Raw genomic sequence first — 72,089 nt, forward strand, 5'->3', positions numbered from 1 at the left:
TTCACCCAAGCCGGGCAGAACAGTAAATAGAATGCGAGCTCAATCCTATCAGCCAATAGTATTTTTTCTACCTTAATTCCGATTGGTTGATAGATTTCTATCAGCCAATCGGAATCTAAGGGACGCCATCTTGGATGACATCACTTAAAGGTACCTTCATTCTGTTTTAGTCGTCGCCAGAAGAGGATGCTCCGTGTCGGATGTCTTGAAAATGGACCCGCTCTGCGCCGGATGGATGAAGATACTGTCTGGATGAAGACTTCTGCACGGCTTGGTTGAAGACGTCTGCCCGTCTGGAGAACCACTTCTGCCCGGCTTGGATGAAGACTTCTGCCCTTCTGGAGGACCACTTCTGCCCGGCTTGGATGAAGACTTCTGCCCGTCTGGTGGACCACTTCGCCCGGCTTGGATGAAGACGTCTCCCGGTAAGTCGATCTTCAGGGGGTTAGGGTTAGGTTTTTTTAAGGGTGTATTGCGTGGGTTTTATTTTTTAGATTAGGGTTTGGGCGGAAAAAGAGCTAACTGCCATTTTAAGGGCAATGCCCATCCAAATGCCCTTTTCAGGGCAATAGGGAGCTTAGTTTTTTTAGATAGTATTTTATTTGGGGGGTTGGTTGTGTGGGTGGTGGGTTTTACTGTGGGGGGGGGTTGTTTGTATTTTGTTTTACAGGTAAAAGAGCTGATTTCTTTGGGGCAATGCCCCGCAAAAGGCCCTTTTAAGGACTATTGGTAGTTTAGTTTAGGCTAGGGTTTTTTTATTTTGGGGGGGCTTTTTTATTTTAATAGGGCTATTAGATTAGGTGTAATTAGTTTAAATATCTGTAATTTGTTTATTATTTTCTGTAATTTAGTGTTTGTTTGTTTTTGTATTTTAGCTAATTTAATTTAAACGGACAGTCAACACTCGATTTAACTTAACTCTATACCTTAGATCAGGAATAGAAGATTCCGCTGCACTGCATCGCATGTTGAAACACTCTAACAGTATTGGAGTAATCAACCAAAATACAAATGTTTATTCCATGTAGATATGGCCACCAAACTACTCCCCATCCTCCTTCGTCCCCTTCTCTAATATTTTCCCTGCTCGTTCATGTTCCAAAGGGTGACGTTGCTGTTTCTGATAATGCGCATTATCTTCTGCCCGCTCGCAAACGCAAGCTGAAATTGTAAGTGCTGCTGTGATTATCCATTGCGCATGCGCGATTCTCTGTGAACGCTTGTTAATCCAACCGAGGATTGGATTATGATTGGAAGATTCAAATAAAAGGAAAGTAAATACCTAACAGTGGGGGGAGTTTGGCGGCCATATCTACACAGAATAAACATATGTATTCTGGGTGATTACTCCTATAACGTTAGAGCTCATCAACATGCGGTGCGGTGTAGCTGCATCTTCTATTCCTGATCTAAGGTATGGAGTGAAGTTGCATCGGGTGTTGACTGTCCCTTTAATTTAGGTAATTGTATTTAATTTAGTTAATTTATTTAATTATAGTGTAGTGTTAGGTGTTAGTGTAACTTAGGTTAGGTTTTATTTTACAGGTACTTTTGTCTTTATTTTGGCTAGGTGGTTATTAAATAGTTAATAACTATTTAATAACTATTGTACCTAGTTAAAATAAATACAAACTTTCCTGTAAAATAAAAATAAACCCTAAGCTAGCTACAATGTAACTATTAGTTATATGGTAGCTAGTTTAGGGTTTATTTTATAGGTAAGTATTTAGTTTTAAATAGGAATTATTTAGTTAATGATAGTAATATTTATTTAGATTTATTTAAATTATATTTAAGTTAGTGGGTGTTAGGGTTAGACTTAGGTTTAGGGGTTAATCACTGTAATATAGTGGCGGAGAAGTTGGGGGCGGCAGATTAGGGGTTAATAAATGTAGGTAGGTGGCGGCGATGTTAGGGACAGCAGATTAGGGGTTAATAATATTTAACTAATGTTTGCGAGGCGGGAGTGTGGCGGTTTAGGAGTTAATATGTTTATTATAGTGGCGGCGATGTTGGGGGCGGCAGATTAGGGGTTAATAAGTGTAGGTAGGTGGCGGCGACATTGGGGACGGCAGATTAGGGGTTAATAAATGTAATGTAGGTGTCGGCGATGTTGGGGGCAGCAGATTAGGGGTTTATAAATATAATGTAGGTGGCGGTGGTGTCCGGAGCGGCAGATTAGGTTTACAATTTTTATTTTAGTATTTGCGATGCGGGAGGGCCTCGGTTTAGGGGTTAATAGGTAGTTTATGGGTGTTAGTGTATTTTTTAGCACTTTAGTTATGAGTTTTATGCTACAGCGTTGTAGTGTAAAACTCATAACTACTGACTTTTAAATGCGTTAGGGATCTTGACAGGGTAGGGTGTACCGCTCACTTTTTGGCCTCCCAGGACAGACTCGTAATACCGGCGCTATGGAAGTCCCATAGAAAAAAGACTTTACGAAGTTTACGTAAGTCGTTTTGCCAAAGAAGTGTGCGGTCACCCTAAACCTGCAAGACTCGTAATACCAGCGGGCGTAAAAAAGCAGTGTTAGGACCTCTTAACGCTGCTTTTTTACCCTAACACACAATTCGTAATCTAGCCGAATGTGTTTTATATATGCACAGTATATATTGGCAATTAAGTACTGCACTGGTCTGCACAAACAATAAATGTACAATATATGTGTGTGTGTGTATATATATATATATATATATATATATATATATATATACACATACATACATATTTATATATTTAGATACACACATACATACATATACTGTATAGGTACAATGTATATGAACTCCTACACTGATCAAGAAACTGTTTATAGCATATTGTAGGGTCAATGTTCTGAAACCTCATGAGTACAGTCCAGCCTTTCTGGGTTGGGGAGAGAAAGGGAAATTTACAGTGGTAAATTACAGGAAATGCGGGCAAAATAATAATGAAATAATAAAATGTATACATTGTATTATCCATAATACTGAAAAGAAAAAAGAAACACCTTTTAGGCAGACACTTATTAATGCTAAATAGCAGTGCAAATTGTACATATAGATGAGACCAGTGTTCCCTCTAAGGCCAGATTTTTGTGCGGCCCAGCAGTGAAACAGTTAATTAGGTAACCACACCCTGCAATTAGCAAACACTGCACAATGCAGATGGTAAGGCATGGTTCTCTTGTTAACTGTTTCACTGCTGGGCTGCACACAAAACTGTCCTTAGAGGGAACACTGGATGAGACCAAAAAAAAATAGATAAAAATAACACCTAGATCCTAAAATGGGTATACAAAGACCCTCATTAAAAACAGTTAAAAGCTTATAGTACAAAAAACAAATCAGGACTGCTGAGGTGTCTGAGAATATCAATGAATATTCCATACAAGTGGATCAAATTTCAGAATTCACTAACACACTAGTCCACTTCAACAGGGTAACTGGTCTACAACTGAGAAGCCCATAGTAGCGCACTCTGCAAGAAAAAAGACTTGTCTCACTTGCATTTTATGAATGAGACAAATTGGGTTTGAATTGACACTAATATAGGATTGTTTGTTTCCTGCGTTATTTAATTAAATTATTAGACGTTATATGGGGGAATTAAACTGTGATATGAACATGCCTTTAACAATCACATATTTAGCTCTGTTAAAGGAAGTACTTTGTCTGGTAATAAAATGACATAGAGAAGATCTTTTTGTACGGTCTCTTGTGCAAGTTCAGTGGTAACCCACCTCCAATAGTGTTTAACCACCACTTACCTGGGTAGGTAACTGACAAGATTTTGCTGTCATTGCTGTAATTGAACTCGTTGTCTTCATGCTGTCCATATCCTATGTATTGAGGGAAACGTTTGGGGTACAGGAGGTTCCTATAAATAAAATGTGTAAATACATGGGTCTATGAATGACAAGGGGACATGATACCCAAATGTTCAGTCACTTGAAAGTGATGCAGCATATGTAAAACGCTGACTAAAAAATATCACCTGAATATCTCTATGTAAAAAAAAGAAGATATTTTACCTCAAAATATCCTCAGTAGCCACAACCCATTGTAAAGGGACTTTAAGCAACCAATCAGGATGCTAGCCTCAGGACTTGCAAGGGAGGACTGTACTCTGGCATGTGCAGGCACAGTCATGTTATGTTCCTCCTCAGTTTAACCCTTTCATGATAGGGTTAATTTGTCTACATCGGAACAACATTCTGATGTAAACAAATTGAAATCCTGCGATCTTGCACACAATTTCTTGATTTCAATGATGAGATCGGGTCAGGGGGGCATCCCTATCACGCTAAGTACGCCCTCCAGACCGCAATCGCATCCTGGAAGCGCCGTTGGCTTCAGGGCAGTCAAACAGCTAGAACGTTCTATTCCGTCCTAACGGTGCTAAAGCCCGGCACGGTTAGGACAGAATAAAACATCAGAACGGCGTTAATAGGTTAAGGAAGTTTACTATGAAATCCTGTGAGATTTCAGTGAAATCTCATAAGACCACAGTAAAGCAAAGTATGACATCAGCACTGACTGGCTGTTTGTTTTACTTCAACACGCAGCTGATGGTGGCTGAAGAACAGGAACTGTTCACAGAGCACTTACTCTGGTGAGCTGAGGAAACGGTGAGGTAAAATATCTTACTTTTTTACATAGAGATGTTTAGGCGATACCTAAGTGATTTAGCATCTGAGTTATGTCCCTTGCAGCAATTAACACAAAAGTACATGCGATTTTAAGATACATTTCAGTTTACTTATATTATCTAATTTGCTTTGTTCTCTTGGTATCCTTTATTGAAAAGCATACCTAGGTAGGCTCAGAAGCAGAAATGCCATACTGGGAGCTAGCTGCTGATTAGTGGCTACAAACATACACAAGTCGTTTTGTATACAAGTGAGAGTCACAGTAATAGCATAACATTTGAGTTGAATCAGCATTGCAACAATATCTAATAAGATAATAAGCACAATATATCTAAACTGATTTAGGTTACAACTAACGTAACCAGAAATACAATATAAGTATATACAGCTACAACTTGATGTCTCTATTAAAGGGGCATTAAACACAAATTTCTCTCTCGATTCAGATTGAGCATGCAATTTTGAAACAATTTTCCAATTTGCTTCTAGTAGCTAATTTGCTTTGTTCTCTTAGTATCCTTTGCTGAAAAGCATACCAATGTAGGTTCAGAAGCAACAATGCACTACTAGGAGCTAGCTGCTGATTGGTCGCTCCACATATATGCCTCTTCTTATCGGCTAACTCAATGTTTTCCGCTGCTTCCCAGTAGTGCAATATTGCTAATTCAACAAAGGCTACCAAAAGAATGAAGCAAACTTCATAATGGGAGTAAATTGGAAATATGATTAAAATTGCATTCTCTATCTGAATCATGAAAGAAGAAAAAAAGGGTTTTCATGTCCCTTTAAGAGCAAATTCCCTATTAAGTCACCGGTTTGCTATTAAAGATTCAGTTTCACAGATTATTCTGACATCAGCAGTTTGCTGTAAAATCTTTTAAACAGGATTAGGAGTACAAAACAGGGAGTGTATATATTGCAGTGCTCATTGTATGCAATAAATAATCACTACACATAGCTCTATTTAGTACAAATAAGATTTTAGACTAAATCAGGGCTCGACAAACCCCGGAGCCAGGTAGGCCCTTTGGCTCCTAACCCTTTGGGTTATTCTCCATATTTCGATATACAAATACCACTGTCTGGCTCCTAAAAGTATGACTGGCTCCTAAATATTCTTATATTTTAAACAAATTTGTCGACCCCTGGACTAAATGATTGTCTCTCCCATCATCAGATGACACACGGCCTATAAATCTTGCATATCACTGAATCATTAGGTGGGATATGCGCCATTTACCTGCTTACGACACACACAGCCATACGGGAGCAGTTCCCCAGTCCTGCCGGCTCTGTGAAGGCGTTGCAGGGGCTGAATGTGGCTAAATTCTCTGTCCTGCTGCCCTCTGACCCAAGATGGACCTTCCTATCCCTGACTAGGAAGCCCTCCACTTCCCCGAGCGCCGCCAGATTGATGACCCCTGAACCGTCCTTCATCAGACACTTGCAGGGGTTCACTCTGATACAGCCAGATGTGTCTCCCAAAGCCAGTCCCAGATAGAAGAAGAACTGGATGTACCAATGGTTCATTGTAACACAGAGCACAGCAGCCAGAGACAGACTCTGTGACACTTCAGTGACAAATAGCTGCTCCCTGGCACTTCCCTGACAGGGGTGGGAAAGGCTTGGGGGCCAAAAAAGAGAAATGTTCTATAAACAACACAGAGGCACCAAATAGAGTGAGAAAGATACAGTATCAGGTGATTATCTACATAAAGGCAAATAATACAACTGCCTATGGCCGGACATGATATGGCCCAGAAAATAGACCACTCATGACTCCCAACCTCACAGAGGTGTCACTTTTATTTTATAAATTGTATTAAGAGTTATGCATAGTAAAACAACTTTGCAATATACATTATTTATTTTGCCCCTTTTCATGTAATTTAGCTCAGCTTTAACAGTATATACAAACATAATGACAGGGGCTAGCCTTGTGGTCTGCAGACTAAAGCCCAAATTGGCTCCTCCAAATAAGGAAAATGTGTCTATTGAAAAACAACTGCAGCAAACAAGATGTTAATTTATTTTAAAAACGTTTAGACTTGACTGATAAGTTATTCTATAGCAAAACAACAGAAGTATCTTGTAATAACAAGGTGGTCTCAGAATATCAGACAGCGGCGCAAATTCACTAGTGTCATTGTGACCAGTGACGGTTCTAGAGAGCTGCTCGGGAACCCATTGATTATTGTGGCCTTTTAAACCTCAACAGTGCCCTGAATATCATGTAGTGCCTGTTCATGTGCTTAGTGCCGTACACAGAGCAAGAATGGTATAAAAAAAATAATAATTAGGCTAAAATAAGGTTCCCACCTGTACCCTGCACACTGGATTTGTAGCTTTGTTGACAGATATTTACATTTTCATATATATCCTCTGGAATAACTGCTTGTTGTGAATCATCTCTGCTCGACCTCGCATTTAACATTGCACAAGCATTTCTTGTGAAATGCCGCCCCTTGCACACTCGCAACCAATCGTCCGCTAGCAGGGGTGTCAATCATCCAGATCTGATCGGGATGATTTCAGTCCGCCACCTAAAATAACCGCTGCTTAACTTCCGTTTTAGGTGAGCGTGAAACAATGGGCGTAGAAAGCAGCATTCGCTGCATAATAAATTTATACCCCAAAGTCATTAGGATTTTTTTAGACCATATATTGTAATGTAGGAGTCTCTCCTTCACATACAACTCTTTACAAAGTGAGATAAACATCTCTAAAGTTAAAATGTGAGTTTTGTAATTACTGGCGAGACTGCTTACATCTTGCTTGAGCGGAGAACTTTAGAATATTAGGTACCAAGTGTTTGGTGTGACTTTATAATTAAAAGTGAAAGGTCAACTCTGAACAGTGGTGGGATCTTAAAGAGACAGCCTACTTGATTTTTTTTTATTGTTTAAAAAGATAGATAATGCCTTTAATACCCATTCTTCAGGTTTGCATAACCAACATTGTTATATTCATATACTTTATATCCTCAAAGTTTGCCTGTTTTTAAGCCCCAGCAGCCCCCGCTTATCTCAGTGCTTTTAAAATCTTGCACAACAGCTAGACAGTGCTAGTTCACGTGTGTCATATAGATAAACTTGTGCTCACTCCTGTAAAGAATGGTAATGGTTATGCAAGAAAAAGCACTGAGATAAGAGCAGTGTGCAGGTGCTTAGATACAGGTAATCATAGGGGTAACAAGTATATTAATATAACAGTGTTGGTTATGCAGAACTTGGGAATGAGTAATAAAGGCATTATCTATCTTTTTAAACGATAATAATTTTTAAGTAGACTGTCCCTACTCTGGGGAGCAAGAGAAACATTTTGAGTGGCATTGTAGAGGGGGAGAGGGATATTAGAGTGACCACAGGAGGTGGAGAGGGATCCTAGAGTGACCACAGGAGGGGGCAAGGGATCTGAGAGTAACGTGGGAGAGGGATATTAGAGTAACCACATGAGGGGGCGAGGGATCCTAGAGTGACCACATAAGGGGGCGAGGGATCTTAGAGTGACCACATAAGGGGGCGAGGGATCTAAGAGTGACCACATAAGGGGGCGAGGGATTCAGAGAGTGACCACATGAGGGGGCGAGGGATCCTAGAGTGACCACATAAGGGGGCGAGGGATCTTAGAGTGACCACATAAGGGGGCGAGGGATCTAAGAGTGACCACATAAGGGGGCGAGGGATTAAGAGAGTGACCACATGAGGGGGCGAGGGATCCTAGAGTGACCACATGAGGGGGTGAGGGATCCAAGAGTGACCACATAAGGGGGCGAGGGATCCAAGAGTGACCACATGAGGGGGCGAGGGATCTGAGAGTGACCACATGAGGGGGCGAGGGATCTTAGAGTGACCACATGAGGGGGCGAGGGATCTTAGAGTGAACACATGAGGAGGTGAGGGATCTTAGAGTGACCACATGAGGGGGCGAGGGATCTGCGAGTGACCACATGAGGGGGCGAGGGATCTGAGAGTGACCACATGAGGGGGCGAGGGATCTGAGAGTGACCACATGAGGGGGCGAGGGATCTGAGAGTGACCACATGAGGGGGCGAGGGATCTGAGAGTGACCACATGAGGGGGCGAGGGATCTGAGAGTTACCACATGAGGTATCTATCACTATATGCATTGGTTTGTGCAAGTTTGTCTTCGGAAACCAGTTAAAGTCTTGTGCACTTCTTCGGTATCTCAATTGCCAGAGGAGTACCGAGAGTTGCTAGACATTTTTGACAAGGTTCGTGCTGGTACGTTGCCTCCTCACTGGTCTTATGATTGTGCCATAAACCTGCAACCCGGAGCCATTCCTCCTTGAGGCCGGGTTTACCCTCTGTCTGTTGCGGAGAATTGTGCTATGGAGGAGTATGTTGCCGATGTCTTACGATTAAGAATGCTTACCCTATTCCGCTCATTACGGAACTCTTTGACCGCCTCCACTGATCCAGTGATCCTGTTCATCCAGCCTGGAAATTATGGTAGGTAAAGGTGGATTATTAGTACCATCAGGATTCATGGCCAGGAATCAGACTGAGACGAGAAGTGCAAAAATAATCACACCTTTATTAATAACAAAAAATAATAGAAAGTCCACAAGTCAAATAACAAGCCAGGAGTCAAAGCCAGAGCTGGTAGTCAGACGAGCTGAGTCAGGAGCCAAAGCAAGTAGTCAGACGAGCAGAGTCAGGAACCAGGAGGGACGTAGGGTTGCCACCTGCCCCGGTATCACCAGGACAGCCCCGGAATCAGGAGGAATGTCCTGTGTCCTGGGCCATCCTCTAAATGTCCTGGACTCCCGCGGTGAGGGGCAGCTGAGCCAGCAACTGTAAGAAACCATCCAGGCCACGCCCTTCTCAGGGCAACCTTCAGGCTTCACCACTTTCGCATCTATAACTTTCAGCCATGCAGCGCTGCAGTTAAAAAGCATAGAGGTGCAAGAACAGAGCTTCCATTATTGTGGTTTGTCTGGGCAATCTGTCAAACTCTATTGACTTCTGGTCCGACACATGGGCGTATCCCGTCACTTCCTTGTTTTGAAAAGTTGTAACGGGGTGTCCGGTGCTCCTGGATGGCCCTAGGAGGCAATGAGCTCAGAGTAGTCAGACAGAGCGTGATGCTCCACTGGGTACTATGATTCCTCCTGCGGAACCCCAGTTACGTTATCCGCTGCATGTTTTTGTCTGTAATAATGATTTTCGTGCATTGGAGAGGGAGCTAGAGGGAAAGGTAAGAGCTGGTGACGATGTGGGAGCCAGAGAATTGACTGTGTCTACACAAACATCAAGGCTATAAGTGGCTTTGTCTCTACACAACTGAGATGAACAAACCTGCAAAAGAGCTGTCAGATAACATTATCTCTCAGGTATCTATCACTATATGTACCTAATAAAAAAAGGAAAGATATACAAGCAAGCCCGGTACCCTATTAAAGTGAACCATGCTAAATTAAATAATTTCTTAAATACCGTTAGGATCACTCTGTTTTTGTTTCCTCTATAGCTAGATTATAAAGCTCAGTTTGTGTGGTTTACCACTTAGTAGCAGGGCTGCTGTTTTTCCTAGACACTTCACTATAAAAGGACAATTGACTGGGGTAGTTCTGGATGACTTCAACAAAATAGCATTTGGGGATTTATGCATGAATAAACTGTAAAACGCAGTAAAACTGTGCTCCATAAATTTATATATATTAGGTAAATTTAATTTCATATTGAATTTTAGGTTGTGAGAAGCCACGCCCCCAATCCACGCCCTGAGACACACCCTCTCCACCCCCATTTAAAAAGTGTCCAGGAATCTTCTGGGCAAAAGGTGGCAACTCTAGAGGGACGTCAGACAGCCAGGTAATACACAGGAACTCACAAACAGGTCTGAGACAATGTAAGGGCAAAGCATACTGAACAGAGGCCCTTTAAATAATAAGTGATGACATCACAATTCAGAGACTGCAACCTGTCTCACACGGATGATGTACAGCAGTCTGGCCATAAGAGGGCGTGCAGGAAATGAGCAGCATCACACACTCTGCACCAGATTCAGCAAGAAAAGGTAAGCAAAATGGCTGCCAGCAGCACATGGCAAACCAAGCAGGGAAAAAACCCTGACAGAGAGGGATCTTAGAGTAACGTGGTTGAGGGATCTGAGAGTGACCACATGAAGGGGCGAGGGATCTTAGAGTGACCACATGAGGGGACGAGGGATCTTAGAGTGACCACATGAAGGGGCGAGGGATCTGAAAGTGACCACATGAGGGGTGAGGGATCTGAGAGTGACCACATGAGGGGGCGAGGGATCTGAGAGTGACAACATGAGGGGACGAGGGATCTGAGAGTGACCACATGAGGGGGCGAGGGATCTGAGAGTGACCACATGAGGGGGCGAGGAATCTGAGAGTGACCACATGAGGGGGCGAGGAATCTGAGAGTGACCACATGAGGGGGCGAGGGATCTGAGAGTTACCACATGAGGGGGCAAGGGATATGAAAGTGACGACAAGCAGGGAGAGGGATTTTAGAGTAACGTGGGAGAGAGATCTTAGAGTGACCACATGAGGGGGTGAGGTATCAGAGTGACCACATGAGGGGGCGAGGGATCTGAGAGTGACCACATGAGGGGATTAGGGATCTGAGAGTTACCACATGAGGGGGTGATGGATCTGAGAGTGACCACATGAGAGGGTGAGGGATCTGAGAGTGACCACATAAGGGGGCGAGGGATCTGAGAGTAACCACATGAGGGGGCGAGGGATCTGAGAGTTACCACATGAGAGGGTGATGGATCTGAGAGTGACCACATGAGAGGGTGAGGGATCTGAGAGTGACCACATAAGGGGGCGAGGGATCTGAGAGTAACCACATGAGGGGACGAGGGATCTGAGTGTGACCACATGAGGGGGTGATGGATCTGAGTGTGACCACATGAGGGGGTGAGGGATTTGAGAGTGACCACATGAGGGGACGAGGGATCTGAGAGTGACCACATGAGGGGGCGAGGGATCTGAGTGTGACCACATGAGGGGGTGATGGATCTGAGTGTGACCACATGAGGGGACGAGGGATCTGAGAGTAACCACATGAGGGGACGAGGGATCTGAGAGTGACCACATGAGGGGGCGAGGGATCTGAGTGTGACCACATGAGGGGGTGATGGATCTGAGTGTGACCACATGAGGGGGTGAGGGATTTGAGAGTGACCACATGAGGGGACGAGGGATCTGAGAGTGACCACATGAGGGGGCGAGGGATCTGAGTGTGACCACATGAGGGGGCGAGGGATCTGAGTGTGACCACATGAGGGGACGAGGGATCTGAGAGTGACCACATGAGGGGGTGAGGGATTTGAGAGTGACCACATGAGGGGGTGAGGGATTTGAGAGTGACCACATGAGGGGACGAGGGATCTGAGAGTGACCACATGAGGGGGCGAGGGATCTGAGTGTGACCACATGAGGGGGCGAGGGATCTGAGTGTGACCACATGAGGGGATGAGGGATCTGAGAGTGACCACATGAGGGGGTGATGGATCTGAGTGTGACCACATGAGGGGACGAGGGATCTGAGAGTGACCACATGAGGGGGTGATGGATCTGAGTGTGACCACATGAGGGGACGAGGGATCTGAGAGTGACCACATGAGGGGGTGATGGATCTGAGAGTGACCACATGAGGGGACGAGGGATTTGAGAGTGACCACATGAGGGGGTGAGGGATCTGAGTGTGACCACATGAGGGGGTGAGGGATCTGAGAGTGACCACATGAGGGGGTGAGGGATTTGAGAGTGACCACATGAGGGGGTGAGGGATCTGAGAGTGACCACATGAGGGGGTGAGGGATCTGAGAGTGACCACATGAGGGGGTGAGGGATTTGAGAGTGACCACATGAGGGGACGAGGGATCTGAGAGTGACCACATGAGGGGGCGAGGGATCTGAGAGTGAAGACAAGCAGGGAGAGGGATCTATTATATTCAGATACTATGTATAAATATGTCTGAGCTTCACCTACAAACAAACATGCTTGATGTAGTACTTTGAAAGTTTGCAAAACAATCCCTTTTTGTTAGCCAATAAAGGTATCACTTATATACAATTTGTTTGTTATTTTATTTTTCATTTAGTTAACTGGCTAACACGGTACCAAGAAAACAATCATTTTCTTTATACAGACAGATGTTGGACCTTGAGACAGATGAGAGGGTTATGGAGTAAGCACAGGGAATGGTTTGTGGGGGTATGGAGAGATGGGGGGGGGGGGGTAAGAAGGAATAAATAGCAGGACCCAGGCTCTCTCCCCTGTATATGGGTCATGTGATCACGCGCTGCTCTCTGGTTTTGTATCCTCTATATTTACCACAATAACTGTATTTAGTAAAACAGAAGCGTATTTATAGGCCTGTGTGTGTAACCGTGCGCCCGTGCTGCTATTCCTGTAACGCCTCACACACAGAGCCCTTTAATCTTGTCCCTGTAACCCACAAGCTATAACTGTGGCCCTTGAATTACAGGGAGGCAGATGAGTAGGTGACAGTGCAGGAGGATTACAGGTCACATAAGTGGCAGCTTCACATCTGGTTTGGGGCCAATTCAGGAAACATCAAAGTGAAACAAGTCTAAATAACGCAGGAAGCACACATTAACCATTTGTTGTCATAGGGCTCCTGCAGGCTCCCAGGCCAGTGACAGTATTGCTTAAATGAAACAGTGAGTGCTGCAGACATAGATGACATTAGTTCACTGTTCTATCTGCAAGATGACAGTAATATTACAGCACAGATGTCAGGTGGCCACAGCAGCAATGTCGCCTGAGTGACGCAAGTGCCATTACCAACAGCGCCACAAACTCCTATTAACTGCTTGGATGCAAAGTATTATTTAAAGGGACATTTTACTGCTAGACACCACTACAATAACTTACTTACTACTTACCGTGCTACTGTTATCCTCCTGTGCATATAGCTCTCTTCAGAGCTTGGCTCTCAAGCTCTGCATCTTCATACTGGGTGCCGCCATCTTGGAGCTCAGGTATTCGTGCACCATGTGACAGAACTAGTGCGCATTCAGATCAGTGATGTTACTGGCTTTATGACAGCTGTACTGTGCACGTTGACGGGAGGGAGGTTTACATTTTTGCAGTGGCTGCACTGCTCTATTATTAATGTGGCCTTTTGATAACTGTTGTGTCATTGTTCAATTGTGTATAAAAACTGCAAAACTGTAAACCTGCCGCTCTGTATTGTGTGTGCTGACCCGAAGCGCATAATACAGCTCTGAAAATTGCACATCAACCTCTGAATGTACAAAGCTTCTGCCGCAGACTGCAGGAATACATGAATTCTAAGTTGGCAGTGCCCAGTATGACAAAACGGAGCTTCACCAACCGGTATCTGTAAACTTGCATGATTCAGAGAGAACATGTAATTTTAAGACACTTTTAAATTCACTTATATTTTATAATGTGCTTTGTTCTCTTGGTATCCCTTGTTGAAAAAGAATATGCACATATCCTACACTAGTGGGAGCTAACTGCTGATTGGTGCCTGCACACATTTGTGATTGGCTAATTAGATGTGTTCAGCTAGCTGCCAGTAGTGCGTAGTGCAATGGTGTTCCTTCAGCAAAGGATAACAAGAGAATGAAGCAAATTTGATAATAGAAGTAAATTGGAAAGTTGTTTAAAATTGTGTGTTCTATCCAAATCATGAACTAAAATATTGGGGGTTTCCTGTCCCAAGAGAACAGCTCTAATGAGAGCTGGAGGCACAGGAGTAAAAACAAAAGCATGATAAGTAACAGCTATGTTTTAAGTTGTGTCCAGCAGTTATATTTGTACCCAGGCTAACCCTAAATGGCACATTATTGCCACTTATCTGTCATTAAGATAGGATATCATTAGCATTCTTGACGCAGATAGTTTTTTGTAGCATGATACTTGTATAGAAGAGATCTTCTACCATAACAACTAGGGCTTTAACAATAGATACCACTGTATTCCGTGTTAAAGGGACAGTAAACACCTTGTAATTACAAGACATTTATTTTGTGTTGCTATAGAATAACATTTCAGCAAACAAATTAACATCCTTTTTAATTCAATAGGCAAACTCCATCCTCTGTTGCCTTATATAGAGGAACCAATCAGGGCAACTAGGCTAGTCAACAGGCAACTAGGCTAGTCACTGTCATAACGCAGTGCTGTCCCCAGGACCCTTTTAGTGGTTGCACTAACCAGCTGATTTTACTGACCACCGGACTAAAATTTTAGCCAATATTAATCTATAATTAGCTTATATTAAAAATGTTCAATTTGTATTTTACAAATTATCATTAAATGCATTTATGTTAAATTATGCAAGAAATTTGTGCTTTGGATAGCAAAAAACTATATAATAATAGAAAATATTACACTGCCCCCTCCCAGCTACCTCATAATGCCACCTGGTTAAGAACATTTTCTGTGGAGAACACGCAATATAAGTATAAAATGCATTGTTTTGCATTTGATATCTAATAACGCTGACTAGGAACAGATACTGTAGCAGGGTTAACCTTTAGAGGTCAGCAGGTGCATTTCAAGTTTGGAGAATTAGAAATTGATACATTTTCAGAGCTAAAATAAATGAAAAGGGGGAAGAAGCAATAATGAAAGTATATTGAAAACGGTTTCATTGTGCATAACTATAACTATAACAATTTATTTAAAAATCTCAAGGTGTTTACCATCCCTTTAAAGGGATAGAAAGGTCAAAATTGAAATGTGCACAAATGCATTTCATTTTAAATAGAATCATTTTTCCTGTATAATTCCATTAGCAAAACAATTTATAGGAAAAGTTATTACTGCTTCAGCGGCATACGCACATATGCTATGTGGGACTAGGCAAACAAGATTCAAACACCATGCCTGCTCAGAGAGCTGAGTGTGGTGTGTATTGTGTGTGTCATACAAGCCGCTGCTGACTCTCTGAGAAGGTGGGGTGTTAAGATACTAGTGCATAGGCCCTCACAGAATATTTGCGTATGCCTCTTAAAAACAGTAAATACTTTTACTGGAAGCATTTTCTATCCCTTTATCACTTATCAATGAGTTAATAGTAAGGTGATCTGATGTCCAGATTTTTCACGACATTCTCAAATTTGGTAAGTCTGTTCCTAATTTTTATGGTATCCCTGACAGTCCCGTATTTGCCTTGCAGAGTGTTGCGCTACTTATTTAGCATGAGTTGGCCTAAAATTAGCGCTACTTATCTGGCCTGAGTTGGCCCCAAATGAGCGCTACTTATTTAGCATGAGTTGGCCCAAAATGAGCGCTACTTATCTAGCGTGAGTTGGCCCAAAATGAGCGCTACTTATTTAGCATGAGTTGGCCCAAAATGAGCGCTACTTATCTAGTGTGAGATGGCTCAAAATGAGCACTACTTATCTAGCGTGAGTTGGCCCAAAATGAGCGCTACTTATCTATCGTGAGTTGGCCCAAAATGAGCGCTACTTATCTAGCGTGAGTTAGCCCAAAATGAGCACTACTTATCTAGCGTGAGTTGGCCCAAAATGATCACTACTTATCTAGCGTGAGATGGCTCAAAATAAGCGCTACTTATCTAGTGTGAGATGTCTCAAAATGAGCGCTACTTATCTAGCGTGAGTTGGCCCAAAATGAGCGCTACTTATCTATCGTGAGTTGGCTCAAAATTAGTGCTACTTATCTAGCGTGAGTTGGCCCAAAACGAGCGCTACTTATCTAGCTTGAGATGACTCAAAATGAGCGCTACTTATCTAGCGTGAGTTGGCTCAAAATGAGCGCTACTTATCTAGTGTGAGATGACTCAAAATGAGCGCTACTTATCTAGCGTGAGACGGCTCAAAATGAGCGCTACTTATCTAGCGTGAGATGACTCAAAATGAGCGCTACTTATCTAGTGTGAGATGGCTCAAAATGAGCGCTACTTATCTAGTGTGAGATGGCTCAAAATGAGCGCTACTTATCTAGTGTGATATGGCTCAAATTGAGCGCTACTTATTTAGCATGAATTAGCCCAAAATAAGCGCTACTTATTTATCGTGAGTTGGCCCAAAATGAGCGCTACTTATCTATCGTGAGATGGCTCAAAATGAGCGCTACTTATCTAGCGTGAGATGACTCAAAATAAGCGCTACTTATCTAGCGTGAGACGACTCAAAATGAGCGTTACTTATCTAGCGTGAGACGACTCAAAATGAGCGCTACTTATATAGCGTGAGACGGCTCAAAATGAGCGCTACTTATCTAGCGTGAGATGACTCAAAATGAGCACTACTTATTTAGCGTGAGATGACTCAAAATGAGTGCTACTTATCTAGCGTAAGATGACTCAAAATGAGCGCTACTTATGTAGCGTGAGATGACTCAAAATGAGCGCTACTTATCTAGCGTGAGATGACTCAAAATGAGCGATACTTATCTAGCGTGAGTTGACCCAAAATGAGTGCTACTTATCTAGCGTGAGATGGCCCAAAATGAGTGCAACTTATCTAGCGTGAGTTGGCCCAAAATGAGCGCTACTTATCTAGCGTGAGTTGGCCAAAATGAGCGTTACTTATCTAGCGTGAGATGGCCCAAAATGAGCGCTACTTATCTATCGTTAGTTGGCCCAAAATGAGCACTACTTATCTATCGTGAGTTGGCCCAAAATGAGCACTACTTATCTAGCGTGAGATGGCTCAAAATGAGCGCTACTTATCTAGCATGAGATGGCTTAAAATGAGCGCTACTTATCTAGCATGAGATGGCTTAAAATGAGCGCTACTTATCTAGCGTGAAATGGCCCAAAATAAGCGCTACTTATCTAGCGTGAGATGTCTTAAATTAAGCGCTACTTATCTAGCATGAGATGGCTCAAAATAAGCGCTACTTATCTAGAGTGAGATGGATCAAAATGAGCGCTACTTACCTAGCGTGAGATGACTCAAAATAAACGCTACTTACCTAGCGTGAGATGGATCAAAATGAGTGCTTCTTATCTATCATGAGTTGGCCCAAAATGAGTTCTACTTATCTATCGTGAGTTGGCCCAAAATGAGTGCTACTTATCTAGCGTGAGTTTGCCCAAAATGAGCGCTACTTATCTAGCGTGAGATGTCTCAAAATGAGTGCTACTTATCTAGCGTGAGTTGGCCTCAAAATGAGCGCTACTTATCTAGCGTGAGACGACTCAAAATGAGCGCTACTTATCTACCGTGAGATGGATCAAAATGAGCGCTACTTATCTTTTGTGAGTTGGCCCAAAATGAGCGCTACTTATCTAGCGTGAGATGGCACAAAATGAACGCTACTTATCTATCGTGAGTTGGCCCAAAATGAGCGCTACTTATCTAGTGTGAGATGGCCCAAAATGAACGCTACTTATCTAGCGTGAGTTGGCCCAAAATGAGCGCTACTTATCTAGCGTGAGTTGGCCCAAAATAAGCGTTACTTATCTAGCGTGAGATGGCTCAAAATGAGCGCTTCTTATCTAGTGTGAGTTAGCCGAAAATTAGCGCTACTTATCTAGCGTGAGTTGGCCCAAAATGAGCACTACTTATCTAGTGTGAGATGACTCAAAATGAGCGCTACTTATCTAGCGTGAGATGATTCAAAATGAGCACTACTTATCTAGCGTGCGATGACTCAAAATGAGCGCTACTTATCTAGCGTGAGATGACTCAAAATGAGCGCTACTTATCTAGCGTGAGATGACTCAAAATGAGCACTACTTATCTACTGTGAGATGACTCAAAATGAGCGCTACTTATCTAGCGTGAGATGACTCAAAATGAGCGCTACTTATCTAGTGTGAGATGGCTCAAAATGAGTGCTACTTATTTAGCATGAATTAGCCCAAAATGAGCGCTACTTATCTATCGTGAGTTGGCCCAAAATGAGCGCTACTTATCTATCGTGAGATGGCTCAAAATAAGCGCTACTTATCTAGCGTGAGATGACTCAAAATGAGCGCTACTTATCTAGTGTGAGATGGCTCAAAATGAGCGCTACTTATCTAGCGTGAGATTACTCAAAATAAGCACTACTTATCTAGCGTGAGATGACTCAAAATGAGTGCTACTTATCTAGCGTAAGATGACTCAAAATGAGCGCTACTTATCTAGCGTAAGATGACTCAAAATGAGCACTACTTATCTATCGTGAGTTGGCCCAAAATGAGCGCTAATTATCTAGCGTGAGATGGCCCAAAATGAGTGCTACTTATCTAGCGTGAGTTGGCCCAAAATGAGCGCTACTTATCTAGCGTGAGTTGGCCCAAAATGAGCGTTACTTATCTAGCGTGAGATGGCTCAAAATGAGCGCTACTTATCTAGCGTGAGATGGCCCAAAATGAGCGCTACTTATCTATCGTGAGATGGCCCAAAATGAGCACTACTTATCTATCGTGAGTTGGCCCAAAATGAGCACTACTTATCTAGCGTGAGATGGCTCAAAATGAGCGCTACTTATCTAGCATGAGATGGCTTAAAATGAGCGCTACTTATCTAGCATGAGATGGCTTAAAATGAGCGCTACTTATCTAGCGTGAGATGGCCCAAAATAAGCGCTACTTATCTAGCGTGAGATGTCTTAAATTAAGCGCTACTTATCTAGCATGAGATGGCTCAAAATAAGCGCTACTTATCTAGCGTGAGATGGATCAAAATGAGCGCTACTTACCTAGCGTGAGATGGCTCAAAATAAACGCTACTTACCTAGCGTGAGATGGATCAAAATGAGTGCTTCTTATCTATCGTGAGTTGGCCCAAAATGAGTTCTACTTATCTATCGTGAGTTGGCCCAAAATGAGTGCTACTTATCTAGCGTGAGTTGGCCCAAAATGAGCGCTACTTATCTAGCGTGAGATGTCTCAAAATGAGCGCTACTTATCTAGCGTGAGTTGGCCCAAAATGAGCACTACTTATCTAGCGTGAGACGACTCAAAATGAGCGCTACTTATCTAGCGTGAGACGACTCAAAATGAGCGCTACTTATCTACCGTGAGATGGATCAAAATGAGCGCTACTTATCTACCGTGAGATGGATCAAAATGAGCGCTACTTATCTAGCGTGAGATGGATCAAAATAAGCGCTACTTATCTAGCGTGAGATGGCCCAAAATGAGCGCTACTTATCTAGCGTGAGATGGCTCAAAATGAGCGTTACTTATCTAGCGTGAGATGGCTCAAAATGAGCGCTACTTATCTAGCGTGAGATGGCCCAAAATGAGCGCTACTTATCTAGCGTGAGATGGCCCAAAGTGAGCGCTACTTATCTAGCGTGAGTTGGCCCAAAATGAGCGTTACTTATCTAGCGTGAGATGGCTCAAAATGAGCGCTACTTATCTAGCGTGAGATGGCCCAAAATGAGCGCTACTTATCTATCGTGAGATGGCCCAAAATGAGCACTACTTATCTATCGTGAGTTGGCCCAAAATGAGCACTACTTATCTAGCGTGAGATGGCCCAAAATAAGCGCTACTTATCTAGCGTGAGATGTCTTAAATTAAGCGCTACTTATCTAGCATGAGATGGCTCAAAATAAGCGCTACTTATCTAGCGTGAGATGGATCAAAATGAGCGCTACTTACCTAGCGTGAGATGGCTCAAAATAAACGCTACTTACCTAGCGTGAGATGGATCAAAATGAGTGCTTCTTATCTATCGTGAGTTGGCCCAAAATGAGTTCTACTTATCTATCGTGAGTTGGCCCAAAATGAGTGCTACTTATCTAGCGTGAGTTGGCCCAAAATGAGCGCTACTTATCTAGCGTGAGATGTCTCAAAATGAGCGCTACTTATCTAGCGTGAGTTGGCCCAAAATGAGCACTACTTATCTAGCGTGAGACGACTCAAAATGAGCGCTACTTATCTAGCGTGAGACGACTCAAAATGAGCGCTACTTATCTACCGTGAGATGGATCAAAATGAGCGCTACTTATCTACCGTGAGATGGATCAAAATGAGCGCTACTTATCTAGCGTGAGATGGATCAAAATAAGCGCTACTTATCTAGCGTGAGATGGCCCAAAATGAGCGCTACTTATCTAGCGTGAGATGGCTCAAAATTAGCGTTACTTATCTAGTGTGAGATGGCTCAAAATGAGCGCTACTTATCTTTTGTGAGTTGGCCCAAAATAAGCACTACTTATCTAGCGTGAGATGGCCCAAAATGAGCGCTACTTATCTAGCGTGAGATGGCACAAAATGAACGCTACTTATCTAGCGTGGGATGGCTCAAAATCAGCTAGATTACAAGTTTGGCGTTATGAGTGAAAAAGCATTGTTATGCTTCATAACGCTGCTTTTCTCCTAACGCCGCAATTACAAGTCTTGTAGGTATAGGTGTACCTATTGGAATAGCCAATAGAATGCGAGCTCAATCCTATTGGCTGATTGCAACAGCCAATAGGGTTTTTTCACCTTTAATTCCTATTGGCTAATAGAATTCTATGAGCCAATCGGAATGTAAGGGACGCCATCTTGGATGACATCACTTAAAGGGAAACTTCATTCTACAGCGGCGATCGGAAAAAAAGGATGCTCCGCGCCGGATGTCTTGAAGATGGACTCGCTCCACGCCGGATGGATGAAGATAGAAGATGCCGTCTGGATGAAGACTTCTGCCCGCTTGGATGAAGAATTCTGCCGGCTTCGATGAGGACTTCTGCCCGCTTAGATGAAGACTTCTGCCACCTGGATGAGGATGGATATCCGGTCTTCGAAAACTGTAAGTGGATCATCGGGAGTTAGTGTTAGGTTTTTTTTAAGGGTTTATTGGGTGGGTTTTATTTTTAGAGTAGGGTTTTGGGCAATGGTAAAAGAGCTAAATGCCCTTTTAAGGGCAATGCCCATCCAAATGCCCTTTTCAGGGCAATGGTTAGCTTAGGTTTATTTAGATGGGTTTTTATTTGGGGGGTTTGGTTGGGTGGTTGGTGGGTTTTAATGTTGGGTGGTGTTTGTATTTTTTTTATTCAGGTAAAAGAGCTGATTTACTTTGGGGCAATTCCCCACAAAAGGCCCTTTTAAGGGCTATTGGCAGTTTAGTGTAGGCTAAGATTTTTTTTATTTTGGGGGGGGGGGGGTTTATTTCGATAGGGCTATTAGATTAGGAGTAATTTGTTTTTATTTTTGATAGTTTCGTTTTTTATTTTGTGTAATTTAGTGGGGGGGGTTTATTTAGATAATTGTATTTGATTAATTTAATGATTTTATTTTATTGTAATGTTAGTTTTTAGTGTAAGGCAGGTTAGGTTTTTTTTTTACAGGTAACTGTATTTATTTTAACTAGGTAGCTAGTAAACAGTTAATAACTATTTACTAACTAGTCTACCTAGTTAAAATAAATACAAACTTACCTGTGAAATAAAAATTAAACCTAAGATAGCTACAATGTAACTATTAGTTATTTTGTAGCTAGCTTAGGTTTTATTTTACAGGTATGTATTTAGTTTTAAATAGGTTATTTAGGAAATAATAGAAAGTTTTATTTAGATTTATTTTAATTATATTTAAGTTAGGGGGTGTTAGGTTCAGGGTTATGTTAGGGTTAGACTTATGCTTAGGGTTATGTTAGGGTTATGGGTTAATATATTTATGTAGTGTTAGTGATGAGGGAGGCCATAGGTTTAGGGGTTGATAACTTTAGTATAGTGTCGTCGACATTGGGGGCGGCAGATTAGGGGCTAATAAGTGTAGGTAGGTGGCGGCGATGTTCAGGCCAGCAGATTAGGGGTTAATAACTGTAATGTAGGTGGTGGCGATGTTAAGGGCGGCAGATTATGGGGTTAATAACTGTAACGTAGATGGTGGCGATGTTAAGGGCGGCAGATTAGGGGTTAATAAGTGTATTTAGGTGGCAGCGATGTTAAGGGCAGCAGATTAGGGGTTAATAACATTATGTAGGTTGCGGCAATAGATTAGGGGTGTTTAGACATGGTTTTTATGTTAGGTTTAAACATAACTTTTTCTATCCCCATAGACATCAATGGGGCTTCGTTACGGAGCTTTTGTTTCCGCGATCGCAGGTGTTAGGCTTTTTTTCAGCCGACTCTCCCCATTGATGTCTATGGGGAAATTGTGCACGAGCACATCAAAACACTGCTTGTATTTGGGTGCGGTATGGAGCTCAACACCACCATATCGCCCCCGCACAAGCCGGGTTTTTCAAAACCTGTAATAGCAGCGCTATAGGGAGGTGAAATACCGCCGCTTTTGTGGCGGTCGTTTATTTCCCTATAGCGCTCAAAACTCATAATCTAGCTGAATGAGCGCTACTTATCTAGAGTGAGATGGCTCAAAATGAGCGCTAATAAACTAGCTAGAGAAATCACTATTCCTTCTAAGGTACGCGCATTCAGTGACTTCTGAAGCTAAATAAGTAGAACTATTTTGTGTGCCATCAATAAGAAGCACCCATTTTGGCCCATCTTGCGGTAAATAAGTAGCCCTTATTTTGAGCTACGCTGCAGTCTCATGCAGACTGTAATGACCCAGTAGAGAATGTAAGTTATTATCTATACATTATTGTACAGGTCAGTGTACTGGAATGGCTTGTTAGCTACATTACTCTGTGTATGCTGTGCATTTATAGTTTGTGTTGCTGTTGCTTTACACTAACAAATAATCATTTCTGCTCAGTAATAAATCAATAGTGTTTTGTTTTTATCAGTTCCTCAGCATTTATGAGGAAACACCTGGTGTCCTCAATTTGGGTCTGGGAAATCTGGTCACTTTAGAAGACTAATCTAGCTAGATTATTATTAATACTATATCTGTTTATTTAACCTACACACCTCAAAGCACTTCATTAGTTTTATTCACAATAAATTGGATTTTATTTTGTTTGCAAATTACATTGTCAGACATCCCAACCTGCAAAAACTAATTTCAGGGAGGTGGCTTCACCCGGCACTGTGCCGCCACCTCACCTCCCCCTCCCAGTTATATATTGAACACCTTGAAACCCTAAACAAGATAGAGACTTATCATTAAAGTAGCTTCCCACTAAAGTCACATTAAAAAAAGTATTTTTATTGCACAACCACATACAACAAACCTATTTTCCAGTGATCGTACGCTTGTTAAATGCATACATATTTTAGAATACAAAGTTTAATTACTTGCAGTCAATAAGGTAGTATTTGTGTTTTATTTTATTAGAATAAGTGGGGGATTTGTGGTTACTGATGCATGCTTTGATGGTTCTATAACATAACGTCCTAGAAACTAAAGCATTCCTTAAAGAAACACTTTTCCGGATTTGGGCCACATTGGATCACGGTACTTGGAGTTTAAAGGGACAGTCAACACCAGAATTTTTGTTGTTTAAAAAGATAGATAATCCCTGTATTACCCATTCCCTAGTTTTGCAAAACCAACACTGTTATATTAATAATATACTTTTTACTTCTGTTACTAACTTGTATCTAAGCATCTTCTGACCGCCCCTAATCACATGACTTTTAATTATTTTGCATATAGTTGCATTTTAGCCAATTCGTGCAGTGTCTGCCACTAGCCACGGGCGTGAGCACAATGCTATCTATATGGCCTACACGAGCTTGTTCTCCCCTGCTGTGAAAAGTAAATAAAATAGAGGCGGCCTTCAAGGGCTTAGAAATTATCATATGAGCTTTCCTAGGTTTGCTTTCAACTAGAATACCAAGAGAACAAAGCAAAATTGTTCATAAAAGTAAATTGGAAAGTTGTTTAAAATTACATGCCCTATTTGAAAAATGAGTTTTTTTTTGGACTTGACTGTCCCTTTAAGGGAGATTGCATTCCATTTGCTGGCATCAGGGAGCCGCTATTACAATCAGGGAGAGTTGGGATGTCTGCATTGTTTTATAGGACAGTTGTCCTCACTCTGAATACTTTTTGTTTATGTCAACATAGTCCCTGTCCCCTATTAGAGCTGTCTTTAACAACCAGTAAACATGTGTACTATACTATATCAACCATGCACGCACACAAGTGTGATGTCTGCTAGTTTTAATTCAGAAGAGCTTTTACTTTTTTCCATTTAAAATGTATTACAATTGCCGCCTTCAAATCTTTACAGGGTATATTTAAATATTTCGAGCATTACACAATAGTACGTTTATACCATTACCCACCCTAACTAACACGGTCACTGACAAAGCGCGCTAGCTATGCAACTAAAATACAATTGCTTGCAATTTGCTTATGCTAATGGGCGTGTAGCCAGCAGTGGGCCACGTGACCTGAACTATGTAACAATTACTACAACTCCCAAGATGCTCTGGCGCAGTGAGGGCGGAAGTGATAGAGTACTCGTGTACTAATGGTGAGTTGGGGGAATAATGTCACTAATTATTGTATTAACGGAGAGATACGTTTCCCGTGCGTGACTTTCCGTGTGTGTTACAGGCGACAGCACATGACTGTGTAGCCGGGGCCGGGCTGGTGGCCCTCAGTACCTTGATCTTCATCTATTACACAGTGTGGGTCATCTGTCTGGTAAGTATCCCTGTCGTATATCTATATATGTATCATCCACTTATATGTATATGTTGTTTTACCCCCTGACCCTCATGTAAATACTTTTACCCCCCTGACCCTTATGTATATATTGTTTTATCTCCTTGACCCTCATGTGTATATACTGTTACTCCCATGACCCTCATGTGTATATACTGTTACCCACCTGAGACTCATGTCTGTGTATACTTTTACCCCCCTTACACGTGTGTTGCGTGTTACCCCTTGACCCTCATGTGTGTGTGTTGCACGTTACCCCATGACCATCATGTTGTGCATTACCCCTTGACCCACACACGTGTGTTGACCCTTGCACGAGTGCGTTGCCCGTTACCCCTTGACCCTTGCACGCGTGCGTTGCCCGTTACCCCTTGACCCTTGCACGCGTGCGTTGCCCGTTACCCCTTGACCCTTGCACACGTGCGTTGCCGTTACCCCTTGACCCTCGCACGCGTGTGCGTTGCACGTTACCCCTTGACCCTCGCACGCGTGTGCGTTGCGCGTTACCCCTTGACCCTCGCACGTGTGTGCGTTGCGCGTTACCCCTTGACCCTCACACATGCAGCTGTGCACAAGCCTCACATTAACATGCAAAATGCCAAGCGTTGGCTAGGGGGGTGTAAAGCCGCCACTGGACTCTGGAGCAGTAGTGATAGTGTTCTAATGGTGAGTCGGGAGGGGAGAATAATGTCACTGATAACATTATAAACATTAGTTGCTTCTAAGTTTGTGCAGCAGATTGGGGAAGGCCGTTTCCAGCATGACTGCCCCTGCACAAAGTGAGGTCCATGAAGACACGGTTTGGTGTGGAGAAACTTGAGTGGCCTGTACAGAGCTCTGACCTCAGCTCCACTGAACACCTTTGGGATAAATTGGAACGCCGATTGCTAGCCAGACCTTGTCGTCCAACATCAGTGCCTGACCTTACAAATCATCTTTAGGCTGAATGTGCCCAAATTCAAACAGATACTCTCCAAAATCTTGTAGAAAGTCTTCCAAGATGAGTTGCGGCTGTTGCAGATGCAAAGGTGGCAGCAACTCTATATTTATACCTAATGGTTTTTGAACAGAATGTCCAACAAGCTCATATAGGTGTGATGGTCAGGTTTACACATAGTTTTGGCCGTACAGTGTATATAAATGTGTAGCACATAATACATACATGAGGGTCAGGGGGTAACTCACAGTATATACCCTCTGACTTTGAAGTACATTCTATGTGTTACCCTCTAACACTCATATATTGTGTGTTACACTTTGACCTTTATGTATATACTGTGTTACCCCTTCACTCTCCTATGTATATACTGTGTGTTACCCCTCACTCTCATATGTATAACCCCAATTCCGAAAAAGTTGGGACAGTATGGAAAATGCAAAAAAACCAGAGTCATTAGAAAATTCAATTCACCCTGTACTATATTGACAACACATTATTTGATGTTTTACTTTGATAATTTAATGTATTTTTGAAAATATACACTCCTTTCAAATCTGATGACTGCAACGCACTCCAAAAAAGTTGGGACAGGGGCAGTTTAGGACTAATAGCGATGTGACAAGTTGAAATAAGGTGATGTGAGGCAATCGTGTAATCATAGTATATAAGGAGCCTCCAGAAAAGGCCTAGTCCTTTCAAGAGCAAGAATGGGTCAAGGCTCGCCAATCTTTCAACAGATGCGGCAGCGATTAATCCAACACTTTGAGAACAACATTCCCCAAAGACAAATCATTAGGATTTTGGGCATTTCACCTTCTGCAGTGCACTAAATAATTTAAAGATTCAAGGAATCTGGTCAAATCCCGGTGCATAAAGGGCAAGGCTGAAAACCACTTCTGAATGCTCGTGATCTCCGATCCCTCAGATGTTACGGTCTCAAAAACTGTCATGAGTCTGAAATGGATATCCTGACATGGGCTCGGGAATACTGTGGTAAACCTTCGTCAGTCAACACCATTTGCCATTGCATCCACAGATGCATTAAGGATTTACTATGCAAAGCAGGAGCCATACATCAACACTGTCCAGAAGCGCCGCCGACTTCTCTGGGCTCGGTCTCATCTGAGATGGACAGTAGCTCAGTGGAATCGTGTTTTGTGGTCCGACGAGTCGGCATTTCAAATAGTTTTTGGAAAAAACAGCCATTGTGTTCTCCGGGCCAGAGAGAAAAAGGACCATCCAAACTGTTATCAGCTTCAACCACGCGCATTCAGAAGTTGTCCAAAAAACAGCGTCTTTCATGGTATGGGGGGGGTTCAGAGCCCATGGCATGGGTAACTTGGACACCTGTGAGGGCACCATTAATGCAGACTGCCCCCTTATTTCAGTTCATTTGACAGATTTTTTTAGCCCTCAGTGCTCACTCCTCGGTAAATTCACGTGGTGTTGTTATCTATGTGAACAATGCAACACACACACACAAAAAAAAAAGTCCAGCACTCACTCACAAGCTCTAAGCTAGGATTGAAAGCAAAACTGGAAGAGTCAGTTACCGCATTTGGCCAAATGGGACAAGCTCAGGTACCACGTCAAGGTCTCTTCCAAAAACCTGGGTCCCTAATACAGCCATACAAATGCAGTCTGGATTAACAAATGCAGGCTCTTAATCAAAAAACTGGGAACAAGTCAGGGTGAAACACATGAACGAATGCCCACTAGTGGTGAAAAACTGTCAAATGCAGAGGCAGCCTTCAAGGTCTAATAAATTAGCATATGAACTTCCTAGGTTTAGCTTTCAACTAAGAATATCAAGAGAACAAAACAAAATTGGTGATAAAAGTAAATTGGAAAGTTGTTTAAAATGACATGCCCTATTTGAATCATGAAAGTTTTTTTTAGACTTGACTGTCCCTTTTTAATAAGTGTTATTAAAAGAAAAGGTGATGTTACACAGTGGTAAGCAGTCGACTGTCCCAACTTTTTTGGAACGTGTTGCAGTCATCAGATTTGAAATAAATGTATATTTTCAAAAATACATAACATTCACAAAGTAGGACATAAATTAATGTGTTTTCAATATAGTACAGGGTGAATTGAATGTTCAAATAACTTTTTTGCATTTTCCATACTGACCCAACTTTTTCAGAATTGGGGTTGTATATACTGTGTTGTTATCCCCCTCACCCTCGTGTGTGTATATACTGTGTTGTTATCCCCCTCACCCTCGTGTGTGTATATACTGTGTTGTTATCCCCCCTCACCCTCGTGTGTGTGTGTGTGTGTATAAACTATGTTATCTCCCTCACCCTCGTGTGTGTGTGTATATACTGTGTTGTTATCCCCCTCACCCTCGTGTGTGTATATACTGTGTTGTTATCCCCCTCACCCTCGTGTGTGTGTGTGTGTGTATAAACTATGTTATCTCCCTCACCCTCGTGTGTGTGTGTATATACTGTGTTGTTATCCCCCTCACCCTCGTGTGTGTATATACTGTGTTGTTATCCCCCTCACCCTCGTGTGTGTGTGTGTGTATATACTGTGTTGTTATCCCCCTCACCCTCTGTGTGTGTGTATATACTATGTTATCTCACTCACCCTCGTGTGTGTGTGTGTGTATATACTGTGTTGTTATCCCCCTCACCCTCGTGTGTGTGTGTATATACTGTGTTGTTATCCCCCTCACCCTCGTGTGTGTGTGTATATACTGTGTTGTTATCCCCCTCACCCTTGTGTGTGTGTGTGTATATACTGTGTTGTTATCCCCCTCACTCTCGTGTGTGTGTATATACTGTGTTGTTATCCCCCCTCACCCTCGTGTGTGTGTATATACTGTGTTGTTATCCCCCCTCACCCTCGTGTGTGTGTGTGTATATACTGTGTTGTTATCCCCCTCACTCTCGTGTGTGTGTGTATATACTGTGTTGTTATCCCCCTCACCCTCGTGTGTGTGTGTGTGTATATACTGTGTTGTTATCCCCCTCACCCTCGTGTGTGTGTGTGTATATACTGTGTTGTTATCCCCCTCACCCTCGTGTGTGTGTGTGTGTGTATATACTGTGTTGTTATCTCCCTCACCCTCGTGTGTGTATATACTATGTTATCCCCCTCACCCTCGTGTGTGTGTATATACTGTGTTGTTATCCCCCTCACCCTCGTGTGTGTGTATATACTGTGTTGTTATCCCCCTCACCCTCGTGTGTGTGTATATACTGTGTTGTTATCCCCCTCACCCTCGTGTGTGTGTATATACTGTGTTGTTATCCCCCTCACCCTCGTGTGTGTGTATATACTGTGTTGTTATCCCCCTCACCCTCGTGTGTGTATATACTGTGTTGTTATCCCCCTCACCCTCGTGTGTGTATATACTGTGTTGTTATCCCCCTCACCCTCGTGTGTGTGTGTGTATATACTGTGTTGTTATCCCCCTCACCCTCGTGTGTGTATATACTGTTGTTATCCCCCTCACTCTCGTGTGTGTGTATATACTGTGTTGTTATCCCCCTCACTCTCGTGTGTGTGTATATACTGTGTTGTTATCCCCCTCACTCTCGTGTGTGTGTGTGTATATACTGTGTTGTTATCCCCCTCACTCTCGTGTGTGTGTATATACTGTGTTGTTATCCCCCTCACTCTCGTGTGTGTGTGTATATACTGTGTTGTTATCCCCCTCACCCTCGTGTGTGTGTATATACTGTGTTGTTATCCCCCTCACCCTGGTGTGTGTATATACTGTGTTGTTATCCCCCTCACCCTCGTGTGTGTGTGTGTATATACTGTGTTGTTATCCCCCTCACCCTCGTGTGTGTGTATATACTGTGTTGTTATCCCCCTCACCCTCGTGTGTGTGTGTGTGTATATACTGTGTTGTTATCCCCCTCACCCTCGTGTGTGTGTGTATATACTGTGTTGTTATCCCCCTCACCCTCGTGTGTGTGTGTATATACTGTGTTGTTATCCCCCTCACCCTCGTGTGTGTGTGTATATACTGTGTTGTTATCCCCCTCACCCTTGTGTGTGTGTGTATATACTGTGTTGTTATCCCCCTCACTCTCGTGTGTGTGTATATACTGTGTTGTTATCCCCCCTCACCCTCGTGTGTGTGTATATACTGTGTTGTTATCCCCCCTCACCCTCGTGTGTGTGTGTGTATATACTGTGTTGTTATCCCCCTCACTCTCGTGTGTGTGTGTGTATATACTGTGTTGTTATCCCCCTCACCCTCGTGTGTGTGTGTGTGTATATACTGTGTTGTTATCTCCCTCACCCTCGTGTGTGTATATACTATGTTATCCCCCTCACCCGTGTGCGTGCATGTGTGTGTGTGTATATACTGTGTTGTTATCCCCCTCACCCTCGTGTGTGTGTATATACTGTGTTGTTATCCCCCTCACCCTCGTGTGTGTGTATATACTGTGTTGTTATCCCCCTCACCCTCGTGTGTGTATATACTGTGTTGTTATCCCCCTCACCCTCGTGTGTGTATATACTGTGTTGTTATCCCCCTCACCCTCGTGTGTGTGTGTGTGTGTATATACTGAGTTGTTATCCCCCTCACCCTCGTGTGTGTATATACTGTTGTTATCCCCCTCACTCTCGTGTGTGTGTATATACTGTGTTGTTATCCCCCTCACTCTCGTGTGTGTGTATATACTGTGTTGTTATCCCCCTCACTCTCGTGTGTGTGTATATACTGTGTTGTTATCCCCCTCACTCTCGTGTGTGTGTATATACTGTGTTGTTATCCCCCTCACTCTCGTGTGTGTGTGTGTATATACTGTGTTGTTATCCCCCTCACTCTCGTGTGTGTGTGTGTATATACTGTGTTGTTATCCCCCTCACTCTCGTGTGTGTGTGTGTATATACTGTGTTGTTATCCCCCTCACCCTCGTGTGTGTGTGTGTGTGTGTATATACTGTGTTGTTATCCCCCTCACCCTGGTGTGTGTATATACTGTGTTGTTATCCCCCTCACCCTCGTGTGTGTGTGTATATACTGTGTTGTTATCCCCCTCACCCTCGTGTGTGTGTATATACTGTGTTGTTATCCCCCTCACCCTCGTGTGTGTGTGTGTATATACTGTGTTGTTATCCCCCTCACTCTCGTGTGTGTGTATATACTGTGTTGTTATCCCCCTCACCCTCGTGTGTGTGTATATACTGTGTTGTTATCTCCCTCACCCTCGTGTGTGTATATACTATGTTATCCCCCTCACCCGTGTGCGTGCGTGTGTGTGTATATACTGTGTTGTTATCCCCCTCACTCTCGTGTGTGTGTATATACTGTGTTGTTATCCCCCTCACTCTCGTGTGTGTGTATATACTGTGTTGTTATCCCCCTCACTCTCGTGTGTGTGTATATACTGTGTTGTTATCCCCCTCACTCTCGTGTGTGTGTATATACTGTGTTGTTATCCCCCTCACCCTCGTGTGTGTGTATATACTGTGTTGTTATCCCCCTCACCCTCGTGTGTGTGTGTATATACTGTGTTGTTATCCCCCTCACCCTCGTGTGTGTGTGTGTGTGTATATACTGTGTTGTTATCCCCCTCACCCTCGTGTGTGTGTGTGTGTGTGTATATACTGTGTTGTTATCCCCCTCACCCTCGTGTGTGTGTGTGTGTGTATATACTGTGTTGTTATCCCCCTCACCCTCGTGTGTGTGTATATACTGTGTTGTTATCCCCCTCACCCTCGTGTGTGTATATACTGTGTTGTTATCTCCCTCACCCTCGTGTGTGTATATACTGTGTTGTTATCCCCCTCACCCTCGTGTGTGTATATACTGTGTTGTTATCTCCCTCACCCTCGTGTGTGTATATACTGTGTTGTTATCTCCCTCACCCTCGTGTGTGTATATACTGTGTTGTTATCTCCCTCACCCTCGTGTGTGTATATACTGTGTTGTTATCTCCCTCACCCTCGTGTGTGTATATACTGTGTTGTTATCCCCCTCACCCTCGTGTGTGTATATACTGTGTTGTTATCCCCCTCACCCTCGTGTGTGTATATACTGTGTTGTTATCCCCCTCACCCTCGTGTGTGTATATACTGTGTTGTTATCCCCCTCACCCTCGTGTGTGTATATACTGTGTTGTTATCCCCCTCACCCTCGTGTGTGTGTGTATATACTGTGTTGTTATCTCCCTCACCCTCGTGTGTGTATATACTGTGTTGTTATCCCCCTCACCCTCGTGTGTGTATATACTGTGTTGTTATCCCCCTCACCCTCGTGTGTGTATATATACTGTGTTGTTATCCCCCTCACCCTCGTGTGTGTATATACTGTGTTGTTATCCCCCTCACCCTCGTGTGTGTGTATATACTGTGTTGTTATCTCCCTCACCCTCGTGTGTGTATATACTATGTTATCCCCCTCACCCGTGTGTGTGTGTATATACTGTGTTGTTATCCCCCTCACCCTGGTGTGTGTGTATATACTGTGTTGTTATTCCCCTCACCCTCGTGTGTGTGTGTGTATATACTGTGTTGTTATCCCCCTCACCCTCGTGTGTGTGTGTATATATACTGTGTTGTTATCCCCCTCACCCTCGTGTGTGTGTATATATACTGTGTTGTTATCCCCCTCACCCTGGTGTGTGTGTATATACTGTGTTGTTATTCCCCTCACCCTCGTGTGTGTGTGTGTATATACTGTGTTGTTATCCCCCTCACCCTCGTGTGTGTGTGTGTATATACTGTGTTGTTATCCCCCTCACCCTTGTGTGTGTGTGTATATACTGTGTTGTTATCCCCCTCACTCTTGTGTGTGTGTGTGTGTATATACTGTGTTGTTATCCCCCTCACTCTCGTGTGTGTGTATATACTGTGTTGTTATCCCCCTCACCCTCGTGTGTGTGTGTATATACTGTGGGTCATCTGTCTGTATTCTGTGTTATTGGGTGTGTATGACATTCTACTCTGACATTGTGTACAGATACTTATTACACAACCTCTTCTTTCTCCCTCAGCCTTTTATTGACAGTGACCATGTGATTCACACATTCTTCCTGCCTAGGGAATACTCTGTACTGCTACCCTTACTGGCAGCCTTGGTACTGCTGCTTTTTATGGGTGAGTTCTTCTATACGAGAATGGGGGATATCGCAGGCTTCTGGACCGGGGGTATATGGAAGGGGGGGTTATAGTTGAAATATTTTAGCATAGTATCCATAAAACACAATAGTATTTTTTTACCCAGGGCATGTTACAATATTTAATGCATGTTGTTTCTCATCCCTTGTGACTATATATAATTTTGAGGGAGATTTAATTCCATTAAGTGCAGTTCCTAATTAACTTGTATCACATTTATCTTGAATCATCCTGGAATGTGCAAGAAAACATTAGGTTTCCCACTGATGCCGCTGTTAGCAATATTGTTTAACTTGTCTTCCTGCTGCTAGATGACTGCTTAAAGGGACAGTCTACTCCAGAACATTTATTGTTTAAAAAGATAGGTAATCCTTTTATTATAAATTCACTATTTCAATAGAGAGAGACATGAAGAGGACACAGTAGTGTCCTCTCCAAAGAAAGACAGGGATTTCAGCACTCCAAAAATTTTTTTACTCTTTAATAAGAGGAAAGTATTCAATTTATATATGTTAAATGTAAAAAAATGGTGCTCCCCACCCCAGCGCAACCTGATCAGTGGCCGGGCCCCCTAAATCAAACCACACATAGTTAGTTAATAAATTGGTTTTATTACAAGTGCGAATAAAAATCAAGTGTTTCAGAGTATAAAAAACACATAGAAAAAGCTGGCCAGCTCACATTGGTTGCTAACAATGCAAAGATAATCACCTTGAATATAGTTAATTATAGTTAAGTTATTTGGCAACACCCCAAGCCAGTGGGTAGCCCTGTGAATTCACAGGAATCTGCTACCATGGATATAGAAGGGGATCCATGCAAAATAACTGAGAAAACAACAACAAGTATTGGCAACACCTCTCTGAGGATAACCCAAACTAATTGGAAATATGTTATCATGAGGAAAATACCTGAGGATCTATGCCTAATACTTCTAAATACAAGCAAAAAGTTACATGCAAGTTGTTATAACATGTAAAGCTTATTTTTACACTTTCGTACTAATGGACAGCACCCTTACCAGAGGATAGCACCAATATGATAAAAGGTTAAAGCTATCATAGTACACCATACACGGGATCTATGTCCATTGAATACTACTAGCGTAATCACAGCAAATATGAACCATTAGCATAAAATGTATCAAGCAGGCAAGAAAAGGGAGAACATATTAGAGAGACACTTATATTTCATTGCAACATGTACTGAAAGTTGTTGCAAACAGAGAACACTCTGTTACTTGGTTTCCTAAGGAGTGTGTTCCATTTAGAAAGTTAGACTCGATAGGCCAAAGATACTTATCAAGTGACTCCTGAATATTCGGTTCTCCGTTGCGGCCTTATAACATAGCCTGATCTGGTTACAACGATTTACTTATTATGGGGATTCCCGGACTGTATTTGCAGCCAATATGGTTCCAAAAGCTGTGTTAGACATTTGCATCGAGCAAACAACGTGAAGCTTGATTCCCAGCTGTGCGATAGTGACGTTCCACGCCAACGGCCGTTTCACCCCCCACGTGACTTAGACGTCATTGGGGCTTCCTCAGGGCGTATGATTCAAAGTCCCATACTCGTTCTATTTAAACTCAGCCCATCTCCTGGATTGGTGAAAATATTTAGCGATAATTTGCACAGCATATTTTTATATGCTGCACACAATAAAAGAAAAAACAAACAAAATAAACTAATAATCTAAAGCATGTTAATTCAGTATTTGCACTTACTCCAAGGTTGTGTTACCAACACTTTTCTAAGAGTAGCATTACAATAATATTAGCACTTGCCCAATATTTAAGCTTGTTTAAAGCCTTTTGGTTCGCCTCGGGTACAGCGGATGCAGTAGATGACGAGCATTAGGAAAACTCGCATATTACCACAAATTACCACAGTCCCCAATATAGTAACAATTGGAACTATAGAGTCCATATAAAAAATGTACTTTTTCAGCTTGTTATTATTTATTGAAGACAATATACATATTGGAGTGGTGGGTAAAGGAGTAAGGGTTAATTATTTGCAGATTATTAGAAGAAAGGTTAGTTATTTACACTTTTCTACAGCAAAATAGATGGACAGTAAAAGAATGGCCTACAGTTACTTATTCATTCAAAATTTTACAGTTTTGAGTAGATGATGATATTAAATGATATTAAAGAAAAGGGGCAAAATCAAATTTTTCATTTAATCCTTTTGGTGATAGTGTTTTTAATCTATATATCCAAGCTACCTCTTTTCTAAGTAGTAGATTGTCTATATCACCACCTCTACCATGAAGAGAGCATTTCTCAATGCCTATTACTTTGAGGTCATCCACTGAACAATTGTGACAAAGTTTAAAGTGTAGAGCTATATTACTATTAATATTTCCTTCCTTTGCGTTAGCAATATCATTGCGATGTTCTGTAACTCTATCTTTCAAGATTCTCTTAGTTTTTCCTGTATAGTAAAGGGGGCACGGGCAATACAGTAGATATATTACATTGTCAGACTTGCAATTTATAAATTGTCTAATCTCATACGTTTTATCACCAGTACTAAATTGTTTGGTTTTAACCAAAAATCTACAAAATACGCAATTTCCACATTGAAAACAACCTTTTAATTTTTGTCGTTTTTCTAGCCAATTTTGTGTTTTTGGATTGCGTGAAAAATCACTTTTTACTAATCTGTCTTTTAGATTAGGGGCCCTATGTGCTACCAGAGATGGAAAGTCACCTACAACACTTTTAATGCTTTCATCTGAAAGCAAAAATTGCCATTTGCTGTTTAGAATATTGCGGACTTGATTCCAGTGACCATTATATTCTGTAATGAACCTCACTCTATTATCTGTTTTTTTTTTTCTCCTTTTTCTCCCACAATAGGGAGTCTCTATCAGTTTTAAGTGCCTGATTCATTGCATATTTTACATTGCGATTAGAATATCCTCTTGTTTTAAACCGATTTGCCATTTCTTCTGCATGTGTCTTATATTTAGTTTTACTGGAGCAGTTCCTCCGAAGTCTGAGGAACTGCCCAGTTGGTATTCCTCTAATAAGGGACGGTGGGTGGTGACTAGACGCCTGCAACAATGTGTTTCTTGCAGTAGTTTTTCTATATATTTCTGTGGTGAGTTTATTTCCTTCTTTTTGGATTATAATATCTAAAAAAGGTAGTTTTGATACATTATATTCATAGGTAAGAAATAGATTTAAATTGTTATTATTTAAATAGGAGACAAATTCTTTTAAAGTTGTCACGGAGCCTTTCCACAGTATGAATATGTCGTCCACATAGCGACGCCACATCAATACTGAGGAGTTTATTAATTCATTATATTCTTCAAAGACGACAAGAAGCTCCCATAAGCCTAGATAAAGGCATGCATATGAGGGGGGCACAAGTTGCCCCCATTGCTGTACCTCTAATTTGTCTGTAGAACTTATTGTCGAATTTGAAAACATTATTTTCCAAAATAAATTTTAGCAAATCAGTTACAAATTTACTGTGTTTTTCGAAATGAGTACCTCTGGATTCAAGGAAATGTATGGCTGCTTCAATTCCTAGGGAGTGAGGGATGGAAGAATAGAGGGCTTCCACATCTAATGACACTAGTAGAGTGTCCTCCTCCACTTCTATCCCATCTAACTGCCTTAGCAGATCAGTAGTATCTAATACTACTGTAGTCAGTAGTATTATCAGTAGTATCAGTAGTATCTAATACTATCAGTAGTATCTAATTCTACTAATACTAATACTAGTAGGCAGAGAAGAAACAAAGGGTTTAAGGTAGTTATCCACATAGTTACCAATATGCTCCGTGACACTACCGATCCCCGAAATTATAGGACGTCCAGGAGGGTCCTGCATATTTTTATGTAATTTGGGGATACAATAAAAAACCGGTATTTTGGGAAATTTCACATATAAATAGTCACATTGTTTCTTACTAATGACTCCATCTTTTCTTGCTTTATTGAGTATATGTAGACGTTCGCCTTGTATCTTGTTTATAGGATTCTCTTTCACTTGTTCCTATTGGTCTTTATTATTTAATTGTCGTTTAACCTCCAAAGCATAGTTTTTCTCATTCATAATAACTAAATTTCCGCCCTTATCGGCCTGCTTTATGATAATACCAGGGGTATTCATGAGTTCTTGTAGGGCAATTCTTTCCTGCCTAGATAGATTATCATCGATTATTTTATCGATTGGTAATTTCTCAATTTCTTTTTCAACCTCTTTAACAAAGAGGTTAACTGCTGGTACTAGAGATAGGGGTGGCATATATTTTGACTTTGGTCTAAATTTAGATGTTGGACAAAGCATGCCTTGTGCAGGATGTATTTTAGTTGTTAAAGGGACAGTCTAGTCAAAAATAAACTTTCATGATTCAGATAGGGCATGCAATTTTAAATAACTTTCCAATTTACTTCTATTATCTAATTTGCTCAATTCTTTAGATATCCTTTGTTGAAGAAATAGCAATGCACATGTGTGAGCCAATCACACAAGGCTTCTAGGTGCAGCAACCAATCAGCAGCTACTGATCTTATCTAGATATGCTTTTCAGCAAGTGATATCAAGAGAATGAAGCAAATTAGATAATGGAAGTAAATTAGAAAGTTGTTTAAAATGACACGCTCTTTCTAAATCACGAAAGAAAAAAATTGGCTTTCATGTCCCTTTAATTCTGCTATAGTGTCACTAGGGAATTCTTCTATTTCACCCTCTCTAATAAGATTTTCCAAGATCATAAGGGTATCTTTATCTTCCTCAGTGATATTAATCTGCTCTGTCTAAATATTTATTTTTATTTTTAGACATAACTTGTGAAAGAACAATTTTTCTGGCGAATAAATGCAAATCTTTTACTACAGTGAACTTGTCCAAACTTCTTGCTGGACAAAATGAAAGACCTTTTTTTAACAAGCTAATGTGTGCTTGATTCGAAGGAAATTTGGACAAGTTCACTATTTGTAGTTCATCTTTTACTATTGGGGTATCTAATATCCCCCCCGATAGTCCCTTCTTGTTCTCATCCTGGGTTCTAGGGGACCCCGTCCCCCTCTTGTTCTTCCCATATATCTGCTCCTTATCTGACGATGGCCCCCTCTGTTCGAATTCATGGCTTGATCCATTTGGGAATCTATTCCTTTGTCTCTTTCTACCTCCTCTTCTCCTTTTGCAATATTCCTTACTCCATTTTTTGACTCATTTTTTGTATGATCTATTTCTATATCCGACCCATCTGTTCCTGAGTCATAGGAACCCCTATTCATGAAATATGTATACACCTGATTCTTTTTGTAATCGTCCCTGTCTCTAGCTAGTTTGCGTCTTTTTCTTACTTTAATTTCTTGTTGTAACTTTGAAATTATTTCTTTTGTCTCATCATTTAATTTACCAAATTTTTGGTCTGATTCAAAATTATTTAATACTTTCAAAGTTTCATCAAGCTCAGTTTTAATTTTTTCCAGCTTATTTTTGTTTTTATTCACCATTTTCTGCATTAGATCTAGGGAACAATTAGTTAAACTTTCGTGCCACTCTTCCATAAAGCTATCTCCATCCTCATCCTCTCTGAGATTTGACCCTGGGTCTAAATGCAAGCGGAGTCCTCTAGGTATAATTTTTAATTCAATGTAGTTCTCTAAACTATATTTTTCAGCACCTAATTTAACCTGTTTTGATAGTAAATTTCGATATTTTTTAAAAGCTCCGTATATATTCATAACTACCTCACCATCTACATTTTGCATTTTCATGGAGTGTTTCTCCCAGTTCTGCTTCCCACTGCTCGTCCAATACTACAAACGCCATACCTGTGGCGGACAAAAAATTACAAAAGATAAAATCCTTTTATTACCCAATCCCCAGTATCGCATAACCAACACAGTTACCTCTGCAGACTGCCCCCTTATTTCAGCATTTTAGCCAACCATTGCTGACCCACAGGAGTTAGCACAATGCTTTCTATATGGCACACATGAACTAGCACTGTCAAACTGTGAAAAACTGGTAAAATGCACTGAGATAAGAGGTGGCCTTCAAGTGCTTAGAAATTTAGCATATGAGCCTACCTAGAGAACAATTAAAATTTGATTATAAAAGTAAATTGGAAAGTTGTTTAAAACTGCATGCCCCATCTGAATCATGAAAGTTTAATTGACTTGACTGTCCCCTTTAAGCCAGTGTTTCCCAAAACCCAGTTCTCAGGACCCTTAACAGGCCAGCTATTCACTATATCTTAAAGGGACGCTGAACCCAATTTTTTTCTTTTGTAATTCAGATAGAGCATGCAATTTTAAGCAACTTTCTAATTTACTCCTATTATCAATTTTTATTTGTTCTCCTTGCTATCCTTATTTGAAAAAGAAGGCATCTAAGCTTTTTTTTGGGGGGTTCAGTCCTGGACAGCACTTTTTTTTTTATTGGTGGATTCATTTATCCACCAATCGGCAAGAACAACCCAGGTTGTTCACCAAATATGGGCCGGCATCTTAACTTACATTCTTGCATTTCAAATAAAGATACCAAGAGAATGAAGAACATTTGATAATAGAAGTAAATTAGACAGTTGCTTAAAATGTCATGCTCTATCTGAATCACAAAAGGGAAAAAAAATTGGGTTCAGTGTCCCTTTAACTAGAGCTCAGGTGAAATAATAATCTCAAGGGTGAGAGCAGGTTAGTAACCATGGTTACTGATCAGCTGATTATTTCACTGGTGCTCTAGTTAACCCCTTAAGGACCAAGGACGTATGCCGTACGTCCTAAAAAAAAATACACTTAACGACCGAGGGCGTACGCCCTTGGTCTTGGAAAGCTTCCAGCCGCTTCCCGGTTATTTCAGTGATGCCTGGCTATCGAGGCATCCTGCAATAACATTTTTTACTCCTCTGATGCAGAGAGCCACTACAGGAAAAAAAAAAAAAAATCTAATTCTAAACTGGGTATTGGAAGACAGCTGCCAGTACCCAAGATGGCTCCCAATAAGGTAGAGAGGGAGGGTTAGAGAGCTGTTTGGGGGCGGGGGTCAGGTGGATCCTACACAGCAGCATATGTAAATATGCTATAAAAATAAAATAAACGATACCTTTTTTATTTTAGTACTGGCAGACTTTCTGCCAGTACTTAAGATGGCAGGGACAATTGTGGGGTGGGGGAGGGAAGAGAGCTGTTTGGGAGGGATTATGGGATGTGATGAGTCAGGTGGGAAGCTGGTCTCTACACTAAAGCTAAAATTAACCCTACAAGCTCCCTAATTAACCCCTTCACTGCTAGCCATAATACACGTGTGATGCGCAGTGGCATTAAGCGGCCTTCTAATTACCAAAAAGCAACGCCAAAGTCATATATGTCTGCTATTTCTGAACAAAGGGGATCCCAGGGAAGCATTTACAACCATTTGTACCATAATTGCACACACTGTTTGTAAATAATTTCAGTGAGAAACCTAAAGTTTGTGAATTTTTAACACTTTTTTTTTTTTTTAATTTGATCGCATTTGGTGGTGAAATAGTGGCATGAAAAATACCAAGATGGACCTAGATCAATACTTGGGGTTGTCTACTACACTAAAGCTAAAATTAACCCTAGAAGCTCCCTAATTAACCCCTTCACTGAGGGGCATAATACACGTGTGGTGCACAGTGGCATTTAGCAGCGTTCTAATTACCAAAGCCATATATGTTTGCTATTTCTGAACAAAGGGGATCCCAGAGAAGCATTTACAACCATTTATGCCATAATTGCACAAGTTGTTTGTAAATAATTTCAGTGAGAAACCTAAAGTTTGTCAAAAAGTGAACAATTTTTTTTATTTGATCACATTTGGCGGTGAAATGGTGGCATGAAATATACCAAAATGGGCCTAGATGAATACTTTGGGATGTCTGCTAAAAAAATATATATACATGTCAAGGGATATTCAGGGATTCCTGAAAGATATCAGTGTCCCAATTTAAATGTATCTAGCGCTAATTTTGAAAATAAAATGGTTTGGAAATAGCAAAGTGCTACTTGTATTTATTGCACTATAACTTGCAAAGAACATGTAAACATTGGGTATTTCTCAGGACAAAATTTAGAAACTATTTAGCATGGGTGTTTTTTTGGTGGTTGTAGATGTGTAACAGATTCTGGGGGTCAAAGTTAGAAAAAGTGTGGGGGTTTTTTTCCTTTTTTTTTTTCCTCCATATTTTATAAAAATTTTTTATAGTAAATTATAAGATATGATGAAAATAATGGTATCTTTAGAAAGTCAATTTAATGGCGAGAAAAACTGTATATAATATGTGTGGGTATAGTAAATGAGTAAGAGGAAAATTACAGCTAAACAAAACACTGCAAAAATGTAAAAATAGCCTTGGTCCCAAACAGACAGAAAATGGAAAAGTGCTGTGGTCATTAAGGGGTTAAAGGGACAGCCAAGTCCAAAAAAAAAACTTTCATGATTTAAATAGGGAATGTAATTTTTTTTTTAAATTCATTGTTATTATATATATTTCAACATATATATGCAATTACATAATTTTCAAGGAGAAGGAAATGAGAGAAAGAACATCAAAAAATAAATGTAAACAATTCCTCAGCCTTCCTGACCTATAGTGACCTAAATAATAATTATACTCTATTAAGTCTTATATCTCAGGGTTCCTGTTGAATTATTTTGTTCACTTTTTCCATAATATCTCAGTTCCATACACCTACTGGTGATAATAATAGTACCAACAAAACAAAACAAACAAACAAAAAAAAAAAAGGGAAAAGGTTTTGCCTCGGACCCTCCTCCTCTCCCCCCCTCACCTCGCAACTCCGGACCTTATACAATTACCATATCCCTAATAAAACCATCTCTGTATTCTGAAAGGGAAAAATAATATAATCAATCTCTGTTGTAGGGAGGGACTTAATAAATGGTGCCCATTTATCAAAGAATTTTCTGATATCTGTTTCGTTATTGATATTCGTATCACGTTGCTCTATGATACATTGTTTTTTAAGATAATTTTTAACTTCAATTACCGTGGGTATTTCTTTCGTCTTCCATTTTTTAAATATTAAATATCTGGCTGCTAGGATAGAAACTTTAATTATCTTTTTATTCATTTGTTGTTCTACTAGATTGTCGCAGCAGAATATGACTAAAATTGCCGAAAGTTCAAAAGGGGAAATCTTAAGGGAGGTATTAAGCCAATATTCAAGTTTGCACCAGAATTGTCTAATCAGGGGACATTTAAACATCATGTGCATAATATCTGTGGCATCTAGGGAGTATTTAGGACATTTATAAAAATTAGGGTTCTGGAGTTTATGACCTTTTTCTGGTGTATAATGAAATCTATGCAGCAATTTAAGATGTGATTCTCTCCATGTTGTTGAGAGAGTGGTCTGTGCCACCATGTGAATGGATTTTTGAATAAATTTACAATTTATATACTCTTGTTCCAGGATTAGTCTCCAGTCTTGAGCCACTTTCTCCAGAGTGCGTTTCCCTTCTTCAGCTCCTAATAAATAGTAACAATATGAAATGGACATACGACCATTTTTAACTAATGTTAACCAATCCTCTATTTCGCCGAGTTCCCAGTTCCATTCCCCCTCCCTCATTAGTCCAGACACAAAATGCCTCACCTGCAAAAATGCGAAGAACTCCTTATTGGAGAGGTTGAAGCTGTTCTTAATTTCTTCAAATGTTTTGAAGCACTTATTGTCCTTATCGACAAATTGTATTATCGTTTTTAGTCCTATTAATTGCCAGTTTTTGAAAACTGCAGAGTCAATACCAGCTTGAAATAAAGGGTTCCCTCTTAAGGGGAGATATTTGGAGACCTTACAATTGAAGGACAAAAGTTTCCCTATCTTCCACCAAGCCTTTAATGGATTAATAATTGCTTTAATTTTCTTAATTCTAGGTGGCATATCTTTAAACGCACAGTGAAGTAAAGCACAAGGGAGATATGGGTCGCATATGTTCTCTTCTAATGCATTGTTCAAAACATAATTATTGCCTGAAATCCAGTCAGCAGCTATACGTGCTAAAAAAGCGAGATTATAAAGCCGCAAATTAGGTAGTGCAAATGCTGTAAATAGCTTGGCATGTGTTAATTTATTCAGAGATATCCTAGGTTTCCTTTTCTGCCATATAAAACTTCTAAGCCAGCTGTTAAGGCTTCGGATGTCCTTGTCAAATAGTATTAATGCTGTATTCTGTAATATGTACAGTAGTTTAGGAAGGAGAACCATCTTGAACAGGGCTATCCGTCCTGGTATAGAGAGGGGTAAGTTTTCCCATGATCTAAGTTTGTCTTTAAATGCTGTTAATATTGGGGGGATATTAAGATTGTAAAGGTCATGTGGATTCGTGGGTATTACTATACCTAAGTACTTAAATGAGTCTTTGACTGTTTTAAAAGGACTAAACAGAAATGAGTCTTTATTCTTTCGAAGCCAGTAAATCTCAGATTTAGAGACATTAGTTTTATATCCAGAAAATAAACCAAATTGGTTAATAATTTGTAAGAGCTTGGGAATATTAACCTGAGAATTTGACAAATAGACAAGGATGTCATCTGCATATAGTGCCAGTTTCATCTCCTGTCTACCAATCATAATACCTTCCAGCTGTGATCTGATCCTTATGGCCAATGGCTCGATAGCTAGATTAAAAAGGAGGGGAGAGAGGGGGCATCCCTGCCTAGTTCCTCTATTGAGCACAATTTGAGAAGAAACAATGTTATTGACAATTATGCTAGTGGATGGAAGACTGTATAAATTTTGTATAAATTTAAGGAAGTTACCTTTAAACCCAAACTGATCCAGCGAGGTAAAAAGATGATCATGTTGTATTGAATCAAACGCCTTTTCTGCGTCGATTGCCACAATAGCTAGATCTGGGATGTAATCCCCTTCCTCTCTCTCCCTCCCTTCAGCATTGTAAAAATATTCCGAAACCAGTAAAACTTCTCTAATTTTGGCTGAAGAATTTCGTGAATTCAGAAAGCCTGCTTGATCTTTATGTATAATATCAGATAAGAACCCCTGCAATCTTTTGGCCAAGATAGACATAAAAACCTTATAGTCTACATTTAATAAGGCAATCGGTCTATATGACTCCCTATATACTGGATCTTTTCCACCTTTAAGAATAAGAGTAGTGAAAGATGCTGAAAAGGCTTTCGGTACCAATTCTCCTTTAATATACATAGCATTATATGCCTGATTAAGATGGGGAGCAATCTCCGATGTCAAAATCTTATAGAACTCACTTGGTAAGCCATCCGGCCCTGAGGCCTTATTTGTAGCTAGTTCGAAAATCACTTTCTCTACTTCCTCGACCCTTATCGGGGCATTAAGAGTTTCCAATACTTCTGCGGAAAGCTTAGGGCAATTTATTTTGCTCCAAAAATCCTCTGCTTGTATTGAGTCAGATTTTCTTAGTGAGTATATCTCTTGGTAATATCTAGCCATTTCTTCATGTATATCTGAGCTCTTTGTAAGGAGCTTCTCATCTACAAGAAGTTTTTCAATGAGTGGTGACTTTCTATCATTCCTAACCAAGTTTGCAAGTAATTTTCCAGATTTATTTCCATATCTATACAGTTTAGATTGTAGTTTCAAATCAGACTGGGTTTCTCTATATATTGCAAATGTATCTTTCTCATTTTTTGCCCGAATATAGCTTGCCCAGTTAGCTGGATTTTTAGTCAGAAGTAAGCGATTATATGAATTAATCAAGGCATTATTTAGTTCTTTTTCTCTAGCTCTTAGCTTTTTGCTGATCATTGCACTATATGAGATAATTTCACCTCTGATGACTGCTTTAGCCGCTTCCCAGAGAATTAATGGGCGTTCCCAATATTCCCTGTTACATTGAATATAGTCCTCAAATTTGATCCTCAAATGAGCTTTAAATTTCATGTCTGTTGCCAAGAAGGAGGGGAAATGTAATTTTTAAACAACTTTCAAATTTACTTTATCACCAATTTTGCTTTGTTCTCTTGGAATTCTTAGTTGAAAGCTAAACCTAGGAGGTTCATATGCTAATTTATTAGGCCTTGAAGACTGCCTCTAATCTGAATGCATTTTGACCACTAGAGGGCATTAGTTCATGTGTTTCATATAGATAACATTGAACTCATGCATGTGAAGTTACCCTGGAGTGAGCACTGATTGGCTAAGATGTAAGTCTGTCAAAAAAACTGAAATAAGGGGGCAGTTTGCTAAATGCAAGTCAATAGATAATAAATAAAAAGTCATGTGATCAGGAGCCTGTCAGAAGATGCTTAGATACAAGGTAATCACAGAGGTAAAAAGTGTATTTCTATAACAGTGTTAGTTATGCAAAACTGGGGAATGGGTAATAAAGGGATTATCTTTCTTTTTAAAGAACAATAATTCTGGTGTTGACTGTCCCTTTAAGATATAATGAATATCTGCCCATTTTGGGAGAATGGAGTACGTCACTGGTATTCAAACCTGTACTCAGGCCTCCCCAACAGGCCAGGTTTTCTGTATTATCTTGAATGAGAGCAGGTAAAATAACCGTTACTAACCAGCTGATTATTTCACCTGTGTTCTAGTTCAGATAACCTTATAATGTGGCCTGTTAGGGAGACTGAGTACAGGTTTGGAAACCAGTGGAGTATGTTAATGATATCTTGTTATATCACTTTGGCGGATAGTGTTCAGATGTTAGTAATACTATTACTATAAGATCAGTTATACATCCATTCACAATTGAAAGGGGCACTGAAATAGCCAATAAGACGATTCAGCAAATTCCATTTTCAAAATGGTTAAATAATATTTTTTCTAAAATGTGTTGGGTCACAAACAATGTCTAAATGGAAACTAAAACTTCAGGGACAATTCTATGGAACCTATGACCTGTTTATTGTTACTCTTGGTTTTAAAATCAATATTATTTCATATATTTATTGATTAATTTATTAAAGGGACACTAAACCCAAATTTTTTATTTTATGATTCAGATTTTAAAATAGTCTGTATTATTATACGCATTGTGTGCAGGGTTTCCACCTCAGTCATTAAAGGGATAGTCTAGTCAAAATTCAACTTTTAATGATCCAGATAGAGCAGCAACCTTCTAATTTACTCCTATTATCATTTTTTTTTCTTCTTCGTTCTCTTGGTATCTTTATTTGAATGTAAGCTTAGGAGCCAGCCCATTTTTGGTTCAGCACCTGGGTAGCGCTTGCTGATTGTTGGCTACATTTAGACACCAATAAGAAGGTGCTACCCAGTTGCTAAACCAAAAATGGGCTGGCTCCTAAGTTTACATTCTTGTTTTTCAAATAAAGATACCAAGAGAATGAAAACAAAATTGATAATAGGAGTAAATTAGAAAGTTCCTTAAAATTTCCTGCAGTTTGAGTCATTAAAGTTTAATTTTGCCTAGACTATCCCTTTAATTTCAACACTGGACAGCGCACAAATAGCGACAATGAACAGCACTATTCAATTTCAGAGTTGCTTCCATTTCCCTGCCCCCTGTAGTCATGTGACAACCATCAGCCAATCACAAAACATAGACATGAGTCATAAAATAAATTTTGACTTGAGTGCAAAAATGGCATGGTCTAATTTTGTTTCAGCGTGTAATGTTTGTACTACTGCCTGTAGAGCGCTGTGTGTTTAAAGGGACACTGAACCCAATTTTTTTCTTTTGTGATTTAGATAGAGCATGCAATTTTAAGCAACTTTCTAATTTACTCCTATTATCACATTTTCTTCATTCTCTTGGTATCTTTATTTGAAAAGCATGAATGTAAGTTTAGATGCCGGCCCATTTTTGGTGAACAACATGGGTTGTTGCTGATTGGTGGATAAATTCACCCACCAATAAACAAGTGCTGTCCAGGTGCTGAACCAAAAATTGGCTGGCTCCTTAGCCTAGATGCCTTCTTTTTTAAATAAAGATAGCAAGTGAACGAAGAAAATTTGATAATAGCAGTAAATTAGAAAGTTGTTTAAAATTGCATGCTCTATCTGAATCGCAATTTTTTTTTTTTTTGGGTTCAGTGTCCCTTTAACCCCCTCAAAGAGATTAAACACAGAGATAAAGTATTATTAGGGAGTCACAGCTGGTGGTGATCGGTGGGGTCATGCAACTGCTGCTTGCAATTGCCTCGCCTGCTGTTTCCTGCCCGGGACCTGCAGTTCCCAACACAACTTTTAACCCCTTTGCATGATTTTAAAGGAGTTCCACAGCGAGCAGTTACAAACGTCATATGCATGCCTTTTTTATATATGCACTTTCATATTCACTCTAGAATACATTTGATTGGTGTCCCTTTAAAGGAAAGGGGACAGTAAAGCAAAAATGAAACATTCATGATTCAGATAAAATGCTGCTGTTACACAAGTTTTCAGCTTACACCAGTTATCAAATTTGCTTCGTTTTCCTGGTATCCTTTGAGGAAAAGCATACCTAGGTAGGCTCAGGAGCAGAAATGCACTATTGGGAACTATCTGCTGATTGGCTGCACATATATGCCTCTTGTCATTGGTCCACCATAAGTTCTTAGCTGGTTCCCAGTAGTGAATTGCTTATATTTCAACAAAGGATAGCAAGAGAATGAAGCAAATTAGATAATATAAGTAATTTGGAAAGTTGTTTAAAAATGTGCGCTCTGTCTTAATCATGGGGAAAAAAGCTTTTCTGCGTAACGTTGATGTTTCCTGGTGCTACTTAAAATGCCCAGAAATATGATTCACCACCTTGTTCTCGATCCTGGACCCAGAAAGTGATTTAAATTTTTATTTTCTTTAAGGTTTCCAAAATGTATAGTTAATTCTGGATTAATAATACAAAAATCAAGTCTTCTAGTTTACCATATTGAAGCCTCTGAACTTTTCTTTCTTTGACACTTTGAATGAATTTTAACCAATGTAGGAATCTAGTTAACCAGCTTCCTCCTAGGTTGTTTTTTTTTCCCTCCCTGCCTGATCTTTCATATGTTTTACCATTAGTACAGATGAGTTTATATTTACCAGAAATCATTTTTTTTGTAATCAAAATGATGTGAAGATCTGGAATGTAACCATTTGTTTGGGAATCATAAGATATACTATTGGGTATGCCTATAGTATACTCTTTTACCTGTCCTCTATACCAGGGGTCACCAACCTTGGGCCCCCAGATATTTTGGAACTACACTTCCCATGATACTCAGACAGCCTAAATATAAAGTGTGGGGTGTTTTTGGAACTACATTTCCCATGATGCTGAGACACTTAAAGGGACACTCAATCAAAATGAAACTTTCATTATTCAGATAGAGCATGCCATTCTAAACAACTTTCCAATATACTTCTATTAACAGAATGTGCATAGTCTTTTTATATTTAAACTTTTTGAGTCACCAGCTCCTACTGAGCATGTGCAAGAATAAGTGTGCATGCATTTGTGAATGGCTGATTGCTGTCACATGGTACGTGTATGCATTTGTGATTGGCTGATGGCTGTCACATGGTGCAGGGGGAGTGGAAAAAGACATAACTTTTAAAATGGTCAGAAAAAAAATCTACTACTCATTTGAAGTTCAGACTAAGTGCTATTGCATTGTCTTGTTATCTTGCATTTGTTGATTATGCAAATCTACTGTGTTGACTGGTGGAAATGTAGACAGCCTAAAGTGTCATGAGTCAGAACATACCATTTTTAAGAACTTTCCTAATTATTTCTATTCTCAAATTTGCATTGCTGCTCCCGAGCCTACCTAGATATGCTTTACAACAAAGAATACCAAAAGAACAAAAAACTGGAATAATTGAAGTAAATTGGGAAAGTTGTATAAAATTGAGTGTTCTATCTGATTTTATAAAATTGGGTTTCATGTACTTTTTAAATAACTCTCGCTGGAAGGAAAAATATCTAATGAATTCTGGGAAGTTTTTACTTACTCCAGGTGATACAATTAAATATATCCACCTGTTCATGAATTACTTATAGGGAATTTATAGCATTGCACATATAACCTACTCTGTAATTTCTAGATGGCTTCCTGATGGGGCCTGAGCAGCCATTAGGCAAAGCGTAGCGTTTTATTGACATGATTGTGTGACCCTTATCCTCTTTCTCTCCTGCTCAGGAATCTTTGTTACTTTCGTTATGTGGAAAAGTCGGAGCCCTAAGAAGAAATCTGAGTGAAGACAAAGCCTTAGTTGTACAAATCCTTTGTGACTGTCGTAGACAGCGGTGAATAAAATGTCACTTCTCTGCACAACGCCAGTTTTCCGGGCCTGGAAAAGAAGACTTTAGTAAGCTCTGTTTTGCCACTGGAAAAAAACTGCAGTTATGCAGCTCAAGCCTAGCTAAATTCACTAAGCAGTCTCTCCAGCTTCATCAGTTATGTAGCTCGTTCACTAAAGAATGGAGAGTTAAGAGAGCTTTAGTGAATCAACTCCATACAGTTAAATAGGAGCTGCTGACGTCGGTGAACCTGGAGAAACCGTTAGTGAATTTTGCCTATTATTCCTCTGACTGTTGTGGAAAACATCCAGACAACACTTCCACCTAGTGGTAAAATGCTGTCAGCACACCTATACTCCATGGTGCATGGGCTAACTTGCTGAAGATTCTCAGAGGAATGGATCTGCTGTATATTTATTAGGGTGACAGACTGTATCCCACTGTATGATCAGTATACATTGTGCTGTTTAGTAGATCTTCCTAGCGCTGTTATCAGATATTCTCCTTATAAAGGACAACCAGAAACGGGCCACAATGTGTTCAAACGTTAATTTAACCTTTCCACTGCGGTAAATGTAAATCTAGAGGCTGCTCTTTATCTGATGTTTAAATAAATAATAAAAACACGACCTTTTATTGCCTTCTTGGAGATTTTTCTGATCATGCATCACATTAGTGCTCAGAACGTAAGCTTCAAAGTCTGTGTTTTCTTGCTCAAAAAGTAACATTTATTTTTTATTGCTTAAAGTAGGATTTTTTTTTACAGAAAAGAAAGGGGGAAAAAAACTGAATGACCTGTCGCAGAACATAAATTTCAACCAATACCATCAAATAAACAGAAAGTTATCTACCTTAAATACCGTAGGCGTTTCTATATATCTAGCTTATAAATAGATATTGAAGGTGGACTCAACCTCAAAAAAGAAATCAAATCTAGTACTTCCTTTTTCTTTAATAATATAAACAAAGTAAAAAAAAAAAATACACCAAGATCTTCCAATCTATAGGATACCAAGAGGTTGCATGAACGATTGAGACAAAATCTATGGAATGTCAAAATAGGTGTAAGCTTTGCAGTTGCGTCGCTAATGGGAATGACATAATCACTTTGTCCCATTTTTGTAAGAAGTTTTTCACTTTGTTCTCTGTAAATATCAATTGGTCATATTGCTCCAGAACTATTTAAAATCTGATGCTCTTTATAAAGGCAGAGAATCTCGGGCTAGACTTATCCTTCCAGGATTTAAAAATCATCTGTCTGGCAACAAGGATAGCTGTATGAATTAGGTCTCTGTTTATTGATTTGTGGTTTTCGTCCTTAAAAATGTATTTAGCCAGAACCCTATTCGGGACCAAAGACTTTGAAGCTTAGGCGAATGCCAGAAACCGTGTAGTAAATCAGCCTCCCATGCGTTACACCTAGAACAGGGGTCGATTTAACACTAAGGTTCCATCTTGATCTCATAAGGGGTGTAATATAGGACCTATTGACTAGTTTCATGTGTGATTCCTTCCAAGTTGTAGAAGAGGTATATTTAGTGATTATATTGAAGCTGTTTTTAAAATCATCAAGCTGTAAATTCTCTAGATCTACTAACCATTTAGAGTATATTTTATCAAAAGGACAGTCAACTCAATTTGCACAGAAAACATGGTTATATTAATGCACTTTTTACCTCTGATTACCTTGTTTCTAAGCATCTTCTGACGGCCCCCTGATCACATGACTTTATCTATTGACTTGCATTTAAGCCAATTAGTGCTTTGTTGTTAGAATCCACGGGCGTCAGCACAATGTTATCTATATGGCTCACATGAACTAGCTTCCCCTTATGTGAAAAGCAAATACAAAATTATGTGATCATGGGACTGTCTTTATGTTATAAAGTTTATTAATATAACAATGTTGGTTGTGCAAAGCTGGGGAATGGGTAGTAAAGGCGTAATCTATCTTTTTTTAACAATAACAATTTTTTTGTGTTGACTGTCCCTTTAAGTCTATTTTACTATTGTTTGAAATAAAAACGTTATATAGGAAAGAGGTAGATATAGGGCTGCGGAATCTGTTGGCGCTCTACAAATAACCGATAATAATAATAATCGTAGACCTGCCTGATATAATTTGATCACTGGATCCACGGCCCCCAATGACTAGTTCTTTCTCAAGAAACTTTTTCTTTATTAAGAAATGTCTCACCTGGAGTTAAGCAAAAAATTCTTTATTACTGAGTTCAAATTCTTGAACCCTTTGTTCAAACAGCTTAAAGTGAATGTAAACTTTGACGAATGTGTGCCCGGTTTTTAAAAATCCTATTAAAAACAGGGGCATTTTCATTCATCAAAGTTTACATTTCAGCAGTTTTGTTTAAATACTTACCTTTTCTTCATGAAGCCGTACCAGTGATTTCCCCCCGCCTGCCGCTCGTCTCTTCATACGTCAGAAATAAAGAATCCAGCTTCCTCCAATCACAGCTTCCCCCCCCCAGAGCAAACATTGCCGAGGCCATGCCGTGATTGGAGGAAGCCGGATTCTTCATTTCTGATGTATGAAAAGACAAGCGGTGGGCTGAGGAATCGCTGGTCCGGCTTTCAAGAAGAAAAGGTAAGTATTTTAACAAAACCGGTGAAATGTAAACATTGATGAATGAAAATGCCCCTGGTTTTTAATAGGATTTTTAAAAACCGAGTACACATTCGTCAAAGTTTACATTCACTGTAATAGAATTGGTTGTTTCATTCTTAAATTGAACTATTAATTTTAGTTTATTTTTGAGACAACTTCTTTAAAATCTTTGAATCAGACCAGGTTCAAACTCGGGGTGCCCATGAATAGTTAATAAATTAGAAACCGAATTATTAATATCCAACCCTTTGCAAATTTTGTTCCACGCCTTGACAACATTAAGAATAGTGTACTTGGGAATATAATTTTTTTTTAATTTTGGGAACATGTAATAGAGCTCTAAGTTGTTGTTGTTCTTCTGTTTTAGAGAAACGCATATTAAATAATGATTTAATTAATTAAAGGAACATCCAACTCCATGTAATTTCCTGGGACATAATGTTTTATTTATGTACCAGAAATTATTCACAGCATTACAAAAGCTCTTTATGCAAAATAAATATATTTAAAAGCATTTTAACCCTTTTAATGTGCGTGATGATACTTTCAGCTTTGATAACAACTATGTGCCTTTATCGGGGGGGGGGGGGGGCGGCTGTCAGGGCTAATCGCAGCCCCCCCCTGCTCGCTTACTGGGGTCTACGAGGGGTAATCAGGTGACGTAACCAGGAAGTGCACAGGACTTAAAGGGACATGAAACAAAAAAAAATGATTTCCTGATTTAGATAAAGCACGCAATTTTAAACAACTTTCCAATTTACTTCTATTATCAACTTATGATTAATTCTCTTGGTATCCTTGTATTGATGGTGTAGCAATGCACAGCTGAAAACATTAATAAACCAATGACAAGCGGCATATGTGTGCAGCCACCAATCAGCAGCTACTTTCTAGCTCCTGAGCCTACCTAAGTATCCTTTTCAACAAAGGAAACCAAGAGAATGAAGCAAAATAAATAATAGAAGTAAATTGGAAAGTTGTTTAACATTATATGCTGTATCTAAATCATGAAATAACGTTTTGGGTTTCATGTCCCTTTAAGGGAGCTGGATGGTGGTAAGTGTTTAAACCCCTCAATATCAGGTCACTTAAGTCCTAGAGTCCCCCAAGCCCCACTGTTTAAAAAGTAATTGCCCACTCTGTCAAACTGTGTGGGGTTTGGGGGGTATAAAGTACAATTAAAATAAAAAGATTGCTTATATATACTGTACATATATAAAATATTGTGTACATAGAGCTTTTTGCAATGTAGCCCTTTTAAAGGGATATGAAACCCAAAAATGTTGTTTCTCCAACATAGGTGTGTCCGGTCCACGGCGTCATCCTTACTTGTGGGATATTCTCTTCCCCAACAGGAAATGGCAAAGAGCCCAGCAAAGCTGGTCACATGATCCCTCCTAGGCTCCGCCTTCCCCAGTCATTCTCTTTGCCGTTGTACAGGCAACATCTCCACGGAGATGGCTTAGAGTTTTTTGGTGTTTAAATGTAGTTTTTATTCTTCAATCAAGAGTTTGTTATTTTAAAATAGTGCTGGTATGTACTATTTACTCTGAAACAGAAAAGAGATGAAGATTTCTGTTTGTAAGAGGAAAATGATTTTAGCAACCGTTACTAAAATCGATGGCTGTTTCCACACAGGACTGTTGAGAGGAATTAACTTCAGTTGGGGGAAACAGTGAGCAGACTTTTGCTGCTTGAGGTATGACACATTTCTAACAAGACGTGGTAATGCTGGAAGCTGTCATTTTCCCTATGGGATCCGGTAAGCCATTTTTATTATATGAGAATAAAGGGCTTCACAAGGGCTTTAAAGACTGGTAGACATTTTTCTGGGCTAAAACGATTGATTTATAAGCATTTTTAATACTTCATAGCTTTGAGGAGTTATTTTATTCTTGGGAATTATGTAAAATAACCGGCAGGCACTGTATTGGACACCTTTTTCACTGGGGGCCTTCTCTAATCATAGGCAGAGCCTCATTTTCGCGCCTCTATTGCGCACTTGTTTTTGGGAAGCAAGCCATGCAGATGCATGTGTGAGGAGCTCAGATACATAGAAAAAGCTTACTGAAGGCGTCATTTGGTATCGTATTCCCCTTTGGGCTTGGTTGGGTCTCAGCAAAGCAGATACCAGGGACTGTATAGGGGTTAAACATAAAAACGGCTCCGGTTCCGTTATTTTAAGAGTTAAAGCTTTCAAATTTGGTGTGCAATACTTTTAAGGCTTTAAGACACTGTGGTGAAATTTTGGTGAATTTTGAACAATTCCTTCATACTTTTTCACATTTTCAGTAATAAAGTGTGTTCAGTTTAAAATTTAAAGTGACAGTAACGGTTTTATTTTAAAACGTTTTTTGTACTTTGTTATCAAGTTTATGCCTGTTTAACATGTCTGAACTATCAGATAGACTATGTTCTGTATGTGAGGAAGCCAAGGTTCCTTCTCATTTAAATAGATGTGATTTATGTGACACAAAATTTAGAGAAAATGATGCCCAAGATGATTCCTCAAGTGAGGGGAGTAAGCATGGTACTGCATCATCCCCTCCTTCGTCTACGCCAGTCTTGCCCACACAGGAGGCCCCTAGTACATCTAGTGCGCCAATACTCCTTACTATGCAACAATTAACGGCTGTAATGGATAATTCTATCAAAAACATTTTAGCCAAAATGCCCACTTATCAGCGAAAGCGCGACTGCTCTGTTTTAGAAAATACTGAAGAGCATGAGGACGCTGATGATAATGGTTCCGAAATGCCCCTACACCAGTCTGAGGGGGCCAGGGAGGTTTTGTCTGAGGGAGAAATTTCAGATTCAGGGAAAATTTCTCAACAAGCTGAACCTGATGTGATTACATTCAAATTTAAATTGGAACATCTCCGCGCTCTGCTTAAGGAGGTGTTATCTACTCTGGATGATTGTGAGAATTTGGTCATTCCAGAGAAATTATGTAAGATGGACAAGTTCCTAGAGGTCCCGGGGCCCCCCGAAGCTTTTCCTATACCCAAGCGGGTGGCGGACATTGTAAACAAAGAATGGGAAAGGCCCGGCATACCTTTTGTCCCTCCCCCTATATTTAAAAAATTGTTTCCTATGGTCGACCCCAGAAAGGACTTATGGCAGACAGTCCCCAAGGTCGAGGGGGCGGTTTCTACTCTAAACAAACGCACTACTATCCCTATAGAAGATAGTTGTGCTTTCAAAGATCCTATGGATAAAAAATTAGAGGGTTTGCTTAAAAAGATGTTTGTTCAGCAAGGTTACCTTCTACAACCAATTTCATGCATTGTTCCTGTCACTACAGCAGCGTGTTTCTGGTTCGATGAACTAGAAAAGTCGCTCAATAAAGATTCTTCTTATGAGGAGATTATGGACAGAATTCATGCTCTCAAATTGGCTAACTCTTTTACTTTAGACGCCACTTTGCAATTGGTTAGATTAGCGGCGAAAAATTCAGGGTTTGCTATTGTGGCGCGCAGAGCGCTTTGGCTAAAATCTTGGTCAGCGGATGCGTCTTCCAAGAACAAATTGCTTAACATACCTTTCTCCAACATAGGTGTGTCCGGTCCACGGCGTCATCCTTACTTGTGGGATATTCTCTTCCCCAACAGGAAATGGCAAAGAGCCCAGCAAAGCTGGTCACATGATCCCTCCTAGGCTCCGCCTACCCCAGTCATTCTCTTTGCCGTTGTACAGGCAACATCTCCACGGAGATGGCTTAGAGTTTTTTAGTGTTTAACTGTAGTTTTTATTATTCAATCAAGAGTTTGTTATTTTGAAATAGTGCTGGTATGTACTATTTACTCAGAAACAGAAAAGAGATGAAGATTTCTGTTTGTATGAGGAAAATGATTTTAGCAACCGTCACTAAAATCCATGGCTGTTCCACACAGGACTGTTGAGAGCAATTAACTTCAGTTGGGGGAACAGTGAGCAGTCTCTTGCTGCTTGAGGTATGACACATTCTAACAAGACGATGTAATGCTGGAAGCTGTCATTTTCCCTATGGGATCCGGTAAGCCATGTTTATTACGATCGTAAATAAGGGCTTCAAAAAGGGCTTATTAAGACTGTAGACTTTTTCTGGGCTAAATCGATTCATTATTAACACATATTTAGCCTTGAGGAATCATTTTATCTGGGTATTTTGATATAATCATATCGGCAGGCACTGTTTTAGACACCTTATTCTTTAGGGGCTTTCCTAAAGCATAGGCAGAGCCTCATTTTCGCGCCGGTGTTGCGCACTTGTTTTTGAGAGGCATGGCATGCAGTCGCATGTGAGAGGAGCTCTGATACTTAGAAAAGACTTTCTGAAGGCGTCATTTGGTATCGTATTCCCCTTGGGGCTTGGTTGGGTCTCAGCAAAGCAGATACCAGGGACTGTAAAGGGGTTAAAGTTCAAAACGGCTCCGGTTCCGTTATTTTAAGGGTTAAAGCTTCCAAATTTGGTGTGCAATACTTTTAAGGCTTTAAGACACTGTGGTGAAAATTTGGTGAATTTTGAACAATTCCTTCATGTTTTTTCGCAATTGCAGTAATAAAGTGTGTTCAGTTTAAAATTTAAAGTGACAGTAACGGTTTTATTTTAAAACGTTTTTTGTACTTTGTGATCAAGTTTATGCCTGTTTAACATGTCTGAACTACCAGATAGACTGTGTTCTGAATGTGGGGAAGCCAGAATTCCTATTCATTTAAATAAATGTGATTTCAATGATGCCCAAGATGATTCCTCAAGTGAGGGGAGTAAGCATGGTACTGCATCATTCCCTCCTTCGTCTACACGAGTCTTGCCCACTCAGGAGGCCCCTAGTACATCTAGCGCGCCAATACTCCTTACTATGCAACAATTAACGGCTGTAATGGATAATTCTGTCAAAAACATTTTAGCCAAAATGAACACTTATCAGCGTAAGCGCGACTGCTCTGTTTTAGATACTGAAGAGCATGACGACGCTGATAATAATATTTCTGAAGGGCCCCTAACCCAGTCTGATGGGGCCAGGGAGGTTTTGTCTGAGGGAGAAATTACTGATTCAGGGAACATTTCTCAACAAGCTGAACCTGATGTGATTGCATTTAAATTTAAGTTGGAACATCTCCGCATTCTGCTTAAGGAGGTATTATCCACTCTGGATGATTGTGACAAGTTGGTCATCCCAGAGAAACTATGTAAAATGGACAAGTTCCTAGAGGTGCCGGGGCTCCCAGAAGCTTTTCCTATACCCAAGCGGGTGGCGGACATTGTTAATAAAGAATGGGAAAGGCCCGGTATTCCTTTCGTCCCTCCCCCCATATTTAAAAAATTGTTTCCTATGGTCAACCCCAGAAAGGACTTATGGCAGACAGTCCCCAAGGTCGAGGGAGCGGTTTCCACTTTAAACAAACGCACCACTATACCCATAGAGGATAGTTGTGCTTTCAAAGATCCTATGGATAAAAAATTAGAAGGTTTGCTTAAAAAGATGTTTGTTCAGCAGGGTTACCTTCTACAACCAATTTCATGCATTGTCCCTGTCGCTACAGCCGCATGTTTCTGGTTCGATGAGCTGATAAAGGCGGTCGATAGTGATTCTCCTCCTTATGAGGAGATTATGGACAGAATCAATGCTCTCAAATTGGCTAATTCTTTCACCCTAGACGCCACTTTGCAATTGGCTAGGTTAGCGGCTAAGAATTCTGGGTTTGCTATTGTGGCGCGCAGAGCGCTTTGGTTGAAATCTTGGTCGGCTGATGCGTCTTCCAAGAACAAGCTACTTAACATTCCTTTCAAGGGGAAAACGCTGTTTGGCCCTGACTTGAAAGAGATTATCTCTGATATCACTGGGGGTAAGGGCCACGCCCTTCCTCAGGATCGGCTTTTCAAGGCAAAAAATAAACCTAATTTTCGTCCCTTTCGTAGAAACGGGCCAGCCCAAAGTGCTACGTCCTCTAAGCAAGAGGGTAATACTTCTCAAGCCAAGCCAGCTTGGAGACCAATGCAAGGCTGGAACAAGGGAAAGCAGGCCAAGAAACCTGCCACTGCTACCAAGACAGCATGAAATGTTGGCCCCCGATCCGGGACCGGATCTGGTGGGGGGCAGACTCTCTCTCTTCGCTCAGGCTTGGGCAAGAGATGTTCTGGATCCTTGGGCGCTAGAAATAGTCTCCCAAGGTTATCTTCTGGAATTCAAGGGACTTCCCCCAAGGGGGAGGTTCCACAGGTCTCAGTTGTCTTCAGACCACATGAAAAGACAGGCATTCTTACGTTGTGTAGAAGACCTGTTAAAAATGGGAGTGATTCATCCTGTTCCATTAAGAGAACAAGGGATGGGGTTCTACTCCAATCTGTTTATAGTTCCCAAAAAAGAGGGAACGTTCAGACCAATCTTAGATCTCAAGATTTTAAACAAGTTTCTCAAGGTTCCATCGTTCAAGATGGAAACCATTCGAACTATTCTTCCTTCCATCCAGGAAGGTCAATTCATGACCACGGTGGATTTAAAGGATGCGTATCTACATATTCCTATCCACAAGGAACATCATCGGTTCCTGAGGTTCGCATTCCTGGACAAACATTACCAGTTCGTGGCGCTTCCTTTCGGATTAGCCACTGCTCCAAGGATTTTCACAAAGGTACTAGGGTCCCTTCTAGCTGTGCTAAGACCAAGGGGCATTGCTGTAGTTCCTTACTTGGACGACATTCTGATTCAAGCGTCGTCCCTTCCTCAAGCAAAGGCTCACACGGACATTGTCCTGGCCTTTCTCAGATCTCACGGATGGAAAGTGAACGTGGAAAAGAGTTCTCTATCTCCGTCAACAAGGGTTCCCTTCTTGGGAACAATAATAGACTCCTTAGAAATGAGGATTTTTCTGACAGAGGCCAGAAAAACAAAACTTCTAGACTCTTGTCGGATACTTCATTCCGTTCCTCTTCCTTCCATAGCTCAGTGCATGGAAGTGATCGGGTTGATGGTAGCGGCAATGGACATAGTTCCTTTTGCACGCATTCATCTAAGACCATTACAACTGTGCATGCTCAGTCAGTGGAATGGGGACTATACAGACTTGTCTCCGAAGATACAAGTAAATCAGAGGACCAGAGACTCACTCCGTTGGTGGCTGTCCCTGGACAACCTGTCACGAGGGATGACATTCCGCAGACCAGAGTGGGTCATTGTCACGACCGACGCCAGTCTGATGGGCTGGGGCGCGGTCTGGGGATCCCTGAAAGCTCAGGGTCTTTGGTCTCGGGAAGAATCTCTTCTACCGATAAATATTCTGGAACTGAGAGCGATATTCAATGCTCTCAAGGCTTGGCCTCAGCTAGCGAGGGCCAAGTTCATACGGTTTCAATCAGACAACATGACAACTGTTGCGTACATCAACCATCAGGGGGGAACAAGGAGTTCCCTGGCGATGGAAGAAGTGACCAAACTCATTCTATGGGCGGAGTCTCACTCCTGCCACCTGTCTGCTATCCACATCCCAGGAGTGGAAAATTGGGAAGCGGATTTTCTGAGTCGTCAGACATTGCATCCGGGGGAGTGGGAACTCCATCCGGAAATCTTTGCCCAAGTCACTCAGCTGTGGGGCATTCCAGACATGGATCTGATGGCCTCTCGTCAGAACTTCAAAGTTCCTTGCTACGGGTCCAGATCCAGGGATCCCAAGGCGGCTCTAGTGGATGCACTAGTAGCACCTTGGACCTTCAAACTAGCTTATGTGTTCCCGCCGTTTCCTCTCATCCCCAGGCTGGTAGCCAGGATCAATCAGGAGAGGGCGTCGGTGATCTTGATAGCTCCTGCGTGGCCACGCAGGACTTGGTATGCAGATCTGGTGAATATGTCATCGGCTCCACCTTGGAAGCTACCTTTGAGACGAGACCTTCTTGTTCAGGGTCCGTTCGAACATCCGAATCTGGTTTCACTCCAGCTGACTGCTTGGAGATTGAACGCTTGATCTTATCGAAGCGAGGGTTCTCAGATTCTGTTATCGATACTCTTGTTCAGGCCAGAAAGCCTGTAACTAGAAAGATTTACCACAAAATTTGGAAAAAATATATCTGTTGGTGTGAATCTAAAGGATTCCCTTGGGACAAGGTGAAGATTCCTAGGATTCTATCCTTCTTTCAAGAAGGATTGGAAAAAGGATTATCTGCTAGTTCCCTGAAGGGACAGATTTCTGCCTTGTCTGTGTTACTTCACAAGAAGCTGGCCGCTGTGCCAGATGTTCAAGCCTTTGTTCAGGCTCTGGTTAGAATTAAGCCTGTTTACAAACCTTTGACTCCTCCTTGGAGTCTCAATTTAGTTCTTTCAGTTCTTCAGGGGGTTCCGTTTGAACCCTTGCATTCCGTTGATATTAAGTTATTATCTTGGAAAGTTTTGTTTTTAGTTGCAATTTCTTCTGCTAGAAGAGTTTCAGAATTATCTGCTCTGCAGTGTTCTCCTCCTTATCTGGTGTTCCATGCAGATAAGGTGGTTTTACGTACTAAACCTGGTTTTCTTCCAAAAGTTGTTTCTAACAAAAACATTAACCAGGAGATTATCGTACCTTCTCTGTGTCCGAAACCAGTTTCAAAGAAGGAACGTTTGTTGCACAATTTGGATGTTGTTCGCGCTCTAAAATTCTATTTAGATGCTACAAAGGATTTTAGACAAACATCTTCCTTGTTTGTTGTTTATTCCGGTAAAAGGAGAGGTCAAAAAGCAACTTCTACCTCTCTCTCTTTTTGGATTAAAAGCATCATCAGATTGGCTTACGAGACTGCCGGACGGCAGCCTCCCGAAAGAATCACAGCTCATTCCACTAGGGCTGTGGCTTCCACATGGGCCTTCAAGAACGAGGCTTCTGTTGATCAGATATGTAGGGCAGCGACTTGGTCTTCACTGCACACTTTTACCAAATTTTACAAGTTTGATACTTTTGCTTCTTCTGAGGCTATTTTTGGGAGAAAGGTTTTGCAAGCCGTGGTGCCTTCCATTTAGGTGACCTGATTTGCTCCCTCCCTTCATCCGTGTCCTAAAGCTTTGGTATTGGTTCCCACAAGTAAGGATGACGCCGTGGACCGGACACACCTATGTTGGAGAAAACAGAATTTATGTTTACCTGATAAATTACTTTCTCCAACGGTGTGTCCGGTCCACGGCCCGCCCTGGTTTTTTTAATCAGGTCTGATAATTTATTTTCTTTAACTACAGTCACCACGGTACCATATGGTTTCTCCTATGCAAATATTCCTCCTTAACGTCGGTCGAATGACTGGGGTAGGCGGAGCCTAGGAGGGATCATGTGACCAGCTTTGCTGGGCTCTTTGCCATTTCCTGTTGGGGAAGAGAATATCCCACAAGTAAGGATGACGCAGTGGACCGGACACACCGTTGGAGAAAGTAATTTATCAGGTAAACATAAATTCTGTTTTCAAGGGGAAAACGCTGTTTGGCCCTGACTTGAAAGAGATTATTTCTGATATCACTGGGGGTAAGGGCCACGCCCTTCCTCAGGATATGTCTTTCAAGGCTAAAAATAAACCAAATTTTCGTCCCTTTCGCAGAAACGGACCAGCCCCAAGTGCTACATCCTCTAAGCAAGAGGGTAATACTTCTCAAACCAAGCCAGCCTGGAGGCCAATGCAAGGCTGGAACAAAGGTAAGCAGGCCAAGAAACCTGCCACTGCTACCAAGACAGCATGAGATGTTGGCCCCCGATCCGGGACCGGATCTGGTGGGGGGCAGACTTTCTCTCTTTGCTCAGGCTTGGGCAAGAGATGTTCTGGATCCTTGGGCGCTAGAAATAGTCTCCCAAGGTTATCTTCTGGAATTCAAGGAGCTTCCCCCAAGGGGGAGGTTCCACAGGTCTCAATTGTCTTTAGACCACATAAAGAGACAGGCATTCTTACATTGTGTAGAAGACCTGTTAAAAATGGGAGTGATTCATCCTGTTCCATTAGGAGAACAAGGGATGGGATTCTACTCCAATCTGTTCATAGTTCCCAAAAAAGAGGGAACATTCAGACCAATCTTAGATCTCAAGATCCTAAACAAGTTTCTCAAGGTCCCATCGTTCAAAATGGAAACCATTCGGACAATTCTTCCTTCCATCCAGGAAGGTCAATTCATGACCACGGTGGATTTAAAGGATGCGTATCTACATATTCCTATCCACAAGGAACATCATCGGTTCCTAAGGTTCGCCTTTCTGGACAAGCATTACCAGTTTGTGGCACTTCCATTCGGATTAGCCACTGCTCCAAGAATTTTCACAAAGGTACTAGGGTCCCTTCTAGCGGTGCTACGACCAAGGGGCATTGCAGTAGTACCTTACTTGGACGACATACTGATTCAAGCGTCGTCCCTACCACAAGCAAAGGCTCATACGGACATTGTCCTGGCCTTTCTCAGATCTCACGGGTGGAAAGTGAACGTAGAAAAAAGTTCTCTATCTCCGTCAACAAGAGTTCCCTTCTTGGGAACAATAATAGACTCCTTAGAAATGAGGATTTTTCTGACAGAGGCCAGAAAATCAAAACTTCTAAGCTCTTGTCAAGTACTTCATTCTGTTCTTCTTCCTTCCATAGCACAGTGCATGGAAGTAATAGGTTTGATGGTCGCGGCAATGGACATAGTTCCTTTTGCGCGAATTCATCTGAGACCATTACAACTGTGCATGCTCAGTCAGTGGAATGGGGATTATACAGACTTGTCTCCGACGATACAAGTAGATCAGAGGACCAGAGATTCACTCCGTTGGTGGCTAACCCTGGACAACCTGTCACAGGGGATGAGCTTCCGCAGACCAGAGTGGGTCATTGTCACGACCGACGCCAGTCTGGTAGGCTGGGGCGCGGTCTGGGAACCCCTGAAAGCTCAGGGTCTTTGGTCTCGGGAAGAATCTCTTCTCCCGATAAACATTCTGGAACTGAGAGCGATATTCAATGCTCTCAAGGCTTGGCCTCAGCTAGCAAAGGCCAAATTCGTACGGTTTCAATCAGACAACATGACGACTGTTGCGTATATCAACCATCAGGGGGGAACAAGGAGTTCCCTGGTGATGGAAGAAGTGACCAAAATCATTCAATGGGCGGAGACTCACTCCTGCCACTTGTCTGCAATCCACATCCCAGGCGTGGAAAATTGGGAAGCGGATTTTCTGAGTCGTCAGACATTTCATCCGGGGGAGTGGGAACTCCATCCGGAAATCTTTGCCCAAATAACTCAATTGTGGGGCATTCCAGACATGGATCTGATGGCCTCTCGTCAGAACTTCAAGGTTCCTTGCTACGGGTCCAGATCCAGGGATCCCAAGGCGACTCTAGTAGATGCACTAGTAGCACCTTGGACCTTCAACCTAGCTTATGTATTCCCACCGTTTCCTCTCATCCCCAGGCTGGTAGCCAGGATCAATCAGGAGAGGGCATCGGTGATCTTGATAGCTCCTGCGTGGCCACGCAGGACTTGGTATGCAGACCTGGTGAATATGTCATCGGCTCCACCATGGAAGCTACCTTTGAGACAGGACCTTCTTGTTCAAGGTCCGTTCGAACATCCGAATCTGGTTTCACTCCAACTGACTGCTTGGAGATTGAACGCTTGATTTTATCAAAGCGAGGGTTCTCAGATTCTGTCATTGATACTCTTGTTCAGGCCAGAAAGCCTGTAACTAGAAAAATCTACCATAAAATATGGAAAAAATATATCTCTTGGTGTGAATCTAAAGGATTACCATGGAACAAGATAAAAATTCCAAAGATTCTATCCTTTCTTCAAGAAGGTTTGGAGAAAGGATTATTTGCAAGTTCTTTGAAGGGACAGATTTCTGCTTTATCTGTTTTACTTCACAAAAAGCTGGCGGCTGTGCCAGATGTTCAGGCTTTTGTTCAGGCTCTGGTTAGAATCAAGCCTGTTTACAAACCTTTGACTCCTCCTTGGAGTCTCAATTTAGTTCTTTCAGTTCTTCAGGGGGTTCCGTTTGAGCCCCTACATTCCGTTGATATCAAGTTATTATCTTGGAAAGTTTTGTTTTTGGTTGCAATTTCTTCTGCTAGAAGAGTTTCAGAGTTATCTGCTCTGCAGTGTTCTCCTCCTTATCTGGTGTTCCATGCAGATAAGGTGGTTTTGCGTACTAAACCTGGTTTTCTTCCGAAAGTTGTTTCTAACAAAAACATTAACCAGGAGATAGTTGTGCCTTCTTTGTGTCCGAATCCAGTTTCAAAGAAGGAACGTTTGTTGCACAATTTGGATGTAGTGCGTGCTCTAAAATTCTATTTAGATGCTACAAAGGATTTCAGACAAACATCTTCCTTGTTTGTTGTTTATTCTGGTAAAAGGAGAGGTCAAAAAGCAACTTCTACCTCTCTATCTTTTTGGCTTAAAAGCATCATCAGATTGGCTTATGAGACTGCCGGACGGCAGCCTCCTGAAAGAATCACAGCTCATTCCACTAGGGCCGTGGCTTCCACATGGGCCTTTAAGAACGAGGCTTCTGTTGATCAGATATGTAAGGCAGCGACTTGGTCTTCACTGCACACTTTTACCAAATTTTACAAATTTGATACTTTTGCTTCTTCTGAGGCTATTTTTGGGAGAAAGGTTTTGCAAGCCGTGGTGCCTTCCATCTAGGTGACCTGATTTGCTCCCTCCCATCATCCGTGTCCTAAAGCTTTGGTATTGGTTCCCACAAGTAAGGATGACGCCGTGGACCGGACACATCTATGTTGGAGAAAACAGAATTTATGTTTACCTGATAAATTACTTTCTCCAACGGTGTGTCCGGTCCACGGCCCGCCCTGGTTTTTTAATCAGGTCTGATGATTTATTTTCTTTAACTACAGTCACCACGGTAGCATATGATTTCTCCTATGCAAATATTCCTCCTTTACGTCGGTCGAATGACTGGGGAAGGCGGAGCCTAGGAGGGATCATGTGACCAGCTTTGCTGGGCTCTTTGCCATTTCCTGTTGGGGAAGAGAATATCCCACAAGTAAGGATGACGCCGTGGACCGGACACACCGTTGGAGAAAGTAATTTATCAGGTAAACATAAATTCTGTTTTTGTGATACATGGTAGGAAACAGTGCTGCCCTCTAGTGCTCTTGCAAATGGATAACTTTCTTGCAAAACTGCTGCCATATAGTGCTCTAAACATACGTCTTCTCTTGAGCTTACGTCCATTATTTTCAACAAAAGACAATGAAGAGAATTTGATAATGGACGTAAATTATAAAGTATTTTAAAGTTGCATTCTCTATCTCAATCATGAAAGAAACATTTTTCTTGTTGCTTTAATTACTGATATATACTGTACATATATTAAACGTTTAGGGCCAGGTAACGTGTGGAGCGCCAATGCGCGAGCTTTAAGGGGTATATCGGGGATGTTTGCGTGCGTCGGGTTTCCCGTTCGTATTACAAGTTGAAAGTAAGCGCGATCGCTTCATATGCAATCTTGATTGATGCTAGAATTATTACTGCGTCCTCCGAGTTCTGGTTAACTGCTTTGCGAAACAAGAAAGTCTCACAAAACGCATCAAAAATGTACTAAGTACAGTTACAATCATAACACTCTGCTAAAAATTTTTTTTTTTTTTTTTTAAAGTTATAAAGGCTCAAATATATGAGGTCTCAGTTGTTCGAAAAAAAAGCAGACAAAGGGCATTAATACTGAGATACATACAGTACATGTCTAAAGTTGTGCATTTGGGTGAGCTCTTCTGTAAAGTGATTTATTCTATTTTTTGGTTTTCCACCCAGATACGCTGATATGTCCAGAGTCCTTCTGGCTAAACTTCTACCAACTATAATTATTAACACCCCCAAGAAACCAGGTGTAATCACCTGATGCCTTCCTATTACTGCTGATTCTGAGGTGGTCACCTGATGCCTTCCCATTACTGCTGATTCTGAGGTGGTCACCTGATGCCTTACCATTACTGCTGATTCTGAGGTGGTCACCTGATGCCTTCCTATTACTGCTGATTCTGAGGTGGTCACCTGATGCCTTCCTATTACTGCTGATTCTGGTGTGGTCACCTGATGCCTTCCTATTACTGCTGATTCTGGTGTAATCACCTGATGCCTTCCTATTACTGCTGATTCTGGTGTAATCACCTGATGCCTTCCTATTACTGCTGATTCTGAGGTGGTCACCTGATGCCTTGCCATTACTGCTGATTCTGAGGTGGTCACCTGATGCCTTCCTATTACTGCTGATTCTGAGGTGGTCACCTGATGCCTTCCTATTACTGCTGATTCTGAGGTGGTCACCTGATGCCTTCCTATTACTGCTGATTCTGGTGTGGTCACCTGATACCTTCCCATTACTGCTGATTCTGAGATGGTCACCTGATGCCTTCCTATTACTGCTGATTCTGAGGTGGTCACCTGATGCCTTCCTATTACTGCTGATTCTGAGGTGGTCACCTGATGCCTTACTATATTACTGGTGATTCTGAGGTGGTCACCTGATGCCTTCCCATTACTGCTGATTCTGGTGTAATCACCTGATGCCTTCCTATTACTGCTGATTCTGGTGTGGTCACCTGATGCCTTCTCATTACTGCTGATTCTGGTGTGGTCACCTGATGCCTTACTTATTACTGCTGATTCTGAGGTGGTCACCTGATGCCTTCCCATTACTGCTGATTCTGAGATGGTCACCTGATGCCTTCCCATTACTGCTGATTCTGGTGTGGTCACCTGATGCCTTACTATTACTGCTGATTCTGAGGTTGTCACCTGATGCCTTCCCATTACTGCTGATTCTGGTGTGGTCACCTGATGCCTTCTCATTACTGCTGATTCTGGTGTGGTCACCTGATGCCTTCCTATTACTGCTGATTCTGGTGTAATCACCTGATGCCTTCCTATTACTGCTGATTCTGGTGTGGTCACCTGATGCCTTCTCATTACTGCTGATTCTGGTGTGGTCACCTGATGCCTTACTTATTACTGCTGATTCTGGTGTGGTCACCTGATGCCTTACTTATTACTGCTGATTCTGAGATGGTCACATGATGCCTTCCCATTACTGCTGATTCTGGTGTGGTCACCTGATGCCTTACTATTACTGCTGATTCTGAGGTTGTCACCTGATGCCTTCCCATTACTGCTGATTCTGGTGTGGTCACCTGATGCCTTACTATTACTGCTGATTCTGAGGTGGTCACCTGATGCCTTACTATTACTGCTGATTCTGAGGTTGTCACCTGATGCCTTCCCATTACTGCTGATTCTGAGGTGGTCACCTGATGCCTTACTATTACTGCTGATTCTGAGGTGGTCACCTGAAGCCTTCCCATTACTGCTGATTCTTAGATGGTCACCTGATGTCTTCCCATTACTGCTGATTCTGAGGTGGTCATCTGATGCCTTACTATTACTGCTGATTCTGAGGTGGTCACCTGATGCCTTCCTATTACTGCTGATTCTGGTGCGGTCACCTGATGCCTTACCATTACTGCTGATTCTGGTGCGGTCACCTGATGCCTTCCTATTACTGCTGATTCTGAGGTGGTCACCTGATGCCTTCCTATTACTGCTGATTCTGGTGCGGTCACCTGATGCCTTACCATTACTGCTGATTCTGGTGCGGTCACCTGATGCCTTCCTATTACTGCTGATTCTGAGGTGGTCACCTGATGCCTTACTATTACTGCTGATTCTGGTGGGGTCAACTGATGCCTTCCCATTACTGCTGATTCTGAGGTGGTCACCTGATGCCTTACTATTACTGCTGATTCTGGTGGGGTCAACTGATGCCTTCCTATTACTGCTGATTCTGGTGTAATCACCTGATGCCTTACCATTACTGCTGATTCTGGTGTGGTCACCTGATGCCTTACTATTACTGCTGATTCTGGTGTGGTCACCTGATGCCTTACTATTACTGCTGATTTTGGTGTGTTCACCTGATACCTTACTATTATTGCTGATTCTTACAATAATGATAAGGTAAAAAAAGGAAGCTTTTATTAAAGGGACACTGAAGGCAGAAAAGAAAGTCATAAAATAAATATTTTTATAATGCCCTATCTGTTTCAATTACTTGCCGTTTTAAGAAGATAGTTGGCTCCAAAGTTTTAATCCTTTCCAAACCCACTCCGTTTTTCATTATTATCGTTATCCAATCCGGGCTGAGAACCCAGGTTTAAAGATGGCGACCACTATTCTTATTGCGCAAGATACTGCAATGTCATCAATTACGTCACTCTCTGCATGTCAGTTCTGTATGCAGTAGACCCGTTTTATCGGTCAAGGATTAGAAGAGATTGCTGCACTGTGAAGGTAAGTTCATTGCTTGGTGCCTGCGCTTAGAGAATCTCCCTAGAATTAACGAGCAAATAAATTAATAAAATTGAATCTACATACAATTAACGAGCAATTTGTTTACAGGCATCAAATGGAACAAAGTTTGAAGGAAAAAAATAAAATTTAAATTAAGAATTATGGTGAAAAATATGATTAGATTATTAATACATGGTTGGTCATAAAATATGGTATTTTAAATGCATATTAATATTTGTAATTATTATTTAAAGTCACTTATTTTAATACACTTTTCTAAAAAAATTATATATATTATTACAAGCGTGAGAGGGGAAAGGGGAAAAAAAGGGATTGATACCAAGAGTCGTTTGAATAGTGGATCACCTGTGAATTGGAGAGCTTTCTACTTTCTGATTGAGGTATTTTTTTGTAAGTAATAGTAAGTTTACCTATCACTACGGGTGTTTGGGCACACCAACTAACCTTTCATTTGGAATCAAATTATCTACACTTGGATTTTCTGAGAACTACTTAATTATAATTCACTTATTGGGACTTTTTCTAACATTTTCTCTACAATAAGCCTAATTAATTGTGGACTTATTACATTAATACGATCGCAATATATACATGTTTATTACTACTATTTTTGAATATTTGAAATCTTTGAGTATCTTTTAATTAGAGAATAAGTATCCTTTTTTCCTTTTTTTTTTTTTTTTTTTTTTCTTTTGATATTTGATGACATCAAGTAAGGGTTGGATGTTTTTACATTAATCTGTGTATACTTGATATCTAAACATACTGATTGCTTTATTATTTGAGGATTAGAGCTAGTCTAGTCCTGGTCCTGTAAACCAATCTTCTAACCTATTCATTCTCCTCTTGACAGAATTCCTTTAGTGGTGGGGACCCTATTGGTGATCTGTCAGTTTTTTTTTGGGCAGCATCACGCGACAGCCTTAATTGTTATAACGATCCATAGAGATTTTGATTTATTTATTCTACTAAGCGCTGTGTTTTTCTATATATATATATATATATATATATATATATATATATATATTTATATAATATATACTGTGTGTGTATATATGTGTGTGTGTATATATATATATATATATATATATATATATATATATATATGTCATTGATGGGTAACTAGGTATCATAAACCTAATAGTGCCTGTTATACGATGCAGAGTAAAAATGACCTACTAAATGCATCAACTACATGTTATATTTATAAAATTATGTAAATTAAAGTTGTAACTAAGGAAGTTATTTATTTGGTGGATTTTAAAATCTGCATCATAAACAGCACTAATACATTTTGGAGTACTAACATGATAACTTAGTGAGACATAATGGACCGTAAAAAGACTGGAGAACCTATCTGATCAATTTCTCTTTGTTATACGCATGCGTGTTTGAAAATACTTTGTGGGTAATGTCGGCATCACTGCCGCAATCTGTGCATGCAAGAATGAATTAATTCTATTGCGCATGCGCAGGATGACGAAATCGGAAGATAATAAGATGCAAAAAATCGCCATCCGATTTTTAATTGATTGATAACCTGGTTGGCCCATATTTGAAGACTGGATGAAGTGATGTCATGCCTAAAAAATATTATATTTTCTAAAGATATGCGGTATCGTTGGAGTACAAAATAAGGTATATTTGATATTATTGATGTATGTTGAATAAAATACGTGGTCAGTTTTGAAAGAAAAAATTCAAAAGTTAGTAATCCTTTAATAAGAGGGGTTTTGATAGATAAAGGTAACATTTCTAAAATACATATGAAAAGAAGCATTAAACATGCTAAATGTATATTTTTACATAATTACAACTGTTTAAATTAGAACTAAATGTTTAAGGGGACAGTAAACACTATCGCCTAGATTTAGAGTTCTGCGTTAGCCGTCAAAACCAGCATTAGGGGGTCCTAACGCTGTTTTTGTCCTACCGCTGGTATTTAGAGTCAGTCAGGAAAGGGTCTAACGCTCACTTTCCAGCCGCGACTTTTCCATACCGCAGATCCCCCTACGCCAATTGCGTAGCCTATCTTTTCAATGGGATCTTTCTAACGCCGGTATTTAGAGTCTTGGCTGAAGTGAGCGTTAGAAATCTAACGACAAAACTCCAGCCGCAGAGAAAAGCCGGGAGTTAATTGCTTTCTGGGCTAACGCAGATTCATAAAGCTCTTAACTACTGTGCTCTAAGGTACACGAACACCCATAAACTACCTATGTACCCCTAAACCGAGGTCCACCCACATCGCCGCCACTCTAATAAATGTTTTTAACCCCTAATCTGCCGACCGCACACCGCCGCAACCTACATTATCCCTATGTACCCCTAATCTGCTGCCCCTAACACCGCCGACACCTACATAATATTTATTAACCCCTAATCTGCCCCCCCCAACGTCGCCGCTACCTTACCTACAATTATTAACCCCTAATCTGCCGACCGGACCTCACCGCTACTCTAATAAATGTATTAACCCCTAAAGCTAAGTCTAACCCTAACACCCCCCTAAATTAAATATAATTTTAATCTAACGAAATAAAATAAATCTTATTAAATAAATTATTCCTATTTAAAGCTAAATACTTACCTGTAAAATAAACCCTAATATAGCTACAATATAAATAATAATTATATTGTAGCTATTTTAGGATTTATATTTATTTTACAGGCAACTTTGTATTTATTTTAACCAGGTACAATAGCTATTAAATAGTTAATAACTATTTAAAAGCTACCTAGTTAAAATAATTACAAATTACCTGTAAAATAAATCCTAACCTAAGTTACAATTAAACCTAACACTACACTAGCAATAAATTAATTACATACAAATACCTACAAATAAATACAATTAAATAAACTAAAGTACAAAAAATAAAAAAAAGAACTAAGTTACAAAAAATAAAAAAATAATTTACAAACATTATAAAAATATTACAACAATTTTAAGCTAATTACACCTACTCTAAGAACCCCCAATAAAATAACAAAGCCCCCAAAATAAAAAAATGCCCTACCCTATTCTAAAATAAAAATTGAAAAGCTCTTTTACCTTACCAGCCCTTAAAAGGGCTTTTTACGGGGCATGCCCCAAAGAATTCTGCTCTTTTGCCTGTAAAAAAAAACATACAATACCCCCCCAACATTACAAACCACCACCCACATACCCCTAATCTTACCCAAACCCCCTTTAAATAAACCTAACACTAAGCCCCTGAAGATCTTCCTACCTTATCTTCACCACGCCGGGTATCACCGATCCGTCCAGAAGATGGTCCGAAGTCTTCCTCCTATCAGGGCGATGTCTTCATCCAAGCGGGGGCTGAAGAGGTCCATCATCCGGCTGAAGTCTTCTATCAAGCGGCATCTTCAATCTTCTTTCTTCTGGCTCCATCTTCAACCCGCTGACGCGGAACATCCATCCTGGCCGGATCGGTGATACCCGGCGTGGTGAAGATAAGGTAGGAAGATCTTCAGGGGCTTAGTGTTAGGTTTATTTAAGGGGGGTTTGGGTTAGATTAGGGGTATGTGGGTGGTGGGTTGTAATGTTGGGGGGGTATTGTATGTTTTTTTTTACAAGCAAAAGAGCAGAATTCTTTGGGGCGTGCCCCGCAAAAAGCCCTTTTAAGGGATGGTAAGGTAAAAGAGCTTTTCAATTTTTATTTTAGAATAGGGTAGGGCATTTTTTTATTTTGGGGGGCTTTGTTATTTTATTAGGGGGCTTAGAGTAGGTGTAATTAGCTTAAAATTGTTGTAATATTTTTCTAATGTTTGTAAATTATTTTTTATAACTTAGTTCTTTTTTTATTTTTTGTACTTTAGTTAATTTATTT

At 40.8% G+C, this 72,089-nt stretch overlaps 2 protein-coding genes and 1 long non-coding RNA gene across 4 annotated transcripts in view; 1 reads left to right on the forward strand and 2 right to left on the reverse strand.

Annotated features, from left to right (window-relative positions):
• Positions 1 to 6,195, reverse strand: part of LOC128642615 (uncharacterized) — a 65,160-nt gene extending 58,965 nt beyond the window's left edge. For both annotated transcript variants that reach the window (XM_053695396.1, XM_053695395.1), the window contains exons 1-2: positions 5,874 to 6,195; positions 3,752 to 3,861 (exon numbers count right to left, since the gene is read on the reverse strand). In XM_053695396.1, the coding sequence (XP_053551371.1) occupies positions 3,752 to 3,861; positions 5,874 to 6,163 (400 nt within the window). In that variant the 5' untranslated portion in view covers positions 6,164 to 6,195. The remainder of the gene's footprint in view (positions 1 to 3,751; positions 3,862 to 5,873) is intronic.
• Positions 6,196 to 24,837: 18,642 nt separating this feature from the next.
• Positions 24,838 to 49,982, forward strand: DPM2 (dolichyl-phosphate mannosyltransferase subunit 2, regulatory). Its single transcript, XM_053695907.1, has 4 exons — positions 24,838 to 24,926; positions 25,010 to 25,099; positions 33,028 to 33,130; positions 49,253 to 49,982. The coding sequence occupies exons 1-4, from the start codon at positions 24,924 to 24,926 to the stop codon at positions 49,309 to 49,311; spliced, it is 255 nt and encodes an 84-aa protein (XP_053551882.1). The 5' UTR covers positions 24,838 to 24,923; the 3' UTR covers positions 49,312 to 49,982.
• Positions 49,983 to 67,898: 17,916 nt separating this feature from the next.
• LOC128642808 (uncharacterized) overlaps positions 67,899 to 72,089 on the reverse strand; it is a 25,702-nt gene continuing 21,511 nt past the window's right edge. The window contains exon 2 of the long non-coding RNA XR_008399714.1: positions 67,899 to 68,274. This is a non-coding gene — a long non-coding RNA (uncharacterized LOC128642808). The remainder of the gene's footprint in view (positions 68,275 to 72,089) is intronic.

Source organism: Bombina bombina, chromosome 12 (genome assembly GCF_027579735.1).
Source record: "Bombina bombina isolate aBomBom1 chromosome 12, aBomBom1.pri, whole genome shotgun sequence".
Classification (NCBI taxonomy): Eukaryota; Metazoa; Chordata; class Amphibia; order Anura; family Bombinatoridae; genus Bombina; species Bombina bombina.

Bases quoted from the DNA above. Each gene is read 5' to 3' on its own strand.
- DPM2 (XM_053695907.1), top strand. The intron at 25,100-33,027 runs GTAAGTATCCCT...TTTCTCCCTCAG, and splicing joins CAGTGTGGGTCATCTGTCTG to CCTTTTATTGACAGTGACCA. The intron at 33,131-49,252 runs GTGAGTTCTTCT...TCTCCTGCTCAG, and splicing joins GGTACTGCTGCTTTTTATGG to GAATCTTTGTTACTTTCGTT.